This window comes from Amblyomma americanum, chromosome 7, assembly GCF_052857255.1.
Source record: "Amblyomma americanum isolate KBUSLIRL-KWMA chromosome 7, ASM5285725v1, whole genome shotgun sequence".
Taxonomy (NCBI): domain Eukaryota; kingdom Metazoa; phylum Arthropoda; class Arachnida; order Ixodida; family Ixodidae; genus Amblyomma; species Amblyomma americanum.
In genome coordinates this window covers 21,413,605-21,483,396 of record NC_135503.1, presented here as the reverse complement: position 1 = coordinate 21,483,396, position 69,792 = coordinate 21,413,605, and the positions used below count along the sequence as shown (strand labels likewise).

The 69,792-nt window shown below is 48.5% G+C and overlaps 5 protein-coding genes across 6 annotated transcripts in view; 3 read left to right on the top strand and 2 right to left on the bottom strand.

Moving 5' to 3' along the window:
* LOC144097609 (uncharacterized) overlaps positions 1-8,600 on the bottom strand; it is a 46,270-nt gene extending 37,670 nt beyond the window's left edge. Inside the window, exons 1-8 of the mRNA XM_077630270.1 lie at positions 8,564-8,600; positions 6,993-7,008; positions 5,762-5,874; positions 5,005-5,061; positions 4,457-4,594; positions 3,499-3,722; positions 2,282-2,394; positions 1,447-1,561 (exon numbers count right to left, since the gene is read on the bottom strand). Of these exons, the coding sequence (XP_077486396.1) occupies positions 1,447-1,561; positions 2,282-2,394; positions 3,499-3,722; positions 4,457-4,594; positions 5,005-5,061; positions 5,762-5,874; positions 6,993-7,008; positions 8,564-8,600 (813 nt within the window). The remainder of the gene's footprint in view (positions 1-1,446; positions 1,562-2,281; positions 2,395-3,498; positions 3,723-4,456; positions 4,595-5,004; positions 5,062-5,761; positions 5,875-6,992; positions 7,009-8,563) is intronic.
* Positions 8,601-14,294: 5,694 nt separating this feature from the next.
* Positions 14,295-16,748, bottom strand: LOC144097608 (uncharacterized). Its single transcript, XM_077630269.1, has 3 exons — positions 16,511-16,748; positions 15,600-15,783; positions 14,295-14,508 (listed from the first exon to the last, which is right to left on the bottom strand). Exons 1-3 carry the CDS (start codon positions 16,746-16,748, stop codon positions 14,403-14,405), a joined length of 528 nt encoding a protein of 175 aa, XP_077486395.1. The 3' UTR covers positions 14,295-14,402.
* Positions 16,749-30,681: 13,933 nt separating this feature from the next.
* Positions 30,682-38,669, top strand: LOC144098654 (uncharacterized). Its single transcript, XM_077631458.1, has 3 exons — positions 30,682-31,204; positions 34,067-34,248; positions 36,474-38,669. The coding sequence occupies exons 1-3, from the start codon at positions 30,917-30,919 to the stop codon at positions 37,312-37,314; spliced, it is 1,311 nt and encodes a 436-aa protein (XP_077487584.1). The 5' UTR covers positions 30,682-30,916; the 3' UTR covers positions 37,315-38,669.
* A 4,697-nt stretch (positions 38,670-43,366) lies between these two features.
* Positions 43,367-51,471, top strand: LOC144098653 (uncharacterized). The gene is made up of 3 exons (XM_077631457.1): positions 43,367-43,757; positions 45,659-45,846; positions 49,965-51,471. Exons 1-3 carry the CDS (start codon positions 43,491-43,493, stop codon positions 50,668-50,670), a joined length of 1,161 nt encoding a protein of 386 aa, XP_077487583.1. The 5' UTR covers positions 43,367-43,490; the 3' UTR covers positions 50,671-51,471.
* Positions 51,472-53,630: 2,159 nt separating this feature from the next.
* LOC144098652 (uncharacterized) lies at positions 53,631-60,500 on the top strand. 2 transcript variants are annotated; one of them, XM_077631456.1, is made up of 3 exons: positions 53,631-54,171; positions 56,576-56,768; positions 58,372-58,559. In XM_077631456.1, exons 1-3 carry the CDS (start codon positions 53,827-53,829, stop codon positions 58,419-58,421), a joined length of 588 nt encoding a protein of 195 aa, XP_077487582.1. In that variant the 5' UTR covers positions 53,631-53,826; the 3' UTR covers positions 58,422-58,559. The 2 variants fall into 2 exon arrangements, with proteins under 2 accessions (XP_077487582.1, XP_077487581.1); XM_077631455.1 differs by having other exon boundaries at positions 53,634-54,171; positions 56,576-56,778; positions 58,372-60,500.
* The last annotated feature ends 9,292 nt before the right edge of the window (positions 60,501-69,792 follow it).

Genomic DNA, 69,792 nt, shown 5'->3' with positions numbered 1-69,792 from the left:
TTTGTTATCTATAACATGGGCTAGCAGTTGCACACAATGATTTCCTCTGAAATGGTCGATTTTACGCCCACCATTTCATACGATGGTGCTCGTAAATATTCTGTCTTTTCTTTGCATTATTTTTAAGAACTTCCGTATCCTATGTGGGTCTGTTACTTATTCGTCCTCTGCGTCCTGAAGCTTGTGTTTGTTCTACCATGCTGATAGATTGCCTGCGCCCCGGAATTTCTTGTGCGGCATGTTCGCAGCTCACTATTTAATTCATTCATTTCTTTTGAAATTAGAAGTCTACAGCTCTCTATTCTTCTGCATCGATAGAGCACTTCTGGAGTGCGTGGTCTACCCCCATCTGGGTCCTGTGCTATTGAGGAAACGGGAGGGCGAAAAAACAATGAACATTCGTTCTTCGGTCACAGGCATATTCATACTCAACTGTAGCCGAAACCGACGGGTGTTGTCGCTATGCTAACATCGGCAAAGATGCACCGTCAAAAAAAAAGAGGACAATAAGATAATAAGGGGCTAGCTTAAGTTGCGTGCGCGGCAAAGAAAAAAAGGAAAGACAGCTAGAAAATCAGCAATACTTCTCTCTTGATTAACTTGCTACGCCAATGTAGCAGGTCTGAAAAATAGCCTCAGAAAGTGTCATCTTGCATTACTTGTCGATATATTCGAACAAACAATACATCCCACCATTCAAAATAACCTTGATGCGCTCGTCGTGCAGTCATCGGGCGAGGATGGAAGAAGGGCAGTGTAACACCCGTGTAAGTCAGCTGTGAGGCGTACTACTTTCGAAAAAATTGGCGACAGTTGGCGTCTGAAACCGCTCAAGGCCTCAGACACTTCACTGCCGACTGCATATGCTTTTGCCATTAAGCTGATTCCTTGTCCCAAAGGCTTTTTCAGACTCCCTTAAGGGATAAAAGCTTGCTTACATCTCCCGAAAACTACCCTAAAATGAGCTGATCTAGCGACCGTAAGCAGCTGCATGGCTAATGTGCTGTCTCCCTACACGAACAGAATATCTTTGTCCAGCGACGCAGAGATCTTGCCCGCCTTCAGAGTTTTGCGAACAGAGGCCTCATCCAGTACATTCATGGAACACACACATTTGAAATGGCGCGTATAACCCATCGCTCCAATTTCAAGAGCACGTTAGACGTCAATCAGCATTTCTTCGGAAAGGTATGCGTTGGCTGAAAAGGCAAACAGCAGTAGGACGCAACTCTTTGCTGGCCAAAATAAAACCACACATGCCAGGAACAAGGATGGGTACACTTTACACTTTAGTAGAGGATCGCCTCTCAGGATTCTCGAACAGCATGTAGTGATCCGGTTGTTTTTTACTTACGAACTGTTCCTAGCATGAAGTTAACGTGATGGCCCATCTTTTCACATGTCGTACGACGCGTGGCCCTCTTGTTTGATATAGTGAAAACTTACGATCGGCACTGTTTGAGGTTCATCTGGGGTGGCAGAAAAAACGGTGGGGAAACCGGTCTTGCATTTGGGCTCCTCCAAGAAGTAGTGCGTTTGAAGGACGAGCAGGTTCACGTGCCTGCGAAAAACGCACTGGCTTTGAGTGTAATTCCTTTGCTACTCCACATATTCAGCGCATCAGCACCATCGCAGGGTACTTTAATCATTTCTTTTTTCTATTAGTGTTGCAGTTATGAACTGCACGCATTACAGCGTAAAGACACTGTGTACTAGCAGCCGACATTTTTTGTTTTGGCATTCAAAAGGAAACAGTACCACACTGATGTGGCTAGCAAGAAAACCTCCAGATACTCATTTTGGAGAGAAGGCCTTATTACAAAAGTTATTTCGCATTTATAAAAGTACACGTAGGTACGAAAACAGCATAATGGCAGTTCTCGAGGTGAATAAATCAGTGGTGAATTTACTGCGTTATTAATGAAGAAAAGCCAGTCAGTTAAATGTACATATAGCACAAACACAGACAGCAGAACGGCATATCACTGAGATGCGGATCTCAAGAAGTTTAAACCACCCGTATGCCCTATACAGTGTTCTCACGAGGTCTATTCAGTTTATCAATATTTAAGAAATAGCTTTAGTACTAGTCTTACTTACATCGATAGGAAGAATATATGAACATAATAATGTAATGGCGTTGTATTCTCTCACTTCCCATTTGTGGGCTCATATTTCACCGTAAGTACTGCACGTCAACCTTTCGTGCCACTGCACATCTCTGTATATTCGAGTTGAGTTGCGTGATGCATGGGTGGCCCACATCCAGTTGCATACTCACTGAGCTATCGAGTAGAGTCTCGTAGCTACTAGGGCCCTCGGAGATTTCCAGTCCGTCAGTGACACAGAGAGTGCGATCTCCAATCTGGACGCACTCAGCGTGCTTTGCAGTTCCTGCGTGGCCGTGATTCACAGTAAGCGGTGACCCCGTATGATCACTTGCCTCATACCAGCTCAGACCCGCTCAGGAAAGGTTAATCGGAGAGACGTCGGCGAGGAATTTGCCCTGCAGTGGGCGTAGTAAAACTGATGATGATGATACCGGCTCCACACGCCTACTCTAAACATAAAGGAGTAAAAGGGAGTAAACTGTCCTCGAGCGTACACCTTTTTACAAAAGGGTGTACCCTAAAGGACCGATTACTCCATTTTTACACCCATACTGGCGTATTTGTGTTTAGAGTGTAGTGCGTAAAATCTACTCATGTGCATTGTCCGTCTTAGTTGAGGTTATCGTCATCAGTCAAGCCGCGTCGACTGCTGGACAGCACCCTCTTCCATGCATGCCCAGTCAGGCCTGTCTTGCTTCAGGCGCTGCCGTACTACACCAGGAAACCTTCTACTCTCGCCTTCACGCCAGCGCTTTTTCCTGCCCTTGGTGCCAGGAGACAGATCATCTGAACATCCGCAACCTTCATGCTTCTTTAGTAGTCGATCGAGTAAAATGCAGGAAATTCCAAATAGAGGTGGCGAAATTTTGTTGGCCTTAGCGCGCTACTACGCATGAGAAGGGAAGGGCGAGAGCGGGCTTTTAAACTTTGCCTTCACTCGTAACTGACGGATATGCTAAACAAACGGCACACTTATCTCCCAGTTTTATCATCTCATTCGACAACCTTCACGCAGTCTTCGATAGGCATTTCGTAAGAAATATACCTTTACATATCGGACTACTTGGCAACTTTTGCCTTGGCGCTCAGTGAGAAATCACTAAACTCTTGCGCCAAACCTGACGAGTAGAACTTTCATACAGTGGCAACAAATCCTTCTCGAGGAGAGAAGGTGGGTTAAAGTCGTAACACTACGAAGGTATAAAAGGCGAGAACACAGATATGGCACCTTTCTCCTCCTGGCTGTAAAACCATAGCTTGACGTCAGTTTACGGCAGCATAAAAACGAGTACGTAAACGTTAATCTGCGACAAATAGCTCGCGTAACTCGTTCTCTCTATGAAGCGGGCCGAAAGTTCGGAACAGCCAAAACGGGTGTCCAGTTCACCTCCACCACGCCAGCCAGTTCCTCGAGCTTGTCCGTGGTGGTGCGGTAGTTGACGAACGCCAGCCCTCGGAACGCCCGGGCGACAAGCCAGCGGACGGCGGCCTCGCCGACGCGACGCACCAACGACGCCGACTGGGCCAGCTCAGGCAGAGAAGGGCTTCCCACGGCGGCCAACACGCGCGCGCCGCTCAGCGAGGCGTTCTCGAACGCCGACAGGGTGGCCTCTGCGTCACACGCATAGTTACTCGTGGAGCGCGCTGTGTCTGTGTATTGTCTCCATCACAGCCACAACTGGAAGGTGCAGTCTGTCATACCAGGCACTAAAAAGCGTACACACGCCATGCGAGATATGCGAGCCATGCGAGAGCGTGTTTCGCAGAAACACGTCCCTTTCTCGTTGTAGCCTAGGGCTGGGTCTGCTACAGGCCGAAACAATGAATGATTTTGTTTGGTAACGCGCGACCTCTATCAACGTTTCACATTCAAACGTAACACAACGATGTGCTACTTCGGATCCTTCTGAAAGTCGATCTGTGCAATGGACGGTGGCACGGTAGCTGTCGAGGGAAACATAACTGGAGTGGCACAGAGCTCTTACGTTAGGCAGGGTCAGGCGTGAGCTCTTGATTCTTGAGTCACCACATTAGCTCCAACGCAGATTCCTACCCACCCAAGTTCACTGTTCTTGGGAGAGCTCGGCCGCTTCTCCGGTTGCACTCCGCCCAATACTATGGCCACTGTTCGGTGCCCATATTGCCCACGTGTTGAGCGATATGGGCTCAGACTCTCCTACTTCAGAAGGCCACACGGACCTGGGTCGTCAAATAAATGCTTTCTCTCTCTCTCTTTTTAGAGTCTTCGTCTGGTAGGGTGGAACCAAGCGTCTGATGCCTGTCAGGTACGTTATTCGTTATCTCAGTACCTCGAGGTCTGCGTTCTGTTCTGTGAGAAATCTCACCGTTCACAGGGCTGAAGGAGTCCGCTCTCTGATTGAAGTAGACGTCGGTGTAGACCAGGTAGGTGCACACGTTGACGGGAATCTGAGCAGCGTACGACGTCCTCAGCGAAGACACGCACAGGAACGTCCTCGCGTTCGCTGGTGAGGAGAGAAACACTTTTCTGTGCATACGCTGCAAGGGCGCTAAACAAGTCACCACAAGCTTCAGATACGGGGGGTGGTAAAGGAGAATTTCCAAAGAACCTCTTTCGCGCCTCCGGCTTAGGCGATAGTTTGCGATTCCCACTCGTTAAGCCCACCCACCCTTTTTTCACAGCACGTCTGCGGCGGCCTTTACAGCCGCAAGTGACAAAGGATTACCATATTTTTTTGAAAATCTCTACTGCTACTCGAGGGAATTAATGTAATGCGTGTATCCACTCCAGAGAAAACTTCGCACAATTTCAAGGAAAGAGCAGCCCTATACTTTCGTATTAAAAGCATCAAATAATCACGTTATCCAGTAGAATGAGCCCCTTACGAGATGAAGGCTTCTTTTGAACACTTACAGTCCACTTGTGCTTCGCTTATGAAGCCATGCCGCGTTGCCGCCGGCGCCGCAGAGTCTGAAAGAGAATAAAAGGCGACTCGTTGTTTCAGGCTCTCAAGCAACTAAAACCAGAGGTCGCAAGTCCCGGTGCGGCCAGGACGGCTTTAAAGACGGCGCCCTAGCGGTGCTGACTCCTAGCTGTTTACCGCAGTCCCCGGTCTCCTGGACATCGCTGCGCAGCGGTCCCGATTCACAAGGCCCGATTGGGACACGTACTGTCCGCAGGTGTGATGGCCAAATCATCATCGTCATCATCATCATCATCATCACCATCAGCCTGACTGCGCCCACTGCAGGGCAAAGGCCTCTCCCATGTCTCTCCAGTTAATCCTGTCCTTGTGGCAGAAAATCTTTGTTAAAGATTTGTGGTAGAGCTTTCTTGTGGTAGAGGATGCTCTACCAAAAGACAGCAGTGACATATCGCGTCGACGGGGCTAGAGTGAAAAGGCAGAGGCGTACATTCGCGCGGCAACAATGACCGTGCGAAGTGCAACACGGGCTTCCGGCCAACGGTGGAGTTTATATGCTGTGGGACTCTACCAGCTACAACATCAGGAAAGAGCACCTTATAACATGTGGAACGGCTTGCAAAAAATTCCCCGCCGGTGCACAGCTAGCTTGCAGTGTGCACCAGCGGACTGCGCCGTCATCGGCCACATTACTGAACATGCGCTGTGCCGCGTGTTTTTGGACTGCAAAGCACGCCACATCCTCACCGGACCCGTTGCTCTGCTTTCCGTCCTTTAGTGCTTGGAAGGCTGTTATTGATGACACCACGGCGGTGACGCCGAGCACGGCGGCTGTCAATGCTTTGCATGTGACGTGGCTCCTGCAACGGCGATGCATTCAAAAGCAGGTATACGCATTCCACGCTGCAATGCACGTCAGTAATGCCATCAGTAATTATGTTCTCCCAGGGGAACGTATAGTGGTTTGCATTTATGCACACGGGGGTGTTTCATTTTACGTGAACTCATGATTTTAACGAGGCACTGATGCAATCGCACGAACGAAACTGAGAGAGTAATGCAGGCGGGCGCCGAACGCAAGGAGGCGCATTTTTACTTCGCAATAATTTATTAGGAATAGTTGGCTCTTAAAATGTAGGAAGTGCGTAAATGTTTCCGATTGGGCATTACAAAGGATCAGAAGAAGCCCCATAAAGCTCGAGATATATTTGAGTATGCTCAACAAATTTTAAGTTTCACGGGCTTTATCTTTTGCGTTTTCATTTCTTGCTAGCATTTTGGCCTAATGTGCGAACACTACCACCAGCGATACTTTAGATTTACTGCCGCAAACAGCCACGCATTTTTTTGTTTGCTTTTTTTGCTCGCGATAGGATGGATGCTTTGTTAATCAAAAATCGGAAGTAGAGTAAATGGAGTTAAGGAACGCGCACGCGTCAAGTGAGTGTAAAGTGCTTTCATGGCACTTAGCAGGCAGAAAAAGGGTCCAGCCGCTTCATAAGAATCAATCAGCACACAGTGCAGCCGCTTGTACTTCAGCCAACTGAACTTCATGGACCACATCTTCAAGAATATTCTCACGCTTAATGAGATGAGAGACCGTAGAATGCTAACATCGCTGCGTGCATTTCTTCTGGTCCACAAAATCTTCGTAAGATGTTTGCTGCAATGGCGCACCAAGTCGGGACGCTAGTCGATAGGCTAGACATAATAGGGAATGCTGAATGCTGGAAGAAGTTGCTGTAGTCAACCTAGGCTGACTGCATACCAAATGAATGTGCGGCTCTGTCGCAATTAATATCCGATTATGATACCTTAATTCTCTGGAACCTAAAGAATAAAACGCGGTTGTGTTCTCACATACTTTTTTCCGCATCTGTTGCTCCGAAAAATTATGCAGTGTAAGCACAAACGATGTTTCCGATCGAGGAACCACGCGTCGCGAGAAACGCGGAATAGGTAGTCCGCTTCTACTCACCTCCTTCCTCCGTTTGCTGAAGGAGAGAACAAAAAAAAAATTAATGATTACCCGTGCCCAAGCGCGTCACTCACATGACGATTGTTCCTACCTTCTCTCACAATTATTGGCTCAGTAATAGAAACACATATCATTCGTCAATGCGGATATTTGGAGGATTCCTGAAACAGAATGGAGCTGCGAAATCTCAACGAAAGAGGGGAGTATTTTATTTCGCAGTGCTTTCTTTTCGCGGAATATCAAACAGGCGAAGCCTTTGAAGAGCTGGCATTGTCTCTTCTTGCCGCTTGAAGGAAGTTTGCCAATGCAGGAAATATAAATGGCCACAGGATAAGAAAGACGAGCATCTGACGGGGGAGAATGATGGGATATTATGCTTAACCGGTTGCGCCTGAAGGTTAAGTGTACATTTGTACAGGTAATGACTGGGTGCGCACATGTACAGCGATGTTGTAGAGATTCTAGTAGTTCGCAACCTGGTGATTACAATTCGCGAAGTATAACAGAACTTAATCACTTCAGTAGAGAATGTAAATTACATAGGTGATAGCAAAAGCAAATAGACGGTGCAGAAGCGTAGCACTGTTGGCTTAAGAGCGCCCCGTGATTTTCTACACGTGGAGACTATTTTAGCACAAACACAGGGTGAATTATCTTAGAAGGCAAGCGGTATGAATGCGGTGTTCGCCTTATTTTTCTGCCAGTGTCGCGACCGCCTGACCATTGCAACAATTCTAGTCCCATTTCTGTTGTTCAGAAAGCTAGTAATGCTTAATAGAATTATTTTCAGTTGCGAAACACAGAATTAAATTTTCCGCAATTCCTGACGTGGACATTTAAAATGAAATAAATTCAAAATCTGGCGCATCTGGCTTTCAATTTTTTTTTTCGTTCCTGCACCGTAAGTTGGATTCAGCAGGGGTCAGTTCCCGGATTTTGATATATGGAGCCTGTGAATAGGTCCAGGACTGGTACGGTCAAAGTTCATTCCATCGATGCATAACCCAGATGTGCCATTAATTAAAACTCCTCCCTCAAAAAGGCCAAAAATTGCTCCCAGTGTCTCCCTGACCAAAAGCATACGTCATCCAATAGAGAACATATGCGCCAGTATTTCCTAGCACCTCCATTTTGTTGCCAATAACTCGCATTTTTAAAGGTTTAATGTTACGCACCTGAAATTGCGAACTGAATTTGAAATGCTTGTGATTCAAAGCTCCCTCCCTGCCACTTCACCTATTGGAGATCTCGGTTTGTAAAAAAAAAACAAAAAACTTTCGTTCAAATATTAATACCATATCCCCTTATTCTCTTAACATTGCAGTTCACTCGGGACGGAAACCGCTCAAAATTTCCCTTTTCTGGCGTGCACCGCAGCATTTCTTCTCGTACAATCTGTGTACAACTCGGTCCTAGTGTGAGCGTAATATCCCAGAGTTCACGGCAGCATAGACTCGTTGGGCACAGCGTTCAGTGCTAGCGATGTGGAAGCAGCTTTATAGTTATTACAGCAGCTCCCGGCCAAGAACAGTTGCTGTACATCGGTAAGTGGGAAAGAATGCTAGGCGCACCTGGGCAGTCAGCGCGGAGTCCGTTGGCGGGATCCATGAGAACCTTGGGCGGCGGATCAACTTCTTCTTCTTCTTCTTCTTCTTCTCCTCAAGTAATATGGCACATACCCACGTGGGGGGATTGGCCAAGGTATAGGGTAGAATGCCAATGAAGCATTTGCGCGGGGAAGGAAACGTCAGAAGACTGAATCAAGATAAAAAAAAAAAAAAATTGGGAAAAATAAAATGAATTCAAGGGGTATGAGTCATCCGGAATAGAATCAATCTAGCCTTTTTTGGACATGCGAAAGAATTTTGTGTATAGCTAACAGGATAATCGATTAGTTGCACTTATGTAATCGTGAAGGTAGCCGCATACACTGCTTAACGGGAATCCCTTGGCACTCGCACCGAACGATAGAAGAACTGTAAGAGACAGAGGCAGTCCTAGTCTCGAAAGAGGAACCTCCAGATATTGCTTTCTCTGAACCGCGAACCGCCGGCAAGAGAGGAGAAAATGATCGATTGATTCAACTTGCCCACATGATACACAAAGGTTTGTCGCAGCGAACCCGCACCTGCATAAGTACAAGTTTAAGTGAGGGATTCTACATCGCAGAAGCGTCATGGACACTTCACAAAGCCTTGACTTACACCACCGGATATTCCATGGGTACTTTAGGTGTTGAAAGTCCACGGTATTCAGCAACGGATCACTCAAAGTGGCTGAAATATGTTGGAACCGCTGGAAACGTGAAGCTGCTAACAGAATGAGGTGAGGGACGGGATATATTACAGGTGCGCTGAGAGCTGACCTTGCCAATAAATCAGCCACCTCGTTAAAATAGACGCCTGAATGCCCAGGTACCCAGACCAAACGGATCTCGCGCACTGTGCTCGGAACAAAAGACCTAAGTGAACGAGTCAAGAAAGATTTTTCCGAATTTTGGAGAGAGACAATAACTGAAAGGCAGTCTGTGAGAATAAGAACCCGTGCGACATGTCTGGGAATTTTGAGAAGAGCCAAACCAATGGCCAAAAACTCTGCGAAGAATATAGGAGTATAATCAGGGATACGAACGGAGTAGCTCCAATCTAGATCCTGCGAATATATGCCAATCGCCGCCTTCTCACAGCTGCCGGAGGCATCAGTGGAGAAAACAGTATGATGTGGAAAATTCTGTAGGTGTTCAGAAAGAAGACCATTTAGGGTATGTGCGGGCATATGCTTCGCATGGGACGGGAAAATAAAGTCGTAATAGAAGACGGGATCAGCCTGCGTGTCAGCAACTCGTTGCAAGGAGATCAGATCAACCTGAAGCGGAGCTAACAGATTCTGCGTGAACCTAACTTGCGGAAGCTGATAACGTGGCCAGTGATTAGTCAAAAAAAGGTGTGGTTTGGATACAAAAATTGGAATACTAACGCCTGGGGCCGGGTCAAAAGACTTAAGGAAAGTACGCACTGTTAGAAGTTGGAAGCGGGAATAGAGGTTGGGGATACGCGCTTCCAGATAAAGGACAGCGTTGGAAGCTGATTTTGGGAGCCCGAGGCATAGCCGTAGGGCACGTCTTTCCAGTAAGGCTAATGGCTGCAGCTTGTAGTTCGCGCTACCAGAGAACAAGGGGCAACCAAATTCCAGAATCGGTCTCATATAAGCCTTATAGAGCAACAGTAGCGTGTCACGACGCATGCCAAACTTTTTATTGCCAACTCGGGTCAAACGGCCCAGTGCACGTTCCCCTTTAATAACATTATTCTTAATATGGTGTCGCCAGTCCAAATTTTGGTCATAAGTAACACCTAGGTATTTAACCGACTCCACCTGCGGAATTGGAGTGGAGCGGTAGGCTAGCGAGATGTACATAGGAGCGTCGGGTGGAAATACCAGCACGCCGCATTTGCTGACATTAAGTGATAAATTGATTTGGTCCAACCAGACTTCAAGAGCATTCAGATATGCCTGCAAATACCCGTAGAGCACATGAATATCATTTGCTGATGCGAAAAAAGCTATATCATCTGCGTATACATAAACTGTAACGTTAGGATGAATGGGGATGTCCCGAACTAATATGTTGAAAAGCAGCGGAGAAAGAACAGAGCCTTGCGGCACACCTCTTGATTGACCATAGGTATTAGAACAAAAAGATCCGTCTGTACAGAAGAAAAATCTATCTTTTAGAAATTCACAAATCCAGGCGTAGAGGTAATGCGGTGGTTGTAGTTGAGCAAGCTTGTTAATGAGGACTGTGTGCTCCACACTGTCATAGGCCTTCGCAACGTCAAGCGTCACCAAGGCCGAAACTTCTCTCTGGCGCATTGAGAGTCGTATTCGGCTCTCGAGATCCACATGCGCGGACCATATGGAACAACCGCGACGAAAGCCAATCTGTGCGGGGCTGAGGCCGTTAATATGATGAACATGCTTTGTGAGGCGACTGTGTACTACTCTGCTGATAACTTCTTCTTCTTCTTCTTCTCCTCAAGTAATATGGCACATACCCACGTGGGGGGATTGGCCAAGGTATAGGGTAGAATGCCAATGAAGCATTTGCGCGGGGAAGGAAACGTCAGAAGACTGAATCAAGATAAAAAAAATTGGGAAAAATAAAATGAATTCAAGAGGTATGAGTCATCCGGAATAGAATCAATCTAGCCTTTTTGGACATGCGAAAGAATTTTGTGTATAGCTAACAGGATAATCGATTAGTTGCACTTATGTAATCGGATCAACTCCGCGTCTACGTTCTTCTTCTTCTTCTTCTTCTCCTCAAGTAATATGGCACATACCCACGTGGGGGGGGAGCGTCTACGTTGACCGGCACCGCTTCTTCTTCTTCTGCCTCTTCCACCCGCCGCTGTGCCTTAACGGCTGAGGCGTCCGGCTTTTACGTCATGAGCGGGCGGGTTTAATCCAGGCCGCGTTTAGACGAAGACGAAATGCAAGAACGACCGTATACTGATATTTCGTTACAGTATGACGTGTACAAGTGTTTAAAGAAACGTCTATTAACTGTGTGCGACAATATCTGCCCATGTTTTTAAATTAGTTATCTTTTATTCCTTCCTTGATAAATTGAGTGCAGACTGTATCACTGAATCTGTAACTTCGGGGCGTCCTTGCACATTTGTACAGTAGACTACTTTGTAAACTACGATGCAGTAAACTACAGTTAGCAACTTAAGTAAACTACATTGACTGACTATCATCGTAGATTTCTTGCAATAGATTTCTGTATTTCTTTAAAAAGTTCCCCTGGCCGTGTTAGGCCGCCGAGAACACAATGATACAAAAGTGACTACGCCTTCACCATACACTACTGACATCTCCTTTAAGGACGCCAGAACCGCTGAGTTTGGGGCCCTATAACAATTCGCCACATAAACTCTCTCAGCTCTTAATGCCACACAAGCCAGTCGCGGGCAATCCTTTTTTTAAATTAAAACTTTCGTCATCTTCAGGACCCCTTAAAAGCTTGTGCCAAATAACGTCAGACACAAAGGTAAAGCGGTCTTCGCTGGTCCAATAAAATGTAAAATGCATATTTAACCTCCCAAAGATGACAAGTCATTGCTCATTTTCTCCTCTCTATTCTTCATGAGCGTTGGCTGCTTCTAAGAAATGCAAGCTCTCGTGGGAGATCAAGTGTAGCAGTTATCTCGGATCGGATCGGAAAAACATTTATTGAGCTCTAGAACAGAGATCTTCACGGCTTCAGACGGCGTCTTCCATCTTCCGATGGCGTCTCCCGTCTCCATTCACAGGGTTGGTGCCCTAGTCCAAGGCTCCCCTGAGTATGGCCATCTCGTGAGCTCGCTCTACTAGGCACATTTGGCCTTTCAAGCTTACGCTCGAAAGCATACTCTCCCACTGCTCCGCACTCGGGCTTTTCATTCTATGGATAGTTGGAGGATCAATCTTTTGGCAGGCTCATGATATGTGGTATAATTTTGGTTTCTCTCCGCACCATGGGCACCTAGCCTCATACTGCGCAGGGAACATTTTATTAAGAAGGTTTAGATTCGGGAAAGTACCCGTCTGCAGCTGTCGCCATGCAGCAGCATCCTCTCTGCTTAGACCCTTATGAGGGGGTGGATACTTCAGTCTGACCCCTTTATAATAATTTAGGATATCTGAGTAGCCCATGGGTGCTTACTCGGGTTCCTCAAGGCTAAATGTGTCGGACGCCCGCCTGGTATACCCTCGAGCTATCCTATCCGCATCTCAAACCACGAGGGTGGTGAATGTTTTTCATGGCACAAGGGCGTCTGTGGCCGAAGATCGCCATGGCAAAAGGTGTTTTTTGTCCACTCAAGGTGAGGTCAATGACTCATTTCCCAGCAATCCACCCCAGACAAGCCGAGCACACGGTTAGGGAGAAGCTTGCACCCATTTCAGCGGATGCTCAAATCACTGGGCCACCGCTGCGGTTACAGCCTTAATCTCAGCGGCAGATTTATGGAGAACTCTTAGACGGTTGTTTAAATAAGTTTCTAAAATTTGTACATAGGAGAAAGAGGAGTCAATACGCACCTTAACTGGGACATTCCTTACTAGAGCGGAAAAGCGTAGCCCCTCCACCCCGCTCCAATACCGACCCTTTTCTTTCAAATCAGCTCCTATGCGATCCTGTACCCCGAGAGGAATGTCTGCAGTGTGCAAGCGACGTGAGTTGCGACATCAAAGTCTACAGCTCAACCCAAAGCAGGCACGGATCAATGCCGGACTCGGGCGTCAGTGCTCAACTTGCAAAATTGTTTTCTCGCATAAAAAAATTGCTCCAATCAAAGTTCCTGGAATAAATTCTATTGAATAATATTGCTGTGCAACGTAGTGCCATTCATATTTTTACGTGTACCACTTCCCTAAGCAATTCGCTGTTGAGTGCACCGCAAAAAGCAGCCTTTTTCAAATGTATCATTTTTTTTTTTGTTGTTGAGAAGGCTGACATTTTTTATCTGAAACATTTTTGCCGTCTTCTTTCTCTTCTGAACAACTTGGGAAAATAGTTTGAATGACTACTGCGACCAATTAAAATTCAATAAAAAAATTTATAAACTTGCATAACTTGTACCTCCTTCCTTATTTTGTATTTGGGATAAACAAAACGAAATGAGTTTTAAATTACTGGGTGTAAAACTTATTGTGATTTATTCAAATAAAACATTATAATCGTGCGTAAAACATTTTATTTTGTTCAAACGTTTTTGTTAGCCTAAGTTCTGCGACAGTCTGCAAACTTAAAATGACAGCCAGGGCACGAAAATTTTTACCGGCCTCTCAAAATAAAAGGCTTTCAGCTAAAATTCTGAATCAGATGGCGTGGAATGACCAACTTGTAAACGATAAATTTCTGTTGAAAGTAGTTTTTCATTACAATCTATCCATACAAGCCAACTTAAGTTAGTCTTACACGTCCCTTTGACTACAGCTGCAGGCTCTAGCCACTACTATATGCGTGAATATAGTTACAACTGTTCTTGCACTTTGCCGCGAAGCTGTTTTTTATCTGCACCGGTGCGCGGCCTTCCCATTTTTGGTTTCCACGAGACATCTCATTTTTATACGCATTAGACATGGCGAGATTGCTTTGCATGAAAAGCTAGTGACCACGCGTGTCAGCTCCGACAAACTTAATACAGTTTGCGGCGTTCCCAGTAAAAAGCGTCTGGCTCAAACCGATGGTTCTATTACGTTATAACTATTACACCAGCGCTAAGGGTGACGGATAATTCAGCAGTGCGTATACAACACGGCAGTGTATCTGCCTGTTTTTGAAATCGTGTGTGTTCAAGAAATAAACAGAAGCAAAGACGTTTTCAGCGGTGACCGCGCAGTTGTCGGCTTCTTCGTTCGTCATCCCATCTGCTTCCTCTCGTATAGGATGCCGCAGCACTGGGGGCAGACGTGGTAGAGGTCCTTGAAGTAGTCCGTGTACAGGGGCACCCAGAAGAAGCAGCAGCTGGAATGAATAGAAGGCGCATGGTGCGTGCCGCGTAAATGTAAGCTGTGTGTGCTGGTTCCGTCGGGACGAGGTCTAGCATCTGCGAAAATCATAGCACGTACCGGACGACAAAACTTAACGAGCACTTGCTCCAAGGATACAACGAGAGATTAACTCTTTCTGGTTTGCGAAATGATTAACCTAACGAATTCTCCACGCAACAATACAATGATGATTTATGTTATAAGACAGTTATGACTAGTGCCCTGTAGCCTGACAAATGCCTGGCCACAGACTGACGGATCTTGTCTCGTGGCGCGTTAGTGAGTTGCGTCCCGAAAGCGTTTGCGTTTCTCGTGTCTTCCCCTTAAGTGCAGCGTTCCGAGCTTGATGTTCAACCTCGACCTAGGGCGATATATTAATAATAATAATTGGTTTTGGGGGAAAGGAAATGGCGCAGTATCTGTCTAACATATCGTCGGACACCTGAACCGCGCCGTAAGGGAAGGGATAAAGGAGGGAGTCAAAGAAGAAAGGAAGAAAGAGGTGCCGTAGTGGAGGGCTCCGGAATAATTTAGACCACCTAGGGATCCTTAACGTGCACTGACATCGAACAGCACACGGGCGCCTTAGCGTTTTGCCTCCATAAAAATGCAGCCGCCGCGGTCGGGTTCGAACCCGGGAACTCCGGATCAGTAGCCGAGTGCCCCGCCGCGGTAGCTCAGTGGTTAGGGCGCTCGACTACTGATCCGGAGTTCCCGGGTTCGAACCCGACCGCGGCTGCTGCGTTTTTATGGAGGAAAAACGCTAAGGCGCCCGTGTGCTGTGCGATGTCAGTGCACGTTAAAGATCCCCAGGTGGTCGAAATTATTCCGGAGCCCTCCACTACGGCACCTCTCTCTTCCTTTCTTCTTTCACTCCCTCCTTTACCCTTCCCTTACGGCGCGGTTCAGGTGTCCAACGATATATGAGACAGATACTGCGCCATTTCCTTTCCCCCAAAAAACCAATTATTATTATTAGCCGAGCGCCCTAGCGGCAATACTGTCGCTTTTTTTTTTTGCGCGTAGTACGCGTGTATCCCTGCAGGGGCGCTGATTCGCACTCACCACACAATGGAGGCGCAGGTGGCGCAGGCCATGCACTTGGCGAAGCGGCCGTTCTCGAGCTCCACCCTGGTCTTGACCCGCCGGAAGCACTGGGGGCACGTGAGCACCACGGGCTCGTCGCCAAAGTCCGGAAGCTTCTCGGGAGTCATGTCCGGTCGAGCCGTCAGGTGCACCTCTTCGGGAACTGCGCGTGCATCAGAAAGCCCAATACCAGAGGATTGCATTGGCTCGCTGCAAGCTCACAGTGCTTAGCAGATTATACGCTATGTGTGAAAATCCTTAGAGCGGTCAAAGAACCAGGAGTCAGAGTCCTTAAACATTGACTTGGTAGCGGTACTGCACAGATTACGTAGCAAACACGATGATCGAAACTCCAGGATGGAGAGAAATTACGAAGCAAACATGAAACGCACTCCACTCTCGTAAGCCTTTCACCGTGCTTGTAGACACTGTGTCATCACTGCGGAAAAAATTCAAACAAACATGCCAGTTCGCTGCGGAATCAATTACTAACTTCTAGGTTTGTACGCACGTGTCTTCATCGCTAATTCATCATTTAAGCATTTTGACATTTGGCGAGTAAGAGGCGGAAATAGGGGTTGGTGAGTGAGTGGTGTACTCCGAATAAAGCTTAACACGCAGAGAGAGATGAATGTTATTTTTTATTTGCGACGAATACGATCTTTATATTCTTACGCAAGAAAACTTCACTGCATTAAAATGAAATATGAAATATCAGGGTTTTAAAAGTGATTTCAAAGAAATCGGTTTCTGAATCGCTTCGCTAGCGACGGATTCACTAAACAAGGTTTCAGCCGAGACTGTGAGCCTTATTTTGGGAACATGGTTATTGGGGTGCAATGGGTGAGTGAAGGGGGATTTCGCAGCATAGCCACCTCAGCGCAACATACCATCCCGCTGAGGAGCTGGCGGAGCAGCAGCCGGTTTGGCGTCCGGTTGGCCGGGCGCCGGAGGCGGCAGGGTCACAGCTGCGGGCTGTGTGGTCACCACAGGCTTTGCCGGCGGCTTGCCCGGCGGCCTGGCTGGCGACTTCGGCACGGGCGCCTTGGGCGCGGGCGCCTTGCCCGGTGGGCCGGGAAGCAGCGGGCCCACGAGAGCATTTTGAATAACGGCGGCAGCAGCAGCCATGTTACCAACACACAGCCTTCGTCTTTTTCTGTTTCGACTAGTGAAACCACACTACTATACGCTAAGAGAATGGAGGCTATGACGCAAACTTCATCCTCTCTAAGCCACAGCAGAACTGCGGGTTGAGGTTCAACACAGAATGAGCTTCAACACAGAAATAAAATATCAACCCTAATAAATTAGTGTTGGGAACTGATAAAACCTACATTAAGTTTTTTACCGCCCCCCCCCCCCCCCCCCCCCCCCCCCCCCCACACACACACACACATTTTCTTGCTTATATTCGCCGCCTTCCGCTTTTCTCTGCCCGGTGAGACCTGAGAGGGCGAGATCATTCGCTAGAGCTGCGTACTGCGCTGAACAGATGTGGCGAGGAGACCCAGGAGGAGGATGACGCGTCGCCATGGCAACGGTGGCCGCGAAACCTCTTCCGCGTTCGCCCTCGATTTCAAGGGCGGCAGCGAGACCGTGACCGATCTTCGACTCCGCTCGCCTTGCGCAGGTCGGTCAAGGCCGTCGCCAAGTGGGTCGCCTCGCAGCCGGGTCGGGGTCAGGACGCAGACCTCGTTCACGGCCGCCAACGCGTTGCAGAGGGAAGAGGGGTGAGGACGGGAAGCGGGCCGCCTCCTCCTTTCAGGAGGACCGTGGCTCGTTTTATTGTTACTTTTTGCGGAGATGTTTTTGGTTGATTTCGTATTTTATTTGTTAATTTCATGTGCAATGCTGTAAGGCTTTTGCGGGCTGTTGCCGGCTGGGAAAGGTGGTTTGTTATATTGGTATTGTTTGTGGCGATGTTTCTGGTTGATTTCTGATTTTATTTATTCACTTTATTTACATAGCTGTAAGCCCTTTGCGGGCTGTTGCAGGCTGGGAAAGAAAGAATACAGAACAAAAGCACATTACTAACAGGAGCACAATTCCAGTTTCTTTTTTATTTTTCAGTAGTCTCGGCTGTATGTGTGGTATAAAAAAAGTGCGGATCCGGATTATTAAATTCAGCAATGGTTTTCGGGAGAAAGGAGTATTTAAAGAGGTCAGTTCTAGGTGTATGCCACATACTGGCGAATGGGTAGTTATGGGGAGACAATCTGCCTGGCGGTCGGATGTATAGAGCAGAGTCTAAATTAAACTTATTTTCACGGAGCACGTAAAGAATCTTGAGGTGGGCTATTTTTCTGTGTGGCTAGTTCAGGAACTTGAGTTTGGATGCGTAGGGTTGTCACTGACTGTGTTTTGGAATAAGGGGAAAATATAAATCTTAAAGCGAACCCTTGCATTTTCTCTTTTGTATTGTGCATTTGCCTATGTTTATTTTTTTATTTATTTACAAATACTGCAGGCCCTATTCGGGCCCAAGCAGGAGTGGGTACATACAACAACGTAAATTACCATTGCCAATTAGCAATTAAGAACACAATAAACATGTACATACATCATTGTAACACTATACGTAACAGAAATAAACATGAACGTACAACAGTGCAATACGTAAACAAAATAACAATGAAAAAGCGTAACGCAAAAGAAACTGCTCTCATTGCGGCAATTTTAGAGGTCAAAGAAAAGGTTATTTGAAAGCTGAACGAACGATTCTATTGTATTAGCGTTAACTACTTCTTCGGGTAATTTATTCCATAGTGAAATTGCATGGGGAAAAAGAGAATATTGATGGATGTTGAGGTTACTTAATGGTTGCTTAATTGTTTTGTTGTGGTTTGTACGAGCAGAGCGCATGGGGGGCTCGGGTAAATAACATTCACGCGCTATTTTGTAGTGACCATGGTACAGCTGATATAAAAATTTGATGCGAGATACAATTCTGCGATGAACTATTTTTTTCAATTTCGCCCTGTCGCGAAGAACGGACACGCTTGAAAAACGCGAGTAAGTGTAGTATATAAACCGCAAAGCTAAATTTTGCACTCTTTCTATTTTCTTGATTAAATATTTTTGATGAGGGCTCCAGATTAAATCCGCATATTCTAATTTTGGTCTGACAAGAGCTTTGTATGCTGTTAACTTAACGGTTGATGAAGTACGGCGCAATTTCCGTTTCAAAAATGTTGGCAATGTGGGTCCCATATTAGCTTGCATACTCTGGTCGGGCTCTATTCTTATACGCTTGAAGCTTAACGTTAGGTGTTCTATGTTCCACTTTCCGTTTTAAGAAGCTGAGTTTTCGTTGCGCTTTACAGCATACTTGATCGATGTGTTTAACCTTGTTTAAAGTTTCAGAAATTGTGACGCCTAAATATTTTTGTTTCTACACTTTTGGACCGTAATGCTTGCCATTTTATACTCTTCTTATCGGTACTTATCGGTTACGCTCACGACAAGAGATTTACGGGGATTAATTTGCATGCCCTTTTCATGCACTAGTTATCGATATTTTTTTTTTCAATCGCTGGCTTAGCAAAACTTCACCTTCAATATTTCTTACGTAACAAAACAAGAAAAAATCGTCTGCAAAAAGTCGCACTTCTACATGATGGTCTACATCCGCTGCAATATCACTGATGTACACTAAGAACAAAACAGGACCCAAAACATAACCCTGGAAAACCCCGGACGATACATGCAAGGTTGGTGAGCATTCAACGGCTGTTTGGACAAATTGTGCCCCGTTATAAAGATAAGAGCGAATGCAGGTATTAATCTGCAAATCAATACAATATACAAGCATTTTTATAATGTTATCATGATACACTTTGTCACATGCTTTTGATAAATCTATCGCGATCACGTCAACTCGTTTCCTTGAGTTGATGCCTGCGGCGAAAGTATGAACAATTTAAGAACGAACTGCACGAACCGCCATTCGCTCTTAGGCAATTGCTGCGGGGTCTATGATATATAAAAACGTGTGCATTTAAGTGCGTTATATTTCGATGGATATATGTTTCGGGACACGGAATAGTCAAACAAACCAGCTACGTCGCTTATTCTTTGGATGGCTGGCACTTGGCGTGAACGTGATTTATGACCCAAAGTGACGCACGGTTAACGTATTCCATGATTTGAGTTAAGCCCATTCTTTGGATGGCTGGCATTTTTAATGATTTTGCATATGCATTCAAATAGAAAGAAGTGGCGAAATTCCCCGACCTCCCCTCGGGATTCTACGTACACCGTGCCAAACAGCTTTTGAGAGCAAGAAATCCACAATTACTGGCATATGCTGGCCGTTTTCCGGGTTTTACTAACGGGATAATAGCGGCCTGTGTCCATGCTTCCATCCGTCTTCCGTAATTTTTTGAAATCCTCTAACCCAATGCAGAGACTACCGAGATGGATCCATTACGTAATGTATTTTCTGGACAGATAGTTGTCTGTTTACTTTCAGAAATTAGATTAATATTTCCGTAGGGTTGGCGGCACTAAATGCTTCATAATTGCAGACATTTTTTGTCCTGAAGTGGAGTTAGGCTGGTGATGATGGTGGTGAACAGCTTGCCACTACTACCAGTTTTTGTTATCTGCTTTGTACGCATTTCAGAAATTGCCTATGTTGAAAAACTAGAGGGGGCGAAAAGATGTTCAGGTTATCTGTTTGCTGGTTATAGTGTTGTCCGAGTACCAGCAATTAATAGTAAAGAAATTGTGCAATGTGTGTCGTCGCCGTATAATTTTAGAACCTCTTCCACCGTTTGCTTGCATCATATCGACCTATATACTGATAACACAGTGGTTCGGTCCGCCGGCTACGCAGGCGGAGGGACCGGGTCCAATCCCGGCCGTGGCTGTGTCGTTTCATTGGAGACGAAACGCGAAAGGCGCCCGTGTTCAGTGCGATGTTCGCTCGAGTTAAAGAAACCCAAGTGTTTTAAATTATTCCGGGGGGGTGCGTAGTCTATGTGTCGCTTCTGGACGCTAAACAACATACACGAACGCACAAACACACATACGAGCGCATGTGCGCGCTCGCACACACACGCACGCACACGCATATTTACACGTACACGCGAACACGTACACACGCTCGCATCGTCGGTACCATGAGCCTGACTACGCCCACTGCAGGGCAAAGGCCTCTCCCATGTCTCTCCAACTATCCCTCTCCTTTGCCATCTGAGGCCATACGTGTCCCCTTAAAACTTCTTAATCTCATCCGTCCACCTAACAAGTACAAGAACGCGTGCGCCCGCACACTAAGGTGAGCTCTTTTTTGTAAATCGAACCATAAGCATTTTTTTAAGCAGTTGCAAATATGGCAACAGGCTCCGGTAAATGTGGTTCACCTCAAGGAAGCTTCGCCAAGGCAGTCGTTAGGACGTTCGGCTACTGATCCGGGATACCCGTGTCCGAACCCGACCGCGGCGGCCGCGTTTCGATGGAGGCGAAAACGCAAAGGCGCCTGTGTGCTGCGCGATGTCAGTGCACGTTAAAGATCCTCAGGTGGTCGAAATTATTCCGGAGCCCTCCACTACGGCACGTCTTTCCTCCTTTATCTCTTCCCTTACGGCGCGGTTCAGGTGTCCAACGATATATGAGACAGATACTGCGCCATTTTCTTTCCCCCAATACAACTATTATTATTATTATTATTATTATTATTATTATTATTATTATTATTATTATTATTATTATTATTATTATTATTAAGTATAGCAGTACAGAAATATGGCCGGTGTTCCGCTCCAGGCAGCATGCGAAAAATACGGAGATAAAAATTGCACTGTTCATGAGCGGCAGTTGAACGCCTTCAACAATGTATCGGTACATTGTTCCTCAAACAAGTCTAGCGCTCGCGAACAACACAGCATGTTGGCGTCGCTTAAGAGAGGAAAGGGGGCGCAAAACAATATCACATCATGCATCCACTCTCCTCTGGGTCGTCCTTTACCTCTTATGCCTTGAGACGTTGAATGTAGGCAAGCAGCCAGAGACAAACATGCAACGCACAGCGGAGAGCGCCGTTCGACGGCACTAGCGGCACAGTAACCGAACAGGAGAATGAACCTTGTGGGAAAACTCGCCAACCGTTCTGCTTCACGTTGTGTTGCCAGTATTATCAGTCACAAAGGTTCCGAACATTGAAAGAACTCTTGAATATCAGAGCCATCAGAGACTGCGACAGTGCACAGAGCTATAGCTGAGTGTCCTGCTGGGTGGTCGGCGTCGTGCGCATGAGCTGAGTCAGCTGAGCATTGCGCAGCGCCGCCTTCCTTCCTCCGTGTTCGGCCGTAAATAATCAGCCCGTACTGCCCATGCAGCGCGGTCTCTCTCTCCAAGGTCGGGCGAGCGCGCGTCCGCTGTGTTAGGTATCAGACCGTTAAAGGTGAACTTAACACGCGCAGCAGGCGCTCAAAGTTTCGGTTTTCCGGCGAGCAAGCCATGCGGCGCATATGGCAGACGGCCCGCCTAGCTCAGTCGTCTCGAGTCCCGCGGCGCGACAGCAGAGAATGCGCCGAGAGGGGGCGCTGAATGGGTTGCGGAGGGCAGGTGGCCTCCAGGAAGCAGGCGGAGCCGGCGGAATCCTCTCCGCGTGCTTACGCCAGTGCGCTTGTGTGCTCGCGTTATCGCGCGGTGTAGAAGGGTGCAAGAAGCTGCGTTCGTTGATGCAGGCACGCGCGCTGACTCCGCACTGTGTTGTTCCAGTGTGCGCGATAGCGACGATAGAGCACGGAGTGATTAAGCCTGCCGACGAGGAAGTCGTAGCCCGTTGGGCGACAGCGCGCCGCCTGGTTGCAGACCTAGTTGTGAAATGGCGACCGCGCGGGAGATTCCTGGCGCATCGGCACTCAGTGAAGGCGAGGACAAGGAGTAGTTCGTAGTCGACGCGATTCAGGGACGCCGTTGCATGGTGGAGGCTAGCTACAGCGGCTGTTTGTTGCTCATCGTGAGCACGGCGGACGCCACCCTCGCTACTGGAGGCGTCAGTGTGAAGACAGCGGCTGTTTGTTCATGGTGAACACTGCGGACATCACCCTCGCTACTGGAGGCGTCAGTGTGAAGATCTGCCTTTCCAGGCTCGCCACTACCTTGACCAAGGACAAGCATTCGGTGTTTTGGCTCAAGAGTCGCGACAAGATGAGCAGTGAAGACTCGCACAAGAAGTATGCGAGGAAGAGGTCCTTCAGGAATCAGGTGCGTATTGTTCCCGACAACTGCCGCTACTGTTCCTCCACGTAGACTACATAGCACCCGAGAAAAGTGAAACGAATACTGAAAAGAAAGTGCCGCTTGATCAGATTCGTTTAAACGGGCCCCGCAGCCGTTCGAGGCATATAAAGGACTAGGCAGTGTTATCGCGCCTCATCGGCTTTTCCGGGGAATTCGCCTCGAGGAGGCACTTCACACGCCCTTCAGATTCTCTAAGGACACCTAAAAGGCTTCCAAACTCCGGCCACATTCTCGAAGAGCCACGGCGTGCTTAGCCCTTGCTGCGTCCACGCATTGCGGTCTGTACACGCGTTCTGTGGAATGCTACTGTGCGTTCCATGCGACGCCGGTTGCAACGCTTGCGGTTAAGACCGCGTTGCTGTTGGCGTTCGGTGCAACCCCCCCCCCCCCCCCTCGCTCGTGCTTATAAAAAGGCCGTGAAGGAAGCGTTTGGGGGTTCTACTCGCTGACTCATCCATCGGTATGGGTGCTGTCTTTGTCGAGTGTGAATGAAGCCGTTTCAAGACGCCAGCGTTTTCTCTGCGGATGCAACAGCCCTCACGTAACCGAAATTATTTTTCATATCCAATGAAGTGCGCAGAGAAAGTGCCTAGCTTTTCTTTATTTTGAGGGTATTTCTCGCCGTCCAAAATGCGTCGGAACTGCAAGCATCTAGACAGCACAGCTTTGTACGGCACGAGATGGCGCGATAAGCAGAGCGTCTGTGTGTTACCGGCCCAAAACACTTCGCTGAACGTGGAGAAAAATTAAATGTAAATTTTTTCAAATTCAAATTCAAAACTTTATTTCCAATGACTCGTTGGGGGTCATCAGGCAAAAAAGCTGCCATTAACAGCTTGAGGGTGCCTGATGCCCGTACAAGGCAGCAGCATATAGCCAACACAAAATTCTGAACACATGTTCAGTTACACTTTCACAGAAATTGACTCATCGGAACACATTCGAAACACATTAAAACACAGCACAAGAAAGTATACAGTACGAAAAACATAAAGGCAATGAAAATACATTGAATACGATTAGCTGCACAAAAACTGGGATGAGAAAAAAATTTCACGTGTCTGTTTTCTATTACATGCGCTTAAGTCAAAATTTGCAGACAGTAATTTGTTAAGCAAGCACGGCAACTTGTGCGTGAGCGACTGTAGCATATAATTTGTACGTCTGCGTGGTATCAGCCATGTCTCAGATCCACGGGTGCGACAATCACTTTTCTGTTTCTGCAAATGCGAAAGGAATTTTATGAGGCTCTTAAACTTTTCATCGGAAAATAAGTATGAGTACAGTAGACGGAAATCGTAAATTTTTCCGACGCTTATTATGTTATACCGTGTGAACAATGGTGCAGATGAATGTAAATAGGACACATTTGCAATGCAACGAAGTGCTTTCTTTTGAAGAATGAGCAGTGTTTGAATATTTGTTTGTGTGGTTGTGGCCCAAACCAGGAGAGCTTAGACTGCATACGTATTACGCGGACCTAAAAACCAACCACGAAAAATTGCAGTGTCAGATTTGGCGCTTTGAAACGACCTTAACCGCAATCCTATTATATATGCTTTGCGGTACTAAATACGGAACGGTGCTGGTAGGTGCGTTCTTATGCTTCGGCATCCCACCCTTGCTAGACTCTTGTGACTGGGCATCCCGCCGATGTCACGTCGGGGGTCATCTCGGTAGTGCAGTGCAGTTTCCTGGCTGTCAGAGCAGCTACCACGCAGAAGCAGGCCAGCCAAGGTAAAATGACGGCGGAGCAGTGTTCGGAACATATTAAGGCGAGAGTCTTTAATGGCTCATACTCGCGGTGACCGTCCGTCCGTTACATCACCTCCTAGGTCACGTGGCGCCACGCTCGCGTCAGCTGCTCTGCCCCTCCTCTGTCGTGAAATGAATTCAAGCGCGGCAAATTCAAATCAGCGCAATGAGTCGCAAACGACTTACACCTTCCAGCAGTTAAGAGATATCTAAGTGCCTGCAACGAATTTTTTACAACAGTATTTGCAACATAACAGTCCAAAGGTTCGACTCGGGGGTCGACAGCATTACCGCTTCTCGAGAAGGAAATAGACAGTGAAGGTGACCGACGTTTAAGAAACCGGCGGTGTCCAGCTAAGAAAACCCGGTCGCTGCGTCCATCTCTCCCCTCATCCCTCTGTTCTCCGGGCTGTCTTTTATGCCCGTGGTGGCACCTCAGGATGCCCCGCCTCCGACCCAGACCTCTGATACAACGATTACCGACATCTGCACCAGCCGCTGCGCCTTGCTCCGCTGCTGTGCACGCCGGGTGGGTAGCTCATCAGAAACGCCGGCTCCGAGCACGTTCGGGCTAAGACTTTAGGTCGGGCGTGTTGCCGGCGCTCGTATGGCGGCGAGAACAGCTTGCGCTGCGCCGAGCAACACAGCGCCTCGCTTCCCAAGAGAGCCAGCTGCAGGAACTCCGTTGCTAGAGTTCTGGCGCAACAGACATGTGCACCCTCACTTCATGATGGCGTCACTCAATGGGGTGATGGTGAGGGGGAATTGCTTCATACCACCGTGAGGCATACACACAAATTTATAAGTGCGAGGGTGAGGGAGAGTAGAGGTGGTGAGGGGCGAAGAAGATGAACGAGTTGAGGGTGAGGTACGTGTCTCAAAGTTTGTGCGTAAACTCTCCTTTATTAAATTTCCGGTCCGGGGCGCAGCCTATTCCAGAAGAAGCCTGGATGAGCGAACGAAGACCAAACGAGTACAATTAAACAAGAACTATAGTTTAAAGGCGCGCTGCGCAATCTGTGCGGCCTATTTGCTCTGGACGTCGTATTAGCTAAACACGATACGGGAGAAGGCGATAGGAAGCACAACGAAACTATGAGAGGTAGAAAGAAAGCTTCAACAAGTGACGAGCGAAAGCGCTGTGCTATCGATTAGGCGACACTGTGTTTCTCGACAGGAAGGGAGCTGCAAGAGAGGAGCCTCGCAAGTTTGGCTAAATAAAGTTTGGCTGAATAAAGTTTGGCTGAATACCAGTATATCACAGTGGAAAATCTTCATAACTCTTTAAAGACACAAAGTGCAGGGCTCTCCCGGGCCTAGCAAACCCAGCGCATCTACGAAGTAGTGGTGACGTCCACACAAAATGAATCGTTTTACGATACGAACCACCACCAGCGAGAATCTGTCGTCGGACAGTACGAGAGGTGTGAGGTAAAAAAACAACAACACAGATAGCACCCATCCCAAACCGAGGGCGGCTGGAAAAAATAAATCACAGGATGGTTATCAGGGTGGAACACGGGCGGGTCGGGTCTCTGCAGGAGCGCGCCATCAGATGCGCAAATCAGACGAATGGGAATCAGTGTACACCAGGTATAGCCGGGGAAGTTCACGACAGAGAAATAAAGGAAGAGCGTTGTCGCTCACAAACACCAATGCTGCACAGAAAGCGGCGTTTAACAAGTCATTTCCGGCTCTTCGTTCATGCAGCCCGCGAAGAAGATCGGCGACTACGGCTACGTGCTGGAGAAGGATGCTGACAACCTGCAGTACTGGCGCTGCGAGTACGTGAGTTGCCCCGGACGATGCCGCACCGACCGCAACTTTCGAGTGGTGGCCGGGCCGTCGCGCCACCTGCAAGAGCTGCATGACCAGCACCGCTATGCGGTCTCCAGCGGGACTGAGTACGCCACCCAGTGCCTGTTCCTCCCAGTTAGAATCTACGGAACGGGAGAATACTTCAGGGGTGAGAATGCCCGGTGGAAGCCATTTATGCAGTCAAACATTCTCTTTGCAGTAGGACTAATTTTTTTCCGACACGGTTGTCGGCGGCACACCAGAGAAGAAATGCAAATGACAAATTCTTAGTTCAGTCCTTAAATCTTATTAGTCCCTTCTCCCCATGGACAAAGCTACTAGAACAAACATTGACTATGGCTTGTTCTACCTCTGCTCGTTTAGGGGGTCTGCTTAGACACTCATTTGAGGCGGACAGAAACCGATTAACTCATTTATGATTACCTTATTTATTCCTATAAAAGCAACCGTGTAAGTACATATTTTCTTCAGTCCCCCTTCGCCCTTGCTCCGGCCTTTTTCTATTCAGTCCGGCAGTTCGATGAGGTAGCGCTAGCTTTCATTAAATAAAAAAAACACTACAATATACACACTCTAAAGAATATATCCACACTGCTTCTTGTGCATCATGCGTCGCAACCTTTCTCTTTTTATTAATGGTTCGAAACTTTGTCATGCCATGTTAGAGAGGCTTTATAGTGTGTTCATGATGATGATGAGGATCATAGTGGTGGTAGTGGATTTTATGCCGCACGGGCATATGCGGTCATAATGTGTGTTTATGTATGTGTTTTGTGATCCTCTCAGAGCTCATGGCTGCAGCGTGGATTGCCTATGCATCTTGCTTGATACGGTTTTTTGTGCAAGCTTAAATAAAACCGAATTACATTCGAAACGAGAATTATACGCACCTCTTTCTTATTGCGCGCAGGAACAGTAATGGCGCCAGCACATCGATGGCTATGCAGCTGGACTGCACAATCACCGGCAAAGGGGTGCGTGAAGATTCGAAAGGAGGCACGCAAGAAACCAACTCAGAGGTGTCTGCTCGTCGGGAGCAAAATCGGGAGCAAGAGAAGCGGAAGCGGAAGCTGCTACAGGAGGAGGGGCAGAGAGAGGATCTGCGTGTCGAGAAGCGGCATCACCGATCAGGCAGCCCAGTTGGGGAGCTGTCGGTCACCGATTTGACCAACTCTCATCCGCATGTCCTCCCGGATCGACATATCAAGCAGGAACCGCCGTCTCCGTCTCCTCAGGCATTTGCGGTGAGCCATGAGACCAGTGACGCCTGTCACAGCGATGGACTTGAAAGCGACGACGATCGCTCTACTGTTAGCTTCGAAGGTGATGACGCAGACGAAAAATCTACTTTAGGCCCGGAGGCCGCAGACAATAACGTGAGCCGGGCCGTTCAGAGGCGTGCACAGGGAAAAACCGAAGATGGAGGCAGGAAGAGCGCTGGCGACGATTGTAAGAGACAGTCACGTGTAAGCGCCGACTGTGAACCCAATAACAGACCTTTAAACGCCAAGCGCAAGCCTTCGCAGGCGACAGCCAACATCAGGACCAAACCTGCAAGCGGCAGCGAAGGGAACCGACCTGAAACGAGCGCCAGCCACGAAGGCGAAACCACGAACGAGGCCGATGACAAGCGGTCGCACGAAAGCGCCAGCCGCTCGCTCGCTGACAGTCCGGAGCCCGACACCAGACACCGGGGACACCGCGCAGAACAGCCACGCGAGTCACGTGTCACGAGCGACAGCCGCGAGCGGGATCTGCGATCTGCTGTCCTGATCCGGATGCACCGCCTTCTCGAAGCAGAGACCGAACTGGTGAACCAGGGGCGGTGTAATGAAGCTCTGCGCGGGATGCTGCTCGAGCGACACATGAGGGGAATCGTGTCGAAGACGGAATCCCTCCTGCCTTTCAAGTAGGCTGGCAACAAATGTGGCAATGGACCCTGGAGTAAGCGCACTGTGCGGCGTCAGGGTCCGAATGGTGTACCCGCAAGCTGCATCCGCTACGAGCTGGCGACCACGCATGGCGTGTCTCATGTGCTGCCCTGGCGAAGAATGTTTTGCATTTGATGAAGAATGCTAATGCGTAAACATTGGATGACTATGTTTAAGCTTTCGTGTCATCACGAGCTTATCATCACGATAACGTTCGAACGAATTGAGTTATAAGTACGGTTGCGTTAGATAGAGCATCAAAAAATCTCGCAGGGGAAATCATGAGGTGCGTGTGGGGTAATTAGTTTAGAGGCAAAAATGTCCCAAAAGTGGGCGAGGCCGGAGCAAAAATGGCGCCAAGAAAGTGTACGCTGTAGCGTATTCCGGTTTGTAATCAGAACACCTGTGTAACGCATACTCGCTCGACACTGAGCGTCCCTGTACGCTAATAAACAACAGTCGTCGTTGTATAACGCTAAACTCCCGCAAAAATAGTTTCGTCATTTGTGAGATTCTCGAAGCTTTCACATGCGTCCATTTCCGAACACCTGCGGTTACACGTATTTGAATCTTCATATATTTTCGCAGCTCGTTTGGGTTGTGATCATTTTTAAGACAGCTGCAAGGCGCTTCTAATCCTAATTCAGTAAAAAAACGCTTAAAATAGTTGTGTAATTTGTTTATACGTAGAAAATTCAGACATCCAAAGAAACCACAAATATCAAAATAAACTGTAAAACTCCCGTATATCATTTCAATAGCTGTTTTGTGTAATTAGCAGCTGCAGTTTTTAAACGAGCAACGTGACGAGGAGTATACTGTAGTGTTGCCATGGCCACAGTGGTGCTAGTTCTCAATTGAATTCTATGCGCAATGTAAAAGATGGCTGTCCATACGGATAGAATCTCATGTTTGCGGGATATAAGAATACTGCAAATCCCAGTACAAACGGCTGGCAAATGTATTAAGCTGAGCGAGGGTGACCTTCGGACGCGGGTGATTGAATCAGAACCCTCTTTGGCGATCTTATCAAAGTGCCTGCTTAGTTGGCTGGCTCTCCGTTGGAAGGCGTTGCTTGTACGAAAATAAAGATTTGCTTCGGTATTTCGACGCACTCTTGCCTCGATATAACAATATAGCAATGTTTTAAGTGCGAAAAAGAAATCGCAGTGCACAAGAAGCATTTATTCAGTGCTGATGTCAACATGCTGTTCTTATTGCTAAGGTCATTATGCATCCACATGGAATGAAATTGACTAATCTGCACGTCGCACGTATTATCGGCACGCATAATAGAATAATAATAGCATATTGTAAAATAATATACGAGTGTAATGAAGCTTAACACCAGCGCGCTACGGCAACAGTGCAAAAACAAATGTACCGGGGGCAGAAGCACTGCCGTACAGTAATATAACGGATTGCTGACATTCATATGTTTATAATTAATCTGCGCTTCAAAATCGATCACCATGCGTGCAGGCTGATAAATCAGATGACGCCGCTTTGCTGATCAGGCTGTAACCTGCCACGTAAAGCCAGGAATCGCTAGCGGCGCTATCATGATCTCGCGCTAGCTGCAAACTAAACGAAAACCGCCGATTTGTGGCGCTTGAAATTTTGAAAGCACCGCGAAAAACACGAAGCACAAAAACATGGAGAAGCAACATAATCGCACAGTGCTGAAAGCTTGTTCCTTCTTCTATCACGTTTCGCGTTTTTCCGCTGCCAATTCGACACGGATCAAAATAACAGAGCCCAACCCTTCATCCGGCTAATCTCTGTGGTACTGTCATATTGATTCAAACCAATCTACTGATAACATGCATTGCCTTCGCTCACACACACAAAAAAAAGAAAACATTTGAGCGAGTGCGTCGTGGGCAGTGGCAACAATTCTGACAGTCTCAGAGGTATACGTACTATTGTTAATACTGCTACGCGATGCTAACTAAGCCGATACTTCTGCAAAACTAACACTAGATTCGCTCTTTGCTCCTCTGCTTTTCGTACGACCTGCCTCGGAAGTGGTGAAATTTCACGGGCGGTTCATAGCTGTTAGTGGACTGTGCCGGCTGTTGTGGGACTCCACAGCCCAATACTAACGACTTCCAGCTTTCGGCGAAGACGCCTAAGTCGATGCCATTGCGAAGCATTGCAGAATATTACGCGCGAAGCGCGTTCCGCACGGCTAATTTCGCCTCGATCCGCCAGGGGGAGCGACGTGGCCGCACGGGCTTTATCGCCGCGCTGTTGCCCTCTTGCATGTTAACTTGCATGCCCTGTTGCCGCCGCGCTGCAGGCTTGCTGCGCAGCTGCTCGACGTCCCGCGTGCCGCGGCGTGCCGCGGCGGCTCTGCCGGAAGTTGCGTTCGTTGCAGTCGCCGCTATCGTAGTGTCCAAGGCCGCTCTCGACTCTCTCGCCGGTCCCATGACGAGCTCGATAAGGTGATAGCAGTCACACCACGTTCCGTCTGCCGACGAGAGGGCGCTCGGCGAACACTGCCCTGTTAGACGAACAGTAGTCGAACAGCGGCGCAGCATGGAGGCCACCGGCGACTGTTCACCGCAGTCCGACGACCTCGTCCAGCTGGTGCCATCGGTGCGCGGCGGCAAGAAGGCGAAGTACCGCGGCTGGACGTACACGCTGGAAACGAACAACGGCATGCGCTACCGGTGGAGATGCGACGTGCGCTCGTGCAGGTCGCGGCTCACCACCGACGCGTACGGCGACAAACACATGGTGTACAACTTCCGTCCGCACGACGAAGACGTCCACCTCCTAGAAGCAGCCAGGAAGAAAAGGCGCTCCGAGGCAACTTACAAGCAGGTGCGTACGCAGCAGCAGCACCGCTGTTTCGTCTCTGTCCTGTAGAGGGTGATTAAAATTAAGCTTTACAGGTTTCTTAAAGTTAGGCGCTTGGGCAGGACATGTAATGCGGAGGCAAGATGTCCTTAAAGGTAAAATACTGCATTCCAACGGAAGGGAAGCGTAGCAGGGAGCGGCAGGATGTGTGGTGTGCGGATGAGATTAAGAAGTTTTAGGGGATAGTGTGGCCACAGTCGGCGCAGGTTTAACTGGAGAGATATGGTTGAGGCCTTTGTCCTGCAGTGGGCGTAGGCAGGCTGATGATTATGAGGTGCATGAAATCCACGTCTGCACATAGTTGTGAGGCCATGGCGGCACAAAGTGAAATTGCAGTTGTTACCGGTGGGTGTCTAATTAACTAAAATTAATCACTTTTTAGCCGCTGCAGCTAGCTTGAATGTTTATATCAGAAACACTGGGCTGGTGGCATTTCTTGGCTATCCAATTTGGTAATTTTTCCAGAGCACGCATGTTCCGAGATACCCCCCCCCCCCCCCTAAGGTCCCACTGATTTCGCGTCATTACGCCAACAAAGCGATGATAGTGGACGCGAAACTCATCCGCAGGTTGACGTAGCTGTGACGTCTGGCGTTTCTTCCATTTCGGTATCTGGAATAAAAAGTCATCAGGTTCAGCGGTCGCTCTACGCCGTTTCTGGCGCAACTCCGCGTCACACCGGGAGGAATTTCTCGTCGATCGTCACCGCCCTGCATGCGCAATTACGCTGATCGGGCTGAAAATTAGGAAGCAAATATATCCGTAAAGACGCGTCCTGGAAGAATTCTACTAATGTAATTGTGTAGGAATACGACTACCAGTGTGTTTTTAGTATGAACATGTCCGCTAACTGCAGTCACTAAGAAGTTCAGTAAACGATTTTAGTTAATTAGGTGTCTGGCGGTGACAAGTACCACTCTGTGTCCCCCCCTGGTAGTATAATAGAGGTGGATTTCACGTACAGTCATTGTCAAAACTATACAGCCCAAGGGGTCCGGTTCTGCAGCCCTGCAGCATGACTCCTCTTGCACACCCAGGGACCGTATCTCATGAAGGCAGGATGAATTTGTGTCCCCCCACCCCCCACCCCCCCAAGCTTAGGACTGTCAGCTCTGCAGTGCAGCTGCATTTGCATACTCAGAGACAGTAGTCTCATGAAGCCAAGAGGAATTTGTCCTCAACCCTCGCAAGCTTAGGACTGTCAAGTGTGCTAAAGAGCCCTGTCATGTTTGCAGTTTGGAAGCAAACCCCTTGGGCTGTATATCTTTAATAAAAACTATCTCTGAGCGCCTAAATTTAACAAATTTGTAAAGCATAAATTTTATCTCTTTGTACAGTTGCATCACGCGATCATCGAATCATCGAGCGTTGGAAAGTGCGTTGCAGGCGCAAACGTAACCGGCGTTCTGCTTCCTAGCACAAGTAGCTGTCATCGATTCCAACCCGCAGCCGTGAAAGGCCCAGTGCCGCCGAAGCCGCACACCCCACGTATCGCCCCGCTGCGATGTTACTATGGGTTAGTGCGCTGCTGCCAGCCCTTACCGTGCACTGTGCCGTGCGCTACGCCCTAGGCACTGAGCATAATTTATCCCTTTGTTCCCCTGGCCACGTGTAGGGTAGCCTGCTTGGCATCGCCAGAAAGGGGCTCCCAATAAAGCTGCGATACGTCTGGAATGTTAAAGGACACCGCTTCATAATTATCCTCCAGCAAGAATTCTTTAAGTGCGTTTTGTGGAAGCTGAGTTATGTAGACAAGATTTGAACTTACGCGTCCTCGCGCCTTTCTCCTCTCGCACGCCAAAACGGCGGTGTTCCTCCGCCGGCCCCACCCACTCGCACCCTCCCGAACCTCCGCCGGCTGCGGCGCGCGGCGCAGCCGTGGTAGCGCTTGACGTCTGTAAGAGATTGGTGCTGTGAACCAATGATAACCCCCAGCTGCTGGCGTCACTTGCATGACGTGACGTCGTATGCCAGGTTTCGCGCGAAAGCCCGGCACCGCGCGTCGCCGCGAGGTGCGAAAGCGGGAATTTTTAAAAATGTAATGTAAATTTCCCGTTCGCTTATGAGGCCATGTACGCAGCATGGACGCTCGGTGGCCTGTACTCTATATAGTGCCAGCACTTTCAGGCATTTTAAGGCCTAGCTCAGACACCCCTTTCTGTGGCCGTTTAACCTCCCTTCCTTTCCGTCCTTCTGTTTCTCTCTCTTCTGTAGTTACGACAGTCCTCTTTCGGTCAGTGTCACTCATTTCTCGCTCAAACCAACAACTTCTAGCCCTGCCTGGTGAGCCGGGCAAAAGTGGCGGCAAAAGCCAATGGGCTCTTGGAATGAGGGCCCAGCCAGCTAACCTCGATTTAGTCTGTGCATTAAATGTTTTTGCCATTCACTTAGCCGTTCCAAAGGGCATGGCCATGTCATGAACATGATCCTTGCTTTACGCAAGGTTAAACCCCGCGTAAAATTTACCGCTGAGACGTTCTGGCCGCGTGGTAATGAAGCTGAATATGACAATGAAAGAGTGATGAAATCTCATCCCGAACCTATTGCTTTTGTCCGCTGCAGTTTTACTTTTGAAAGTGGCTTACGATAGATATTGGTGACATGCTGGGCGGCGTTGAGCGCAGGCGCAGCAGATTACATATTTAACTTTCTCATTTTGTGCCGCATTGCAACACTTCTGAATGCTAAAATGTTTGATAATAATTACCCGTGAGAGTCGCCCCGGTATGTGTGAGGAGCCCGTCGAGTTGCCCACTCGACGGGCTCCGTTTAGATCTGCGTGCATCGGGGTTCCCTTTCAAAGGTTGCGAGTGCCCTCTGGTGCAGGCCGTGACGAAGATCGGCGACTACGGCTACGTGCTCGAGAACCGGGTTGGGAGCGTGCTGTTCTGGCGCTGCGAGTACGTGAGCTGCACCGGACGATGCCGCACCACCCCTGACCTCCGCCTGGTGGCAGGCCCATCGCACCACCTCAAGGAGCTGCACAGCCAGGGAAGCCAGCCGGACGGGTGCGTGTGCACTCTGCACTTTCTGGGCGCTTGAGGGCAGTTACGTGCAGTGCTTAAAGTCTGGCTCCATCGAAGGGGGGTCTGTAGTGATTCGAGCGCAGGTGGGGAGGGAAATAAAGAGGGAGGGATAGAAAGCGACTCGCGGCCTGTTTCAACACATACAAAGGAGATAGATCATTTTTAAACGTGGTTGTTTGCTCAATTCATGACGCAGACCTGAAACAAGAGATGCCCGCGCTCTTTCAGTGTGCTCGTTGTTGGTGTCGCGTAGCCTTGGAGCTGAGTGGCCAGCTCTGGAGTGACTCAAGGTGTGAGGCACCGGTTTCCCCTTTTCTTCGGGCCTTTGTGTAGTGCTGCCGAATTTTTTGTTTCTCCGTCTCGGGTTTCAGAAAACATGTTAATGATCCTGCTTAAAATTCAAAGCAATTTTTTTCGAAATTATTAAGAAGTGCTCCGACTACCACTTTTACCATCATCGTCATTATCATCACCAGCCTGACTGCACCCACTGCAGGGCAAAGGCCTCTCCCATGTCTCTCCAATTAACCCTGCCCGTTTCCAGCTGCGCCCAGCCTATGCCTGCAAACTACCTTCTCATCCGCCCACCTAACCTTCTGCTGCCCCTTGCTACGCTTGCCTTCTCATAGAATCCACTCCGTTACCCGTTTACCATAAGAATGGTAAAAAAAAATCGTTGTCTGCTTTGGATTCATGCAGTATCTACATTTTAGCGCGGAGGTCTCAGATCCCTTGCCGATACTGGTGGGGGATCCAGACCCTCCGAGACCCCCTGACATTAAGCCCTGCATACGTGCAAGTAGACACGTGCGCATTTTCGTGTTGCCTCAGCATTCCCATGTCGCTATTCTCACCATAAGGGAATGTTCGCCAAACCCAAGCATCTATCACCAGTCAAAGAATATGTTCCGTTCCGTCGGCAGAGAGTTTCATGTCTTCTCCTAATTTCGATCCAAATTTTTCAGCGCCAGCTGTTAAGGGCACGTTTAGCGGTTCTTAGACGTTGGCGTAAAACCGCGCATAACTGGTCAGCTCACCATGCAGTCACGTATGACGTCACTGCAACGCGCCGCGCTAAGTGGTGCGGACACAGTGACGTCACGAATGGCAGCACAGCGACATCACGCTCTTTACTGGAGAGGGAGACAAAAACGAATAAAAAATGTTATATTCACCGCCGCAGACAGATGTCTCTCAATCTGTGGTTGCACTGTGGCAAGTGCTGCGTTCATATTTGCTCACAGCGCACTAAAGATCGGACGAAAGGCGAAGTTGTGACACCAACAACCGCAACATCAAAGAACCAATGTCTCTCGAGTAAGAAACAGCACACACAACCTCCCATGTACATCAGAGTTATTTCACTTCCACGAAGCTCGTGCCAGACTGTCTTATATTTTATTAAGTATCGAATGAGCGTCGTTTCAGTGGCGCACTGCGCCGCGAATCGAGAGGCGTGCCCTTCCCGTCAGCGTTTGGACCCACGGACCCTTGACGTTAATTTTGTGGGGACGATTTCGATGGGGGTACATTGTTCTACGGCACACGGGTCACGTAACAGCCATTTGGTAGGAGGTGTTGGGTCTGCAAGAGCTCACAATGCAGAGACGGAGGTCAATTAAAGCAGGTCGACACAAGGCTAGTTAGCGCTGTTGCGTCATCTTCCCTTTAACTTGTCCACAGTCTTTGCTTTGAGGGCTGTCTTTTCTTTCCTCTCTTTTTATTTTGTGCAATCTCCTTTTTCGGTTAGAGTAGTCTCTTTGTGATTTGAACACTGTACCCTGTTGACAAAAGCCGACCACCATTTCTCCTCACTGTCCCTTTAAGGCTGTATCCACTCCTTAAAAAGGGTACTATTGACCACGTCATAACTCGCTCTGGTAAAGCACAAATTATCTTCTTCTAGTCGGACTGCCCGCTCACAGACCAATATTTTAGGCAAGTTCAGGTGCCACCAGGGCATAAAAAAGGGTTATCCTAACATTGCATATCGTTAAGAACTACTATTTCAGTCTTATAAGACGTCACTCAATGCACCATACAGCGGCTGGGAAGCACGGTTCGTTAGTTTTTTTAGTGTGGTGAAGCGCATTCATGGGTTTTCTCCGATACACTTGCGGTCCATATATATTTTGCAACTGCGCGAATAAAGTACTGAGAGCCGTGCGCAGTGCCCGTTACAATGTTTTTTTTTGTTTTTGTGGCAGGGTCGGCCACGTAGGCGACGCGTCCAGTGCCATGGAGATCGACAAAGCAGTCATAAATGAATCGCATCTTCCAGAAGATACTGAAAACATGGAAAGCAAAACGCGTCTGCTGTCTTTTTGTAGGAAGCAGAAGCAGCTGGAGGAGAACAGCAAGAACCTTAGGCAACCGAAAAAGGAGCTTGAAGAGCAGCAGGAACAACAGCACGAAGACAGCAACAGCAGCACTGTAACGGTCAAGTCCGAGCCGGATCCACCGCCACCTCTTCCTCCGGCAGCAGACGACATCGGGGACGTAGATACCAGCAAAGATACAGAGACGAAGCACCGGTCTGACAAGGGGGAGTCGTCGTCTGCCAATGTGCAAATACCGGATAGAAGTCCTAGACTTCACACCGACAGCCATTTCAACTGCCCGAGCCAGCCTGGCGCAGAGCCGCGCGAGGCTCCTGCCGCCTTTGGGGACAACGAGTTTATTGCCCTGTCTGACTCCGAAGAGGAAGATATGAACGAGGCCGGGGATAAGAGTTCGGTTGCAGGCGCTGACATCTGCGAGGCCGACGAGAACTCGCTGTACAAGAGCGCCGACAGCTTCTCGCTCGGCCAGAGTCTCGTGACTAGCAGCATCCGTCGCGTGCGCTGCGCGGACGTGCTGGAGATGACTTGCGGCGGGGACTACGACAGCCGAGAGCGGGCCCTACGAGCCGGCATCCTCGACCAGATGCGCCGCCTTCTCGAGGCCGAGACGGACCTGGCCAGAGCAAGGCTACAGACTGAAGTCTTGCGCGGAAGACTGCTCAGGCGAAGTCTTGGGGGCTTTGTCGTGAAGAAAGAACCTGCCTGAACTGAGCCATAGGTTAATGACGAAATCGCCGCCTTAGCCCTGTGTGTATACAGCAGGGTCACAGGCAGTAGGCCGACCCTGCAGCTGTATCAAGAAGGGAGCGTTCGTCACGTGGGCTAGAGACTGCTGACTGGGAGTGTCTTAGCGCAAGACACTGCCAGTCACTATGAGTTGACATAGTCACTCTCATGCATCCGCCATAAATAGCACTGTGCTAGTCCAGTTGGACTCCTGCGCCATGGGTATCATACTCATGGTAAGGAGAATTTTCTGCACCAGACTTTGTAGCCGCAAAGGGAACAGTAACTTTTGACGAGGAGGCAGTGAATAAATCTACAGTTGCACTCTCATTGTTACCTGCTCAGTTCATATAAAGAAGCTTGTTGCTTGTTCTGTTAACAGGAGTACTTCGCTCTGTTGCACAGCCTAGCTGGTATCCGTTTCTCTAAGTAAGACAAGCTTTTTCTGCCCCATGTATGTCGCACGTACATGAACCGAGGTATGCCAGCTTAAAGCATCTCTCTTGTAGTATATTTAATCTGAATAACGGGAGTGCCGAAAGAAGGGCATTGTGATAATGAAATTAGAAAGGATTAGAACGGCTGTGAGAATAAGCACAGACGGGGAGGAATAAGTGAGACGAGAGATGTTAAAATGCAGATGTTGAAATAAAGGGAAAAAGGTTTCTGAAAAACAAAGTAGTACACATATCAGTTCTTGAACATTTTATTGTAGCAACGAAAATAGCTTCTAAAGCTTCTTTGTGGCATCAGATAACGTTATTTCCGCCTGCAGAGTGCCCGTGGTTTTCAGCGTAAAGATAGCCGAAAATAAATCTAAGCAAAATATTCAAGAAAATCCCGATTTTTACCCCGCGGTATTTTTGAACATAAGTACCGATGCCTCTAATAATGCTGCCTGTAATGTCTGCATTGTGGCGACATTGCAGAGAAGTTTTACAGAAAAGCCCATCACTGTGGCACAGTTCTTGCTGCGTCCTTAAAGTGCGCTCTGGCTTTAAGTGAGATAGCGGACATACACATAAAAAAAAAATTCCAGCAGTGCGACAGAAGTTGACATTTACGTCGTTATGTAGCCTGTTATCGTTTATCAGCGCCTTTAGTTTTGTTTAATTTGTTCGCCCTCAAATACTTGTCAATAGAGGTATCTTCAATTACTGTGTTTGATGTGTTATCAATGTGAATGTATCGCCCCCTCACTGACTACTTTTAGATATGACGCGCTGGGCTGACACGTGCCCAACGTGACTGGCTCTTTTGTGTGACGTCACCAGGCAAACGGGCTTTACATAGTTCGTTGTCTGCGAAATAAAGCAGTCCTGCGTTTACCCTCGGCCCGGCTCTGTCACTCCGTCATCCGCTAGGGGTTCGTCCCCGCGTCACTGGAGGCTGCTGCGGCTACTGTGCGTCAGCGGTCATGTCCATGGCTTCGAACTTCGGCTCCCCAAGTTTCGAAGAAAACTAAGATAAGTTGGATATTTATTTGTCGCGTCCGGAAGCCTTCTTTAAAGCGAATGTGTTAAGAGCGAGGGGAAGAACAGGGCCTTCATTGTTTCTGCGTTTTCAACGAACCCGCCGCGGTGGCTCAGCGGTTAGGGCGCTCGACTTCTGATCCGAAGTTCCCGTGTTCGAACCCGACCGTGGCGGCTGCGTTTTTATGGAGGCAAAACGCTAGGGCGCCCGTGTGCTCTGCGATGTCAGTGCACGTTAAAGACCCCCACGTGGTCGAAATTATTCCGGAGCCCTCCACTACGGCACCTCTTTCTCCCTTTCTTCTTTCACTCCCTCCTTTATCCCTTCCATTACGGCGCTGTTAATAATAATAATTGGTTTTTTGGGGAAAGGAAATGGCACAGTATCTGTCTCATATATCTTTAGACACCTGAACCGCGCCGTAAGGGAAGGGGTAAAGGAGGGAGTGAAAGAAGAAAGGAAGAATAGGTGCCGTAGTGGAAAGCTCCGGCATAATTTCGACCACCTGGGGATCTTTAACGTGCACTGACATCGCACAGCACACGGGCGCCTTAGCGTTTTTCCTCCATAAAAACGCAGCCGCCGCGGTCGGGTTTGGACACGCTGTTCAGGTGTCCAACAATATATGAGACAGATACTGCGCCATTCCCTTTCCCCCAAAACCTATTATTATTATTATTATTATTATTATTATTATTATTATTATTATTATTATTATTATTATTATTATTATTATTATTATTATTATTATTATTATCATCATCAACGAAGACGATGCTTCCGTGCTTGCCGGACACTGCGATTCGCGAAAAGTAAATCAGCTGAGCTACAAGGACGCAGTCAAGTTCCTTAATGCCCACCACGCGCCAAAGCGCATCGATATTGACGCAAGTTTCAAGTTCTTTGCAAGAAACCAGGCTGCAAGCGAGTCTGTCCGAGAATATGTTGTTGAAATCCTCAAACTTGCTGATGAGTGCCACTTCGGCACCAGCTTTGACCGCATGTTGTGCGACCGCAGCGTTTGTGGCATCCGAGAACGCTTTGTGCAACAGACGCCGCTCACGCTAGCCGAAGCCGAAACTATTTTTTAACCGCAGAGGCAGCCGCACGGGAAGTGAGCGCCATGAGGCAGCCTGATAACGAGGCAGCGGTGTGCAGTTTAGGTGGCCAGTCTGTCCGCTATCAGAACCGCACCACAGCTAAAATCAAAGATGTACTGATTGCGCACGCTGTGGAAACCATGATCATCAGGCAAAAGCAATGTCCGTATAAAAGAGAGCAGTGCTTTCGTCGTGGAAAGACTGGATATTTCGCAATAAAATGCCGCTCACAGCCTTGTGTTCAGACAGGTCGCAGGCATGATGCCGATGCTTACGCCGTTCAGTCCGAGAGCGCGGCCCCTGAAACGGAGGAAGACGATGTTTCAAGGCTACGCTGCCGCATCCCCCCTCTAAATTTCTATTTACACAAGTCGGGTTTGGCGCTCTCTCCCCTTTGTGCATTTTGCCGTGAGCCAGAATGTATTGAACATTTTTGGCTGTATTGTCGCCGATTCAACTCACTGAGAAAAAGGTTGCTGGAGGAGCCCTTGCAGCATCTTGGCCTTAGTTTGAGCAGCCCGCTCTTGCTATCATTTGGCGCCACCACATTTGGGTTCAGCCACAGATCTGTTTGCACCGCTGTTCAAAATTTCCTGATAGAATCTCACCGACTGCCTTGCTAAGTGTTCCAACCTTTTCTTTTCTATCAATTATTACATTTTGACTAAATCATTAATATTTAATCACTCTCTTTATTATTATTCTTAAAATTTTAAAATCAAAACACTCATCCCTTTTCTGTTCATGATGAAAAATTCACCGGTGTTGCACTCCCACGTGCTTTTCCTTTTTGTAAACTTGCGTTCAGGTGAATAGCCACCCGATTCTTGGCCGATCCCCCAGTGTGGGTATGTGCCATCTTTTGATAGGCTAACAACAACAACAACAAGTCGACACTGCTGCACTCGTCCCGCAGGGTCATTCGCGGGGGCGGTGTTTCCCTCAATAATTATTCACAGCTCGAGAAGGAAGCTCTGGCGCTGGTGTTCGCAGTAACCAACTCTCCAGACTACCTGCAAGGACGGGAGTTTGTGTCGGTCACGGACCACCAACCACTAATGGGACTGCTGCGGAAGATAGACCTGTGCCCCCAATAGCATCGACCCGCATATACAGAGATGGGCTCTGTTCTTAAGCCAATATCGGTACCGCAATGAGCATAGGCCCGGGAAGCAAAACCCCAATGCAGACGCGCTCAGCCGCTTGCCTGTGCCTACTCTAGAGGCCGCTCACTCAGGCACCTTACGGGAATACGCACTCGCATTAGAACACCCCGACTACTCTTTCGTACCTACTGGCGCCTTACGGGCGCTAATGAACGCAGACGAAGACCTCAGGATTGTCCATTATTTTGTACTAAAGGGGTGGCCTGAACATCTTTTGTTGTGTCGCGCTGATCTTCAACCTCATTTTCGCAGTGGACTAGAGATGTCGAGCTCAGCTGGCCTGCTCTACTGGGGTCATCGGATTCTCGTACCCGCCAAAGCGCGACACCCATGCTCGCTGAGCTGCATCTGTGTCATCAAGGTGCATCGGGTGCATCGTACGTTATTCTGGTGACCTGGGTTGGACGGTGAGATTGGGAGTCTTGCACGATCTTGCCTCCCATGTATACAAGCGCAACCAATGCCACATCGCGAGGCTCCTGTCACTTGGCCGGAAACGGGAACCAAATGGTAACGGCTTCACATCGAATATGCTGGACCAATCGACGGACGCATGTTGCTGATAGTTGTCGACTCGCACACAAAATGGATTGAGGCACTCCCGGTCTGTTCGTAAACCTCTGAAGTCACAATCTCGCGGCTTCGCGATCTGTTCGCACGGTTTGGCTTCCCGCAAACAATCTTGTCGGATAACGGGCCTCAGTTTCCAAGCCAGCAGTTTGCCAAATTCATGACTGGCAACGAGATAAAGCACCTACGCAGCGCGCCGTACCACCTACAGTGTAATGCCATGGCCGGGCGCTCTTGTTCGCGGCGTAAGGGACGGCCTCCTTAAGTACGCGGCGGTGAGCGATCTCGAGACGGAAGTAGTGCGAGTGCTGCTAGGCTACCGGCGTACCAGATTACCGTGCGGCAAGTCCCCGTCAGAAATGCTGCTGAACTACCAAGTCCGTTCGCGGTTGGATGCATGTGTGCCATCTCTCCCTCCGAGTTCTTCGCAGCCTTCCAGAATCCAGTGCAGGGATCCCTTGTGGGTTCGCAACTTTGCCCAGGGGAGGCGGTGGTGTCCAGGCGTCATGAAGGGTTCTCGGCTGGTCACAGTTGATACTCCAGATAGGCCAGCCCGGCGTCACTTGGACCAAACTCGTCGTCCGGTGCCTACGTCGCCCGTGGCTCCTAAGGCGGAAGAGCCCGACCCAGTCCAGCCTAGCCCGGACAACCGGAACAATCATCGCCACGAGAAGAGCGCCTCAGCCAGGGAAGTTCGGAATCCAACAGCGCCGTTCCAGTCCCTTCGACATCGCCTCCGGCTGAAGAAGCTGAATGTCCAACAACATCGCCGGTTTTGCGGAGGTCTGCCCGACAACGGAGACCCGTGCAAAGACGCAGCTTTAAAAAAAATGGAGAAATGATATGAAGCGCTGGGCTGACACGTGCCCAACGCGACTGGCTCTTTTGTGTGACGTCACCAGACAAGCAGCCTTTACATAGTTCGTTGCGTTGCCTAATAAAGCAGTCCTGCGTTAGCCCTCGGCCCGGCTCTGTCACTCCGTCACCCGTTATAACCCTTTTGTCCCTCCTTTGAAGCCCTTAGGGGCAACGTTAATAAATCAGACTAAGCGGCTCAAGGTGGGTCTATAAAAAAATAGGCATGATTAACTTTTTTGTTGTTACGAGAGGACCTCTTAAACTGTTGCAGAAAAGCTTTGCAAATCACCTTACATCTCTCTGTGAAATCGTATCTCTCAGATCTCTCAGCGAGATCTCCTTAACGAAAGTGATCTCCCCTATGTACATATTCCTCTTCTGGTTTACTATGCCACCGCGGACATTCGCGGCTCTTCCGACGTGCGAAGGTTAGGTTGCTGACGTGGGCATAGAAATTACTTGGAAAGCAAGGGAAAACCTCGGTTCGGTACACCGGCTCGCGCGAAGAATTCTGCTTCAGGTACTATTGCTTTGTTCTCCATATCATACATCCATATATATATATATATATATATATATATATATATATATATATATATATATATATATATATATATATATATATATATATATATATATATATATATATATCCCCATAGCATAGCGACTGCACCGCACCAAACCGCCTTCAACCAAACTAGAAGAAGAGAGCTCTGAGATAATGCGATTGTGAGCGCACGATGAGGGAAGAAGGAATCTGCCGGAGTGAGTATCGTGCCTGCGCTATCGCATTTCCAGGCCAACGCCGGAAGTTACGTTTGCCAGCGTCGCTCTCGACGTTGGCTGACGTCGCGGTCCGCACGTCCGTCCGGCGGAGCGTGCCGGCCGAGGTGCATTCAGTCCGCCTCCAGAGTTGCGCTGTGCAGCTGCCCCGTTGTAACGCGAGCTCGTTGGTCGCATCAAATACGCCAGCGTCGCAAGCTGTGCACATGGAATCCCCTGCCGATATCATCCAGGAGCTCGCCCCCGATCGCAACAGGCCAAAGATCAGGTACCAACATTACACGTTCCGGAACGTGAGTTCGAACGGCGCGCGATTTCGTTGGCGCTGCACGGTGGCCAGGTGCAGATCTCGCCTCGAAACTGACAAGTATGGCGACCGGCACCTGAAGTACTCCTTCAAACCCCACGATGAAGAAGCGCACGTGGAAGCGATGGCTGGAAAGAGGAGGCGCTCACAGATGTACCAGAGGAAGGTTCGTGTGCGCATGCTTTCAGTGCCTTCTTTGGCGCGTTCGTGGCGCGAACGGTACCAAATGACGAATGAGCGACAGCTGGGATCCTACTGGGGGCGGCTGAAATGTGCCCGAATCACTCTGTTCTCGAGCAACGGTTTCATATTTTTTTTTTAAACAGTATTCCAGGGACGCGTTTTTGAAAGTCGAGAAACTTTAATATTTCCGTAAGTGAAGTAAGAATGTTAAGGAACATTTATATTTCACTTACATAACGCCAGTTATGGAGTACGCCTAAGCAGTTTGGGACATCCTATTTGGGACCTATTGTATACTAAGGTGGAGCGCTTTCAGAATCGTGCAGCATGGTTTGTGACTAGCAATTGTTGTTTCAATGTTCGTAGTAATGGGGTTAAGTAGGTACCGAATGGGACTCTCTAGAGAAGCGCCGACTGCGAATTACGTTAGAATTTCTTTGTCATTTCTGTCAATAAAGCTCATATTACGTAAGGTGAAATGCCGCGCTGATGTCTTCACGGCTCTTTCTTTCCGCATGCCATCATTGATTTGAATTAGCTGCCTCATTCTGTTGTTGAATGCCGATCCGAAGCGCTGATCCGGGCATTGTTGTCGGATTTGCAGGGGAGGCTTAGAGTGAGAGAGTTGAGTTGAGTTGTTGTATGCTACAGGTGGAATTAGCGTGAGAGAATTGAACTTGAGTAAATTGAAAGTTTCAGCTAGTTGGTAAGCCACCATTTGGACTTCTGACGTGCAGAGATGTTCAGTTGCTGTTTCCCGTTCTTTCCTTCTCCATTTTCTCTCTTCTTTTTTCTGTGCCTGCGCATTGCCAGAATGTTGACGTAGATGGATGCACAGTTGGTACCCCTATTTGTTTCCTTTCCCTTTTTCCTCCTTTCCATTCGCTGATTTTTTTTTTCCTGAAAGCATGGTTAGCTCATGTAGTTTGTACAACTTAGTATGTAGCCGCTCCTGTAAAAATGCCTTCACGGTGCTGCAGCATTTGTAAATAATTAAATAAACAGAAACAACAGAGAGAAGCGTCATTCCTGGAGACCTTAAACGTTGAGGCTACTCAAATACCACCAAGGCTCTCTTTGAAACCCCTCAAAGGTGGATTAAGACTGAAATGTAACTTGCCTCTCACAGAGGTGCTGTCACCTCATGAAAACAAGAATGGTATTTCGGCAAGGAAGTGTCTCACTAGTACGGCTGGTTCTACAACTGCGTTTTTTTTATTTTTCTATGAGTCATAATTCCCTCAGTTTCTTCGTTTGTTTATATATTAACGTTATTCCACCATAACTACAAGAATTCACGATTAAATTATCCAGAAATGTCGGCCAGTGTTAATGACGAACTTCAACTAATTCCTCTCGATGAATGTACTACCAACGTGAAAGAAACACGAATAAAAAAATCACAAAAATAATATGTGCCTCGGAAAAAATACAGCCGGCACCAAATAATACTGAAGGGCGATCCTTGCGCCTTCAAAGTGAAAATTGATTGCTCTTATTGCTTGTATTTCTCACCAAAGGTCTTGTCTTGCTGCTCTGGTTTCAATTGTCTCGTTATCTTTTGATTTGTCGCTATGCCAGTACGGTCATCAACGAATGAAAAGCAAAATTGACAGCGTACGGCTCTAAATATTGTCGTGCCTGCTTGGACCAATTTTCCTCAAAGGAAGCATTCAAATGACGGATATGACTGTGCTTGTGTTAAACTTTCAGGCTTCTGAACATGTCATTAGTCACGTATTATCACAGCCACGCGGTAACATTGTGGCGTTGCATTCGTTAACACCTGCTCTAGGAGGCCGTGATTAAGACGCGCGATAACGGCCCTTTCGAGGTTATACCCTGGTCTATAAAATTACAGCATACAGCTCCCTTCGAGTGCAGGTGATTGAAGGCTTCACCTACGTGCTTGAGAACACCCTTGTGGAGCAGAACCAGGCGTGCTGGCGGTGCGAGATTGTTGGTTGCCCGGGGCGCTGCCGTACCACCTACGACTTTCTGCTGGTGGCCGGGCCATCGCAGCACAGTTGCCGCGAACCGCAGGTCACCACCAGTCTGGACCCGTCAGCCAGGTGCGCCTTCGCTTTCATGTCTCCCTGCCTTTGCCGCCTATTCCCGAATGCCCACGGTCCACCTCTGAAAAACGAGGGCGCGCCAAGCGCCAACTGAATGGTTTTGTTTGTGTATCCTTTACCAGGAGCGGTAGAAACTATAGTCACTGGCAATCTTCTGGTGACCCTTATAGTTGGAACCAAGGCCTGCTGAATTCCAGACCTGCACATATCATTCTTGCTGTCCCCTCACCTCTTTCATTTTACTTCTTCATACTGCCTTCTATCCTGTGTTTCCGCTGCCCCAGCTCAGGTGCCGCCGACACAGTGATGGCAGATGCCGGGGTTGACAAAAATCTTTTAACTTCCTTTTTATTAATTTTTATCAATAAACACTTACTACTACTACTACTACTACTACTACATATCAGGAGTTTCAGGTTACACCTTCAGTAAACCTATTAAAAATATGCTTTTTGGGGTAAAAAAAAAGGGGAGGGGGGGGGGGGGGGCTTTTGCGGCATTTTGCAATTTGAGATTTGTAGCCGGTCGTCAGTAATAGCCATATAAATTTTTATAATTTCGAAAACGTGGTTATCTTCGGCACTGCGGCTCGACAAAATATAGCTACATTGCGCCAAAACACACGGGCTTTCTAAAAGCATGCAGGCAAAGCAACCTTTCCAGTGCACGTAACTAGTCAAAAAAAGCTAAATTTTGTTGAGCCACAGAGCCAAGGGTAATCGCATTTTATGAATTGTAAAAACTGATATGGCTATCACTGACGACTGGCTACAAATGTCTAATTTCAACTAGGCGCCTAACTCGGATAGTTAAAAATTGAATTATTAAAAACTAGTTTACTACTTGAAATGATTCACCAGTTTTTGATGTCTGTCAACACTGGTAATACTATGCCGAAAAAGCCATATTTTTACCTCAAAAACCTATTTTTGAGTATTACTGAAAGTCTTCCCTTAAACACCTGGTACAGCGGAGTCCATTGTTGCCGCTTGCACCTACTTTCGTCAGTTTTTAGGCCGCTGAGGGCGCTCATTTGGCCTGTACATGACATTCACTATCATCATCGTTTGCTAGGAAATGCGCTTGTTATCTGAATGTGGCCGACCCCCGCCCTCTTTTATTCGTTTCAAAACTAACGATGCAAACAGCTGCAATAGAAGCTTTTTCGGGCATAACGCAGATAAAAAACCTCGGTTCCTCTCCGTATCCTGCAACGAACTAGAGGAGACAGCACACTGCCAGAACACACCCTCAAGGACTATCCGAAATACACACATAATGTGCTCATGATGACAGAAGTGTATCCCTAAATATGGACAGTCGATGCTACGAAGGTGCTTTCGAAACGCCAAATCCCACACTGCAATTGTTTGTGCTTGATTTTGTGTCATCGTCATCGCCCTGAGGCGTTAAGTCCAGAAGCCACGCTGGTCACAAAGGAGAGCAGAACCTCGATTTATTCCCAAAGCTAGGTGCCTTTTAAAAGCATGCTTAACGTGAGGGGAAGAGGGAAGAGAGAGAGAGAGCGGCGATAGCGGCTGCCGCAAAGAAACGAAAGGGTACGCGCCGGTGACGCGCGCGCAACTCAATTTGCTTGATAGCATATTCCACAGTTCTTCTTTCTTAAATTTTGAAACGCTGCAACGGTCTGTGTTGCCTCGTGGAACGCCTCAGGACTTGTCCGGGGCTCACTGCGGCTTCCTCTGTTTGTGCTGGTCCGGCCGTAGGTTGAGCGGGAGAAGCGACACCGGAAAACCGTTGCGGAGAGTTTGCGCCGCTTAGCGGTTTCGGTTGCAGAACCAGGGCAGTCTGCCGTCGTTGGCGGGCCATCTGCCGGACTTCGCTAGCTCGCATCACCTTCGGGCTGTTGATGCTCCATTGCACCGCCGTGTTGCATGCGGACTTGATCTGCATGTCGCCGGGCCAGCCCCCCCTGGAGTTGCCACCATTACCATTCTGGCACCAGACGATTTCGTGACACGTCCCGAGTCCCAGTTGTGCCGGTACCATAGTTCAGCACGTAAACATTGGTCTCCGGTAGCAATGCCCAGTCATCGTGACCCGCGGTGGCTCGGCAAGAGTAGAAGGAAAACACTAGTCGAGACTGGATCGCATTTGATAAACCCAGAAGCATGTCTGCTGGGGATGTTCCCACTTTTCTGTGGAGTTCGGTAGTTGAACAGTAGTCGCATTAGACTGTCCTCCAACTTCCCACCTTTCATTTTTCGGAGCACATCCTTCACCTTTCGAACAACTCTTTCTGCGGTTCCATTTGACTGAGGGTGGTAGGGCGCGCACTTTAGATGCACTATGTTGTAGTTTCGTACAAATGTAGCAAATTCCTGGCTGGTATAAGTTGACGGCCGTTGTCAGAGACCAACGTAGGTGGCACTCGAAACCTGCCGTGAATAGTACGCAGGCAGCTAACTGTGGCTTCAGTGTTGGCATGCACCAGCGGCATGGCTTCGACTAATTTGGTATGCGAGTCGACCACAACCAGGATCATTTTACCTGCAATGGGACCGGAAAAATCCACATGGATACGGGACCACTTTTCGTTTGTCGCTGGCCAGTTAACTGGTGGAGCGGCTATTGCCATCGGCAGGTTCTGAATGCAGCTCTGATAAGTAGCTGATATTTGCTCGATGTCCCTATCCAACCCTAGCCACCAGAACAAAGAACATGCAACTGCTTTCATCGCCGTCGATCACTGGTGTGTTTCGTGCAGAAGACGCAACACTCTTATACGAGCTTCCTCTGGTACCACCACGCGATTTCTCCAGTACACTAGCTCATGCGACACTGAGAACTCCAGCTTTCGCTCAAAGAATGGCAGTACGAAATGCTGTAACAAGTTTGTGGATCTGCGCCATCTGTTCATTACGTAATGTTTAACCTCGGTCAAAACAGGGTCCGTGGCTGTCAAGGCCTGTAGCTCACGTGTTGTCACACCACCTTCGTCCAGTCTTTCCATCGATATGACGTATTTTGGCCGTTCATCATCCGGGACAGGTTCCGAAGCTCGTTGTCGTAGGCGGCTCAGGGCGTCGGAGTTGAACATCTTTCTTCCCAGAGTGTACAGCAGCTAGTAGTGGTAGGACCTGAGGCAGAGTGCCCAGCGTTGATTGCGGGCGGCGGCCATTGTAGGTATCTGGCGATCCGGTCTCAGCAGGCCCAGAAGCGGCTGGTGGTCCGTTACCAGTGTGAACTCTCACCCTAGAAGGTACTCACAAAATTTTGTTACCCCAAATATTAGCGCCAGTGCCACTCGATCTAGTTGCGAATAGTTCCGCTCAGCTGGCGTTAATGTTCTAGAACGGAATCCAATTGGCTAATGAACGTTGCCGATGTGTGGAACAGAACCGCTCCCACGCCGTGAGGCAACTCGTCACACTCCAATTTCAATTCTTTTTTGGATCAAAGGGCACAAGAATTTCGGCATCTTTATATCATTGTTTAACCGCATTAATCGCGGCTTCCTGCGGCTGTTTCCAGCGCCAGCGTGCATTTTTTATAACAGCTGATATAACGGGAAAAGAATGGTCGACATGCTATGCAGGACGTTGGCGTAAAAAGTCACCATTCCGAGAAATGTGCGCAGTTCAGTGACATTACGTGGCAGCGCCAAGCCAACTATGGCCTCGACGTTCTTTTCCTTCTGGTGAAGACCATCTCGGTCAATTCGGTGCCCCAGATAAGATACAGCCGGTCTGTGCAGTTCGCACTTATCAGATCTAAGTTTCACTCCTCGCTCTCGGATGCGTTGTAGGACGTTTCTTAACCGTTCGCCGTTATAATTATTCACTGGTGACAATACGCCTATAGAAACTAGCCTGTCCAACTCCTGCGTCTTTTTACCGCGTAGAGCGTCGGGGAGGAGCCGCGCCTTACAGAATTTTGGGATGGCGCCCTCCTTTGCGCATCTTTGTGTCGTCTGAGCATCAAACATGCGCTATCTCCAACCAGGCGCCGCCGCTAGACGTCGCTCTGCGCGCTGCGGAGCGCAGACGGCACGGAACTCGAGTGCTTTAGACAGGTCTGTGGACGATTGTACAAATGAGTTGGTCGTGTGCAGTACTGCGCGGGCTTTATATCGGTTCCTTTTCTCTCGACAGCGCCTCTCAGGCTACCACCTCATCCACTGCTGGGGAATTATGCCGCCAGTTGGCAGGACAGAAGGTGCGCACCGACATCGTCGAAGGGACCAGAGGAGCCAGCGGAGAGGCGATTGCGCCGAAGCAGGAGTCAGACTGCGACGACGTGTATTATCCTCAGGTAATCTTGAATGAACGGTCGTCCCCGCTCCTTTCGGCAGCTGCGACTGGTGTCGACGCTCGTGCTGTTGGCGACGGGGATTTTAGCCGAACGCCACCAGCGCCGTTGGAATCCCAGCTCCATGCCAGACATGGACACAGCAGGAAGCTCGTGTGGTCTGATGGCGAGCAGGATCCCGAAGCAGGACCGTCGCATGTCAGCGGCGACAGCCGGGCGGTCCCGGCTGCGCCAGAGTCGAAAGGAGCGCGCAAGGATGACTCGACCGTAGTAGAACCCGAGGTGATTGAGCTGGTGGACACAAATGACGAAGACATTTGCGAGGAAGAACAGGCATCCATGAGCACTGGCTGTGATGACCGCAGCGACGACGAGTCCGACGGGCAGGACCCATCCTCCGAAAGAGAAAGATTAGAGATTGAGCTGCTGCAAGCAGATTTACGAATCGAGGTACTGAAGCGCAAGCTGATAGAGCGCAAGCTTCAGAGCCCTGTTCTAAAGAAAAGTCGCGCCTCGCAAGTAGATCACTCAACCCACGTTGATGAGTAGGTCTACATTCGCCGCCCTGCTAGATCATGGCTTGCTGGCCACTGCCTTTTCATATTGGACAGCAGGCGAGGGAGAAAGTGAAAGCGAAAGATTGTTTTGGAAAGTATCATCGAATAGGGAAAGCATGTGGGACCGAAAAAAGTGAATAAATGAAATCTTGAAACGCCGGGTAGATTTCGTCAAGGGAGCAAGCCCTAGTGCCTGGAATGCCCTCCCGTTTTCTTGGGTTTGATATATAGGAAAGCTGCGGCAGCAGAGACATGGGCGAGTGCGAGTCGTACGGACGGCGAATTGAGCGGCAGGCGCTTTAAGCACTGCACTCGTTGACTTCCTTCATCCTACCTGAACCTGTGAAAATTAGTAACGCAATACTCGGGTAGTTTCCCTCGAAAACTAGTCACTCTTCGGAAACTATAGCTCGTGCAATAACTGTACGGCGCCGTCTAGTTTCGTCGACTTGATATTGAAAACCAGTCAAGCCGAAAGTACATTGTCATTCATTCCGCAGATTGCAAAGACTGTGAGGCGTTTGTGAACCGAACCACTGTCATCGCCAAGTATAGAGATCATAACTCGCGTCTACTATCAGAAGCTTTTCACATTCACGAATTTGGTAACTCATGTGTAATCCAACCATCGGTGGCTCTATTCCCACAGGAGCTCACTTATCTTAATCAGTGACGATTTGATAGCTCCCGAATGTGTGTCACGTCATGATCGTGCGGCATTTTCTTCCCTTCTGTGCTTTGGCTTGCCTTGTCGCTTTATATTGCCCCCCCCCCCCCACCCCTCTTTCGCAATAAACCATTTGGTTGTTATTTCAGCGCATGTGTCTGTCACTTCTTCCGTCCGTCAGCGCTGTTTCGTCGTACGGTTCAACATGAACCAACCAGCCCGACTCAGCCCTTTCCTTGGATGAGAAACTAGCCACTCTTTTTCTTCGCGCGATAAATATCGAAGCAACGAAGGACACGCGCACCCAACAGCCCGCTGAAACTCTATTCAAACACGCCATAGCTCATGGATAAGTGCTCAGTACAGGGCAGCACGCAAACGAAGAACCAAAAGGAGCTGCTAAAATATGATAGCCACGTGAAAGTTTGCGTGCCCAGCTCAGTGACGCACCGCACATTTGAAGATTCAAATTAATGAGCTTCTTCAAAGTCTTATCCGCTGCGCCAATATCACGCCGTTATAGCCGGGGCTATAATATCATTGCATTGCTACTTTCCTTTACATGTCAAAAAATTATATGTTAAATTAAACATCCAGCTGGATAAATTTAAAGTACTCTAAAACTAAAACAACCCGCCGCGGTGGCTCAGTGGTTAGGGCGCTCGACTACTGATCCGGAGTTGCCGGGTTCGAACCCGACCGCGGCGGCTGTTTTTTTTATGGAGGAAAAACGCTAAGCGCCCGCGTGCTGTGCGATGTCAGTGTACGTTAAAGATCCCCAGGTGGTCGAAATTATTCCGGAGCCCTCCACTACGGCACCTCTTCCTTTCTTCTTTCACTCCCTCCTTTATCCCTTCCTTGACGGCGCGGTTCAGGTGTCCAACGATATATGAGACAGATACTGCGCTATTTCCTTTCCCCCCCGAAACCAATTATTATTATTATTATTAAAACTAAAACAAGTATATGCTTTTTTTCAGCGCCAGCTTGCAGCCTATGCAGGTGGAAAGATAGCGCTGATTTAAGAAAAATTTTCTCCGCTCAAATTGGTCATAACGAGAGCACTATTTGCAGCTGTGCTACATCTTGATCCGATCCTTGCTTCAGGTAGCAGACTAAGACAATGAAGACAATGAACATTTTTTTTTTGGAACTGGTGGCGACTCTGTTTAGTGGGTCCCGACTGAACCTTCTTCAGGCTGGTACCCCTGTCAACAGGCATGGAAGCCTAAAACTGCAGCTATGGGGGAACCCTGCATCGACAGAATTCTGTTCGCTACATATTGTTTTGAACAGCAAGCAAACGAATACCAAATGCCTCATAAGTTGGCGACATTGACACTGCGTATGGATGGCCTCGCCAATCAATGGTCATGTTATCAACGTCCATGTGAGCCCATAAAAAGTTATCACCGGAAGTGTACAAACACGCGACAAACAAGTCTAGCGCGAGCAAAAGGCACACTGCGGAGTAGGTTGGCGTCCTTTGAGGTCAACATGATATAATGCATCCGCTTTCGTCTGGGTCATCCTTTCCTTCTCGCACCCTGAGAAGTTCAATCTATGCAAACAGCCAGCGACAGGTATCTGAAACGCACAGCGGAGAGAGTTGTTCGAGCGCACTAAGCATGTGTCTGAGTGTCTGTGCATGCGTGTGATTCCAGCAGAGTTTCCTTTGCACTTCTGTCAGCAAGCGGTACAAGAACCCAACGCAAAAATGCACCTGGCGATGAACTCGGCTTCTGCACAAGCTTGGCCATCGTGCGTCACGTAGTATTATTAGTACCGAAGCAGATGAGTAGTGCAACAACCACTGAACAGCAGAGGCATAAAAAACAGTGCCGCACTGCAAGGAGATTAGTTGGGTGTATTGTTGGCTGTTTGAAACCGCGCGCGCACCAACTTGATTGATTCGGAGAGTTGATTCGAACGAATAAATTCGGCGTACCGCGCATGCAGTGCGGTCCCACTCTACGGCCGAGAGAGCACCCCTCCGCCGCTTTTAATCCTCGTTTAGTCCTTTTAATCCTCGTTTAGTTTAGCAGCTGGCGCGTAAAGTTTCGGATTCCCCGTTGCCGCCAGCATAGAGACAGACGGCGCAGACCACGTGCACACGGCCCGCCTGGAATCGCCTGGCTCGGCCTCGGCAGGCGCGGCGCGAACGCGTTGAGAGGGCGCTGAGAGAGTTGAGGAGGAGAAGAGAGGTGCCCCAGAGAGGAGGTATGCCCGCGCTGCTCACACGAGGGCTCTGGTGGGCTCGATTTATCTCGCGGGCGGGAAGGTCGTCCGAAGTTGCATTCGTTGATGCAGTCACATGATCGGCGGCGCGATTACTCCCCTGTACCCGCACTCTGTTGTCCCAGTAGTGCGCGCAAAAGCGAAGGTAGGGCGGAGCGGAATGATTTAGTCTGCCGACAAAGAAACTGAGGCCTCATCGGGTGAGTGACAGCACTCTACCAGCTTGTAGAGCTAGTGAGTAAAATGGGAACCGCGCGAGAAATTCCTTTCGAATCAGCGCCGACGGCACTCAGTGAAGGGGAGCGCGCAGCGTCGTACGCTGTCGGCGTGGTGCGGGGACACAATGGCGAGTTAGAGGCCAAGTTCAGAGGTTACTCCTTCACGCTGGAGCGCGAACACCACCCGCGCTACTGGTGGCGCTGTGCAGTTGAAACTTGCCCTTCGCGGCTCGCCACTATGTTGCTGACGGTCGAGCATTCGATGCTGAAGTTCAAGAATCACGACGAGGCAGAACATCGGAAGAACAGCGAAGACACGCAGAAAAAGAATGCCAGGAAGAGGAGATACGATGCCGTCTTCAGGAACCAGGTACGTGATGTTCCCGACAGCTGCCGCTACTGTTGAGTCGGGGTAGCCACCCGAGCGAAGGATGAACTGTGAGGAAGAGGCCGCTTGCTCAGATAACTTTGGTGGCCAGTGGACAGCGGTACGCGACGAGCGTAATGGGGCCCCGGAGCCGTTGGGAACTGTAATGGCCCCCAACGACCCACATAACGACTTGCCAGTACTACCGTTCCTCATCGGCTTATTTGGCGATGTCGCCATATCGGCGGATATGTAATGACTGAGTCGTCCGCTCGTGGTTTGAGCGCCGAACAAGGACCCACGTAGCCCCCAAACGTTTAAATAATGTTACTTACTTTACTTTGACATGCCTCGAGTGTTCCTAACGACCTCTTTTTCTAACTTTTCTTAAATGTTACAGATAATCGCTAAAGTGACATTTCCTTATCTTTATGAAACTACGTTAGAAATAAGCAACGTATATACAATTTTTGTTGCAGCGACGAATTACATTCCAGCACCAGTCCCGAAATTGGGACCTCAAGCATCCTGCAAGGGGCAAGGGTGAACGACGGCGTCAGTAAAGCACAACACTATAGTACGCCTAGTACATGTAGCTTGTACACTCACCTGATTCGGCGCGACGCGATGTGCTACACAAGTGTTGATAGTGCGTTGTTAATGAGTAAAATATGATAAAATTTGGGCGCTCTGTTTTTTTGCGTGTGTTGGAGGTGCAACTTTGTACAGATAGAAATGGTGATTTTGTGTTTGCTGGACATCATTGCAGCACAAACAGTGGAAATAAACCAGTTGTATCCTGGATACATCAGTATCCAGTATCCGCCAGTATGCATCAGTATCCAGGACACAACTTCGCCATTACAGGCTCTACCTATCGGCGCGCCGCTTTCAGGCAGTGCCTAACGCATCGATTGTCATTCCTTTCCCTTCTTAGAAGTAGTCTATCCGTTCAGACGACAGTGTGCGCTCCTATCCCTTAGGTTCCCGATTGTTCTTCGAGTATGCATATATACTGCGCGTTGGTTATAGGCTTTTCGCTGCTTCTGCGATGGAGCGCCTTCACACATAGCTTTACCGCATATTCGAATGGTCCGTAACTCTTCGTTTTTTTTTTTGAAAGGAGGGCGAGGGGAGGAATTCAGTAACTCGACGTTCAGATAATTGGCGCACTTCTTACGGTCCATTCAAGTCAGAATTAATGGGTTTTACTACCCATCATGTTATTTTAGTCGTCAGTCATGCGTGATTCATGAATTTTATTTGTTACTCATTTTGCATCACCAAAGTGAAGGTTGCATACTGTTATGCTTGCCAGATCAAGCAGTATACTCTTCTGTGCACGCAATGTTTTCTTCTTTTCTTTGTATGATACTGAGTCAGTCATAGGTGTGTTTATTTCGGTTGCAAAGGCCGTCCCTTATTTTGCAAAGAGTAACATTAATTTGCCTACTTAATTTTCTCATTTTTTTCATTAAGGACATATTCTATATTCGAATCGATATTTCATGGTTATTTCTGCATCTTCGTATTCCAATCGTAATCGAAAATTTCAGTATTCGCATACCCTACCTATAACTTTATTGTAACGCTGCATGCTTTTAACTTTATCGTAACGCTGCAATACAAGAGGTAGTGTTAGGAAACTTACATAACGATTCTACTTCGTTATTCTGAAGTTTGGTGCTATCTACTGGCACAGGCGGTCGTCCTGGTAGAAATCCCTACAGTGCCCCAAGAAATTTCCGGAGACCTTCACTACGGCGTCCTTCATAGCCTGAGTCGCTTTGGGACGCTAAACCGCCATAAACCTAAACCTAAGCATTCAAGCAAGCTGCCCTTATCGCTCCTGCACCAGAGTTTGGGGAGGCGCACCACTTAAGCACCGCCGATGTCGATTATGCAAAAGGAGCCTACTCTACTAGCAGTGACTCTGTCTGATGTCAGCGCATCAAAGAGTAAATCACCAGCTGTGAAATCTACCAAATTCGCTGGAGTCGTGATCAACCACCGCAGTCAGTCAGCAGTCGGTATAAATTTTGTTTGCTTGTCTGGTTGATTGTTTGTAAGCGACCACACTACTCCCCTATTTCTCTGTGTTTAGCCTCGAAAGTTACTCCGACCACATGTGTGATCAGTTCCTAAAGTGCTCAGCTGAGAAATATGCACGCCCTGCGAGCTGTGAGGCCATTCGTGGTGAGGTCAACGTGCGAAGTTTTGGCAGTGCGTCTTCGGGCGAGTATCTATGGAGGTGCGCTTTCTAAAGTCCGAGTCACAAATGAAGCAACTCGGACTACTTGTACGCAACGTGTAACATCAGATGTTAACAGAAACAAGGCCGCTTACAAACACAAACTTTAAAGAGCGCGGCGTTTAGCATGCCATTTGCGGCGGTGCGTTTGTGCAGCCCGCGAGGAAGATCGGTGACTTCCGGTACGTGCTGAAGAAAGAGGCTGACAACCTGCAGTACTGGCGCTGCGAGTACGCGGGCTGCCCCGGACGGTGCTGCACCGAAAACAGCTTCCGGGTGGTGGCCGGTCCAACGCATCACCTGCAAGAGCTGCATGTCGACATGGACCAGCGCCACTCAGTGGCCTCCCGTGAGACAGAGTACGCCAGCTAGAGCATTTTACATACTCATAAATTCTCGACAAACGCATTTTTTCAACGGGAAGTTGTTTGTGAACGCAATGTTACGCATATCATAAGATTTAATAATCAATGTATCCGCAGATCCCTCCTCGGAAAGCTTGTACTTTCTGCCATTATTGGCAAAAGGGCACCCCACTGTTTTTTTTTTATGGCAGCTTTAACTACTCGGTTAGAGCGCAGGACAAACTTTAAACGCAACAATTTACTACGCATAGGTTGATTAGACAATTCCCATCAATACGCTCACAACAGCTTCTTATAATGTTCTGCAGTCGTCTCAGAATTAAAAGCGATGTCCAAGAAGGCTGGACATAGCGAAGAGTCAAGGATCGGGAGGTAGACTAGCTCGAGCGCGATTGCTAGCTGGAATTCGATGATACAGTCCATCATCCCATTCAATAGGGCCCACTATTTGGGCGCTGTAATTGGAATAACGGTGGAAATGGCAAAAGGCGATTTTAGTTGTCTGTGAATGGCTAACAAATGGAAAACTTAATTGTCCCTCCTCCTCAGCCAGCTATAGCTTCCTGCCCAGCAAAAAAAAAAAAAAAAACATCCACTCACACTGTTTCTTGTCCACCATGCATCGGAACCTTTCTTTTCTTATCCTGCGCTCTATTTTTCGCTTCGCTGGTTAGTATTGCAGAAAAGGGCTTTATACTGCATTGCTGTGCTTGTTTGGAGATCCCCTGGTAGCTTATGGCTGCTACGTGACTTGCTTTATGACGATCAAATGTTTTAGCGAAATCCCTCAAGGCGGAGTAGATTTGTAATAAGGGAGCAATTACTCATTGACATCCACCCGAGCGCAGCCACACGGCTACAAAGGAGGGCTAAGCAGCTTTCTCAGAAACTTCGTAGTTAAAGAAAAATTCGGCCTGGTCCGGGGTTCGAACCCGGAACCACCGCTTCACCGGAGCAGTCGCTCTGCCAACTGAGCTAACCGCGGGGACGGCAAGCTTATGGTAGGGCGATAGCGAATTGATCAATAACTCGAAGTGGGAACAGTTTTGGTCAAATGCTTTAGGGGAATCCCCCAAGGTGGAGTAGATTTGTAATAAGGGAGCAATTACTCATTGACATCCACCCGAGCGCAGCCGTACGGCTACAAAGGAGGGCTATACAGCTTTCTCAGAAACTTCGTAGTTAAAGAAAAAAATGAGTGATGAGTAATTCCTGCATTGTTATAAATCTACTCCACCTTAGGGGATTCCTCTAAAACATTTGAACAACACTGTTCCCACTTCGAGGTATTGATCAATTCGCAAGCTTGCCGTCCCCGCGGTTTGCGCAGTTGGTAGAGCGACGGCTCCGGTGAAGCGGTGGTCCCGGGTTCGAACCCCGGACCAGGACGAATTTTTCTTTAACTGCAAACATTTTGGGAAAGCTGTATAGCTTTCCTTTGTAGCCGTATGGCTGCGCTCGGGTGGATGTCAATGAGTAATTACTCCCTTATTGCTTTATGACGGATCGTTTTCTGGCTCTGTATAGATACAAATCAGTAGCCCAGGGCCATGCGAAACTGAAATTATAGCGCTTTTTTTTTTGTAGGCTCTGCAACGACGCCGGCACTTCAACCGCTATGCAGCTCGACCGCGTAATCACCGACCAAGGGACACGTGCAGGCATCGAAGTTGCCACGCAAGAAGCCAGTCGAGAGGCGCGCGCTCCTCGCCAGCAAAAGCAGGAGGAAGAGAAACGCGAGAAGAAGCGCAAACTACATCATGAGGAGGAGCACGTGAGAGAACTGGCAGAGCAGCAGCCGGATCGTCGATTCGGTAGCCTTAGCAACTCACCGCCTGTCCATAAACGACATAAATCCGATAAACATAATAAACAGCACCTCGAGTCTGTCAGCAAGCAGTCGGTCATCGACTCGACTGATGCCGAACCACGTGTATCACCGGATAGACTTTTCGAGGAGAAGCCGCCGCATCCGCCTCCTCAGGAGGCAGCGGTCACGCATGAGGTCTCTGATGCTCGCTGTTGCAACGGTGACCTTAAGACGCAACGGTCGGGAATTGTGCACGCGGGATCGCCGGAGACACCACTCGACAAAAAAGGAGGCCCACATCTTCGTCCTGACAGGGCTCTTAATTGTGCCGCAAAATCCGCCGATGACAATAAGACGCAGCGTTCCGGAATTGTGCTCGCAGGATACCCGGGGAAGCTGTTAGCCAAAGGAGGCTCGCCCCTTCGTACCGACAGCCCTCTTAAATGTGCCACAGAATCCGCCGATGACAATAAGACACAGCGTTCCGGAATTGTGCTCGCAGTATTCCCGGGGGAGCTGTTAGCCAAAGGAGGCTCGCCCCTTCGTACCGACCACCCTCTTAAATGTGCCACAGAATCAGCCGATGACAATAAGACACAGCGTTCCGGAATTGTGCTCGCAGGATTCCCGGGGGAGCTGTTAGCCAAAGGAAGCTCGCCCCTTCGTACCGACCGCCCTCTTAAACGTGCCACAGAATCCGCCGATGATAATAAGACACAGCGTTCCGGAATTGTGCTCGTAGGATTCCCGGGGGAGCTGTTAGCCAAAGGAGGCTCGCCCGTTCGTACCGACCGCCCTCTTAAGTGTGCCACAGAATCCGCCGATGACAATAAGACGCAGCGGTCCGGAATTGTGCTCGCAGGACCCCCGGGTATGTCGTTAGCCATAGGAGGCTCGCTCATGTCTCCCGACAGCCCTCGTAATGAACCTACATCCATTCCACCGCGAAAGCTGTGCGAGGCTGCCAGTGCTGTTAAGAAAGAAAAGGAGGCGGAGTCCCCCGACTGCAAAGACAGCAGCGTCTTTGAAAGCGACGACGATCGTTCCACTGTAAGCTTCGAAGATGATGACAACAACGTGGACGAAGAATGTACGTTATGCACGCAGGCAGTAGGCAATAACGAGGAAAAGGCAGTTAAGAGGCGTGCGGAAGTAAAGGTCGAAGGCGAAGGAAGAAATGCCGCAGGCAACTTAGAGGCACGGGCACACGTATGCGCCGAATATGAACGCAATAGAGTGTTAGAGGCCGAGCAAAAGAGTTTTCAGGCCAACAACGAGGCCAGAGGCGTGTGTGACGTGGACGGCAACGGGCCTGGAACAAGCGCCATCCACGCAGGAGAAAACAGGAACAACGACAATGACAAGCGCTCGCACAAAAGCGCCGGCCGCTTTCGCGCCGACAGCAGAGGTCCCGAACCCAGCGTCAGCTACCGGGAACATCGCGCAGAATTGCTACGCATGGCAGGTGCCACGTGCGACAGCCGAGAGCGGGAGCTGCGAGTTGCTGTCCTAATGCGCATGCGCCGTCTTCTCGAGGCAGAGACCGAACTGGCGAACCAAGAGCGGCGTACTGAAGCCATACGGAGGATGCTGCTCCAGCGACAGCTAATGTGGATCATCTCGAACATGGAACCATATATGCCGTTCAGATAGGGTGGCAATCCATGTGACAGTGCAGCTGAACTAAGCACATGGTGCGACATCAGAGCTCGAAGGCTACCCGCAAGCTGCATCTTCAACGGAGCTAGAGACTGCAGAGTGCGTGTATCATGTGCCGCCTTGAGGAGGACTATCTAGCCTTTGGTGGCAATTATTTTACCATCAGAAGGCATTATCATTTCATTTTCATGTACTTCATCTTGAGGTGTTTGTAAATACAAGATTTTGTCTAGGATTTCATGTCATGACAGTATTTGTCACCTAAAAAAGTGCCTGCTGTTCAGATTGATACTAGTTCCCAGCTGGCATCAACTTCTTGCCCAATCCTATACGCTTTTACTCAGCTGTTGAGTAGTTAATTCTTGGTATAGCTGTGCTTTACTGGCATGCCCATGCCATATGGTATAAGCCAACCGCCTCACAGCAGAAGACGCAGTGCGAATCCTACGAGTTTGGAAACATATAGCTGAATTTGACGGGATCCATGTAAGTATTCGATTGCAATTTCCTTCATCAAGACGTTCAATAATAATAATAATAATAATAATAATAATAATAATAATAATAATAATAATAATAATAATAATAATAATAATAATAATAATAATAATAATAATAATAATAATAATAATAATTTGTTTTTGGTGAACGGAAATGACGCAGTATCTGTCTCTTACATCGGCGGACACTTGAACTAATAATAATAATAATATTTGGCTATCAGGGAAAGGAACTGGCCCAGTATCTGTCTCATATATCTTTGGACACCTGAACCGCGCCGTAAGGGAAGGAATAAAGGAGGGAGTGTAAGAAAAAAGCAAGAAAGAGGTGCCGTAGTGGACGGCTTCGGAATAATTTCGACCACCTGAGGATCTTTAACGTGCACTGACATCGCACAGCACACGGGCGCCTTAGCGTTTTTCCTCCATAAAAACGCAGCCGCCGTAGTCGGGTTCGAACCCGGGAACTCCGGATCAGTAGCCGAGCGCACTAACCACTGAGCCACCGCGGCGGGTGGCTGAACCGTGCCTTAAGACCTGAACCGCGCCGTAGGCAAAGGGATAGAGGGAATGAAAGAAGAAAGGAAGAAAGAGGTGCCGTAGTGGAGGACTCCGGAATAATTTAGAAGCGGCAAAAGGGGATAACATGTGCTCTCTGTTCGTTTGTCTTTTTGGCAGTTGTTTACCATGAATGTGATTCGTGTTGCTAGCTACTTCTGGGGCAGATACTGACATTTAATGAATGAAGCTGATTAAACCGCAGCGAACTGTGGAAAAGAGAATTATAAGTGAAACATTACGGAACCAAAAAAAAAAAATGAAGGGCGCTTAAGCTTCGCCTTTAAGAGTGAACGCGACAGCGTGTTGAAGCCCTGCCAGGGAGTCCCTGGAATGCCACTGCCTGTTCGACGTGATGCCGTGCCCGTTAGATACACAGAGCATTCTAGGAACATTCATTTCGCTGCAGCTGAACGCTGCGACCTTAAGACTTTTGACCAAGACTGTACCGTTCTTGCCGAAGTAACAAGGCTGCGTGGTTTGCTTAGCACTCGTATAGTGGAGCTCTTACAGTTGCCCTAAATATAAAAGGGCTGACGGATTGAGAGCTTGAGGGGTGGCATTAGTGCTCAACTATACCATCATCATCATCGGCAGCAGCAGCATGACGGCGCCCACTGCAAGAAAAGCTGCAAAAATTGGTTTTGAGGAAAAGAAATGGCGCAGTCTCACTTATCTCAGCGGACACCCGAACCACGCCGTAAGGGAGTGGTTAAAGGAGGCAGTGAAAGGAGAAATGAAGAAAGAGGTGCCGCAGGGTGATTCGCGGCTCGGGCACGGAACGGGTGCGCGGCCCATTAATACACATGTAAGCAAAATTTGCCGAAATATTTTTCTCGTTTCACAGAGACATCTGATTTCTTGCAATTTGCGAGTGCTATGAACAAGAGTGTGATAAAGTATGCTGCATCATTTAAAAATCTGCCTTTTTTAAAAACGCTGCAATAAATGTGTATTGTAAAGCTGGACACACCCTAGAATGGAGCTCTGTCCGCCGGGAATTTCCCCGAATCAAGCAAACTACATTTCTAACGCGCACGCTGCATTTGCTCACTTATACAGTCGTTTCTTAATTATTTTATTTCTTCAGCGCATGTCTCCGCGCGCCCTTCACTGAGTGTCTCTTGTCCCGGCTCCTTTATTTTCGAGCACAAACAAGCAATTTCTAGCTTTTCGAATTTGTTCAGTTCCTTCTTTTGTTTCACGCTGGTTCACCTTACAGTCAAATATATTTACCTATTTCTAGCTTTTAGAATTTGCTCAGTTCCTTGTTTGATTTTACGCTGATTCGACTTAGTCAAATATATTTGCCTGTCTAAGGAAGACTGTAAACAACAGCCGACACTTCACAGAGGTCTACTACTCTCGAGACGGGGTTTCTGAAAATGATAATTGATGCGTATGTACAGCCTTGGTCACAAGTCATAAGGCCACAGCGTTCAGCTGCAGCGAAGTGAATGCTACTAGAATGCTCCGTGTAGCGGATCATTCACAACACAAGTCAAGCAGGGAGCTTCTGTACCGCAAGAAGAAATCTTCCGCTAGCATTTGGAGGTTATTCGGTCTTTAACAGTGCCGTAATAGCTGTTATACGGCTAGAGCGAAACACATTTGGCCTTTAGACTTTTGACCAAGAATGTACGTACTGAAGCCCCCAGATTTTAGTCTTATGTGACCCTAATGACATGAAATGCTGGCGTATGAATTCTTTATTTGCGTTTATTACCGGCGGCTGCATTTTTATGGAGGCAAAACGCCAAGGTGCCCGTCGGCTGTGCGATGTCAATGCACGTTAAAGGTCCCAGGTGGTCGAAATTATTACGGAGACCTCCACTACGGAACCTCCTTCTTCTCTTAGTCCCGCCTTTATCCCTTTCCTTGGAAAGATTATGTATCTAACGCTTTGAGGTATATTAAAAGTCTTTTTATTTCGCACTTTTTCTGGATACGTTAAACTTATAAATACACAAATGGAACTGAGGGAATGGTCCTCGCGCATTAGCCACATCACGAAAGCCTGGCCTTGTGCAAAGAAAAAGTCTCTCTTGTTGGCTGCTTTCATAAAAAAAAAATCGGCAGTGGCTTAGCTCATCTATGGCAGGATATACGTAGCAGGAGGTACGTTTCCCTGGTTGAGCTTGTTGTTCTGGTAATGCCAAACGCAAAGTGTCATACATTGGATTACTCACTGGTGTCAAGTCCTTTTGGTGCCACAGTCTGTCGCACACACTCCAAATGTGTCGAAACGGATTGTTCACAAAGTTTGCTTCAAATGTCCGGGTCGCAGATGTACTTTCGGAAACTCGAATGGTGTGATCAGTCACACGACGGACCTTCACATCCTCTTCGGTTGGTTCCCGTTGACTGACGCCTTCCATAGGCTTTATCTCGGCGGCTATGCGACGTCTATTACGCTCGGCAGTCTGGCGTCTCCGTTTGGCAAGGCTTTCCTCTCTCTATTTGGGCGTTTACGCTGCTCTCTTCAACTTCTGACGCTCATTCTTTGTTTGTTGAGTAGCCAACTGTTAGGCGACAACCTCAGGATCGGAAGAGTTAATAGACAGTTTTAGCTGTGCGTACGCGAGTGCTTGCGTACACAAAGTGCTAAGGCGCTGCGTGCGTTACGCTGTCCGCTCCGAAGTATAGTTTTGGCTGGCCGTGCGGTAGCGTCGCTCAAACGAACGCGTAAACAGTAGCGCCATCTAGTGACAAGAAGTCAAAGCACATCAACGGTCGGTCGAAGAAAATTTCATCCGTTCTGAGTACCGAGGTTGAGGAGCCGGGTAGTAGAGGTGCTGGGGTGTAGGCGGATGAGCTCAGGAGCTGCACGAAGGTTGCCCTCCGCCTACCCCCAGCACCCCTACTACTGTGCCATAAGACCCCGGTGCATGAGACCGAGGAACACACGACCGTCTATTAGGACTTGGGACAGAATACTCGTGGCCGACGTAACACACGCACGCTCGCTGGTCGGAATTTGTACTAAGGTGTTCTGTTTCTTGTTTTTTATCTCCTCTCAGTAAATTAAGAATGCATGGTCACACGCTTCGATCACGGGAAGTTGTGGTGCTGGCCAACTGGTAAATTTGGGAAAGAAATTTTTCGGATGTGTTCAGATAAGTACAGCATTCGGGTTTGCATGACCACCTTTTGTTTTCACTGCGATTTTATTATGGGATGGTTTAATGAGCTTACGCGAAAGAATGGGTCTCAGTATGTTACATTTTAGTTAGCACAAAGACAGTCTTAGAAAATTGTTTGTAAGTTTTGTTTTTGCTTCTTATATTTGTTAAGAACGTGGAACATGAACGTGTTCTCTGCATAGTGTAAACTACCTTAGGCTCGGCTGGTGTGAGAAATTTTTTTTGCAGTATTCGATATTTGGAAGTAATTTGCGTTAGAAGTTTGTTTATAAAACGATTAGGTCAAACTTTCGCAGCCTTTACATCAAACATACCCGCAGTTACGGGTCTTACATGAAAGGTGCGTAAACTTTCAGTTGTACTTTGTGGTTGAGCTACAGAATAATACAGCAGAATGTGTCCTTATTCCCGGAGATAAGCAGCTTCTCTGCATGCTTTTGCAAGTTACTGCTGTTTGTGTCCTCAGTGAGTACAAGTGCTTCCGAAGGCATGCAGATTTTGCTACAGAAATTTGAGGGTTTAGCAGTGAACACGAAAAGCTAACGGCAACTAGAGGGTCGGACGAGATGGTTAAAAGCCCTATCTAATCTCTTCGCAACCATACAGAGCGATATCCAAGTAGAACACAAATTGTGCTTCTAACGACTACTTTGTGCTACTTTGTGTGATTTGTGCCTGCTGCTCCTATAATAAAAATGGCATAGCTTTGAACAGATAACACTGTTTGGCATTTTCACTTCGCCAAGAATTCAAATTCCACTTCGGTGCTGCTAGTTGTAGTGATAGCGTAGGTACACAAGCAGCGAAGCAGAATAATCTGCTTCACATGCGTTGCCACTTCAAATAACCTGACGTTAAGCTCCGCCATTATTTTTGACCACATGCTGCACGACTCGGCGTGCGTGCTTTGTTCGGTAGAAAAAAACCAAGCAGCACGTTGATGACAGTGCGCAAGCCTGTCATACGAAGGCAGCATATCTCAGTGACGAAACCACCGGTCACTTTTGGAACAGATATCAATCTCACGAGCTCCATCAAAAGGAACTTCAAATTTTAAAAGGGGTGTTTTTGGTCACAGGGCTAAAAAAAGCTTCGTGAACAGGTGTTGGCGGGCTAGTGAAGAAACCCTGGACAAATAGCTCTCGTCTGATAAGTGACGGTATCGAAACAGGCAGTGGCTTGATAGGTGCAATCGAACGAAGGCTAAACAATACCAGCAATCTGGACATTCCGCGCAGTCAGACTGTCGCCTTTCGCTACAGAACGGAACGGTGGGAAACGGCAAGGAACGTGCGTGACAGGTGTAGGTATGGCGGCAAACTTTATTTAGAAAGGGGGACTGAGAGACTGCTCCTCGTGGACAATGCTTCATACGTGGCCTACACCACTGTCTCATAGTGTAAGAAGTCCTGCACTACTTTACGGCCTTGGGTGGGAAGATTTGTTCTTTTAATAGCGACATGAACGCTTCCTCAATTCCAATTGCCATAACCGCACCAATGCATTTTCTCTGTTAGACTACGCACACGCCAGACATTCACTTAGTGTATTCATTTAGAAAATCTGTTTCACAGTGACGTTCATACAGAATTTGCTAACTTCGGAGCTACTATTTCTGATGTGGTCACCAAGTCAACGCGGGAGTATTCACGACGCAACTATAAACATCCCATATGTCTTTAGATAACTGAGGGAAAAAATTCAGCGGGACACTTTGTTGACCTAAACTGCGGTGAGGCGAAAGCCTTTAGCGCGGTGTTGCTGCTTGTATCACTGATGTGGGGTTAAGACCTTAAGTACTTGCGTTTGCCTGCATTCTATGACTCCATTGAAGCGAGCACTAGAAGGGAGGTTGCGCGGCACCCGACTCGGTCGACAGCTGCGAGGCGCCTGACTCGGGCGCGGCGGCGCAACCTCGCGCATGCGCAGTGGACTACCAATGGCGACACATGGCCTCCGAGATTATCTGCGCTTGTGCTGCAGGTGATCTCGGAGGCCATATGCGCAAGAGCGCAACGGACGGAAGGACGGACGCACGCAGCATGAGTCATTAAATACTTTCGCCTTAATACTGAGGAAATAACTGAGGCAAATACCGCGCCTCACGCGGCGGGGCTTATGCTGCGTCGTGAGTGGGAAGTGTCATGCAGTGCAGGCTGGGATCGGCTTTTTTTATTGTTTGTTTTCTCCCTCCCGACATCAACACTTTACCGTGTGGTCGCCGTGATTGCAGGGCGTCTTGGCCGGTCTTCAGAGCTGATGATGTGCTCTTAAAGAGGGGTTTATAGCACAAAGACAAGGACAAGAGAGCCGACAAACACACACACAGTCGCCTCTCTTTTCCTTGTCTTTGTCTGCGCTATAAACCTCTCTACATCAGATGAACTACCAATTCGCCCAACAAGAACTTTTGAATTAGTTAAAGGAATTTTTTTTCTGTCTGGGTGCCACGTTAGTGCATTCAGTAATTGAATCAACTCATTCTCAAATCACGTATAGCTGCTCTGCGGTACTGTTGTTCTACCATCATGGCATATGCTGTAAACATGAAATGGTCCTTGTGCATGTTGCGTGCGCAACATAGTAGTGAGGGTCGAAAAATATATATCACATCAGTTTTATTTCAACAGTGGAATGCAGCATGACCTCTTATCGTTTTGGGAGAGAAAAGGTTTGTTTTGTTCTGTGGTAAGGCAATTTACCTGTGAAAAGGGAGGTTTTTAACCCACTCTTATTTTAAAAGTCGTCGAGGAGAGTTACGAATCCGCAGTTATATAACTTATCTTCGACACCTCGTCGTGTTCTGCACAGAGGTTTAAGCTTGTTTCCTAAGCTGAACGCTTGCCCACGATTCCTAATCCGTGCGTTTTCACCCATGGTCCGATGTCGTTACTCTGTACAGCAGATGAGCCCGGTGTCTTTAGCTGCAGAACGGATATCGCCCCAACCAGATCTCGCCAACGCTGGCTTCTCCGCACACACTGTTGCCATGCAGAGAAGTGAGCCAAGTTCGTTTGTTAAGGGGACCCTGGCCACCCTATGGTCGAAAATTTTTTGTGCTTCATAAGCAAGCCAACAGCGCAGTGACAATGGACAAGGAAGGAGACGGGACAGACTTCTTTGTCCTTGGCAGTACTTATTGGAGTATAGGCACCTAACTTTTGGGTGTGTGTTTTCTTGGCTGTAATGATACATAGGGCATTATTATACATGGATTACCACCCGGTATTCTCCAACGACCACTAAATAATTTATAATCGCATTTCATTTCTTTATCCTGCTGTTTCGGTTTTGGTTTTGACAGTCGAATGAGGACTGCGATGTCAACGTGTGCTTACAGGTCACGTGAGACATGAAAAAACTTCAATATTGTGACGAAGAAGACGAACTGTGCAGTGGCGCGGGCAGGAGCGCTCGCGCTATGCTACCGGCCATTAAAAATCATCTCATTGCCATCGATCATCGCGTCTCTTTCTTCGGCCGGCCGCCACGTAACATTTGGTGGAGCTTGAGGGGTACCAACGACATCCTGGTCCGGGGAGCTTCGGCGTCCTGCGTCAGCCGTGGTCGTCAGCCGTGAGTTCTTGGCGTGCGTCGCTCGGCCGTGCCCCAGCCTTTCAGACCCGAACCGACCTCGCCGTTGTTCCCCCCGCCCCGTCCCCCGCCCCGACCACTCAACACGACGAACTGAACCCGACGCAAGGACCTGACCTATCGACCCCACCGACCCGAAATGGCGCTTATACCTGAAGACACCGATCCCCTGCCCAGGCCGTTCGGCGCGTCCTGGGAACTCGACCGTCAGCTCTTGGCGACCTGCGGCCCGGAAGCTTCAAGGCCAGGAATCATTCAGCCATCTTATTCATCGTGGCGGCCCGTACCTCACCCCTTTTTCGTTCCTGTCCAACCATCCTCTTAAGCCAGTAACCACTTCGCGCGTCTCTTTGTCATCGATCGAGACGATCGCTCGGTGGCCCCGGGTAGTGTGACGAAGACGAACTGTGCAGTGGCGCGGGCAGGAGCGCTCGCGCTAGGCTACCGGCCATTAAAAACCATCTCATTGCCATCGATCATCGTGTCTCTTTCTTCGGCTGGCCGCCACGTAACAATATAATCGCTGCTTCCACATTCGTTGTCATTCCGGCTCTTGAGGAATGCTGGCTTCAGCACTTCAGTAAATTAAAACGATGAGGCAACGATTATATGGACGTTTTTTCTAGCTTCACGTGGCACAAAAGCACTCTGACGTCGCAGCCATCGTTCGGCGGTTGAAACCGAAACAGCATAACAAGAAAAATTTGATTGTAAATTATATAGCGGCCGTAGACGAATATCAGATCGTGATTCATGCGTAGTAGTGTCTTCCGCGTCATTGTAGAGAAGAAAGCATGCCACCAAAATTACGTGCCTTTACTCTTTTAACGATGTCTTTTTTTTATTCAGAATGCAGCAACTAAGTCAACTCTCCATTTCATTGCCGTTTCTACTCTCTGACGTTTGTAAACCGTTGTATCAGGAATGGGCTGACACGAGTTTTTTTTTTTTCAAATTATTAACAGAAGAGTTACAGCTGTGCTGAGGAAGCCATTTCACCGCGCTCCTTTCTGCTCTGCTTTTTCCGAGCTGGTTTGATTCATCCGACCGGCTGACAAAACATCGTAAGCGAAATTTCTCTCTCTCTCTCTATCGCTTTTAGGGAAGGCACAGAGTACGCCGGAAGGCGGTGCAGTCCCACCTCGCCATGATTTTTTTTTTCTTCCCGGTGTATTTACAGCCGCGCCTGGTGCGCTTGTCAAGTTGCTGTCTCAATCCAACATCATGATGCGCCGAGATGCGCGCAAAGCACAGTTGTCACTATTGGTGGGCTGGGCATCGAAACGCATGAAAAGCTCTCTGCAAGGACAGTGCATCGCAGAAAAAATAGATACAAATGAACAAAAAACGAAGGGAGGTGTGGTACCACACAGACATAAATTGACCTAAACTAAACTAAAAGATCTCAGTTTCATGTTTTTTACCCGAACAAACAGCGCAACGAAAAACAGAGCAACCAGCAGACAGCACGTCGTCGGTCATTCGCCCGTGAATTATGTTGCCTTCGCGACAGCAACAGGAAATTTAGCCCTACCGTACAGTAAACACGGCAACCAGAGAAACTGCTACTGCTGCTACTGTACGGCGAATGTGGCTGGCCAAGCCTGGCAATGGTATCAACGGCAACGCGTTGCCGTATCTACCGGGCGGCTATCCGGCAACGCTAAAACTGCCTAATGTCGACACGGTCGGGTTCGCCGTCGCGCCGCGCACGGTGTGGGCTATCAGCGGTCTGTTTTAATGC

Excerpts from the sequence above, each read along its gene's own strand:
- LOC144098654 (XM_077631458.1), top strand. The coding sequence starts at position 30,917 with ATGGAGGCCACCGGCGACTGTTCACCGCAGTCCGACGACCTCGTCCAG. Across the intron at positions 31,205-34,066 it reads CCGAGGCAACTTACAAGCAG|GCCGTGACGAAGATCGGCGA; the intron begins GTGCGTACGCAG and ends CCTCTGGTGCAG. Across the intron at positions 34,249-36,473 it reads CAGGGAAGCCAGCCGGACGG|GGTCGGCCACGTAGGCGACG; the intron begins GTGCGTGTGCAC and ends TTTTTGTGGCAG.
- LOC144098652 (XM_077631455.1), top strand. The coding sequence starts at position 53,827 with ATGGGAACCGCGCGAGAAATTCCTTTCGAATCAGCGCCGACGGCACTC. Across the intron at positions 54,172-56,575 it reads ATGCCGTCTTCAGGAACCAG|CCCGCGAGGAAGATCGGTGA; the intron begins GTACGTGATGTT and ends GCGTTTGTGCAG. Across the intron at positions 56,779-58,371 it reads GTGGCCTCCCGTGAGACAGA|GCTCTGCAACGACGCCGGCA; the intron begins GTACGCCAGCTA and ends TTTTTTTTGTAG.
- LOC144098653 (XM_077631457.1), top strand. The coding sequence starts at position 43,491 with ATGGAATCCCCTGCCGATATCATCCAGGAGCTCGCCCCCGATCGCAAC. Across the intron at positions 43,758-45,658 it reads CACAGATGTACCAGAGGAAG|GTGATTGAAGGCTTCACCTA; the intron begins GTTCGTGTGCGC and ends CTTCGAGTGCAG. Across the intron at positions 45,847-49,964 it reads AGTCTGGACCCGTCAGCCAG|CGCCTCTCAGGCTACCACCT; the intron begins GTGCGCCTTCGC and ends TTCTCTCGACAG.
- LOC144097608 (XM_077630269.1), bottom strand. The coding sequence starts at position 16,748 with ATGGCTGCTGCTGCCGCCGTTATTCAAAATGCTCTCGTGGGCCCGCTG. Across the intron at positions 15,784-16,510 it reads GCCAGCTCCTCAGCGGGATG|TTCCCGAAGAGGTGCACCTG; the intron begins GTATGTTGCGCT and ends ATGCACGCGCAG. Across the intron at positions 14,509-15,599 it reads ACCTGCGCCTCCATTGTGTG|CTGCTGCTTCTTCTGGGTGC; the intron begins GTGAGTGCGAAT and ends TATTCATTCCAG.